The following is a 72,089-nucleotide window of genomic DNA, read 5'->3' on the forward strand; positions in this document are numbered from 1 at the left end:
TACTTAAGCCTAATCAAAACAGTAACACTAACTCTAACCCTAACCCAAAGCTAAACCTAACACTAACCCTAAATATATCCCTAATCTAACCCTAACCCTAACACTAACTTTATAACTAACATGAATCCTAATCCTAACCCTAAACCTAACATTAACCATAAACCTAACCCTAAGCCTAACACTGATCCTAAACCTAATCCTAACCCTAACAGTAAACCTAACCCTAACTTTAACATTAACACTCACCCTAACCCTAACCCTAACACTTTCACTAACCCTAAACCTACCTCTAACCCTAGCTGTAACACTAACCCTAACCATATCTCTACACCTAACCCTAACCCTAACCCTAAACATATCCCTAATATTAAGACTAATGCTAACCCTAATCCTAACCTTATCCCCAACAGTAAACCTAACACTAAATCTAACACTAACTCTAACCCTAATCTTAACCGTAATCCTAACTCTACTGCTAACCCTAACACAAAAATTATCTCTAACCCTAACACTAACCCTAATACTTTTAATAACCCTAAACGTAACCCTAATGCTAACACTAAACATAACCCTAACCTAAACCTAACCCTAACACAAACACTAACGCTAATGATAATTCTAACCCTAACCTAACCATAAACCTAACCCTAACCCTAAGCATTACCCTAACGCAAACTGTAACACTAACCCTAACACTAACCCTAAATTTAATCTTAACTCTAAACCTAACACTAACCCTAACCCTAACACTAACACTAACCCTATCTGTAACCCTAACCCTAACCCCAACCCTAAAGCTATCACTAACACTAAACCTAAACATAACCCTAAACAATTCACTAACCCTAACCCTAACCTGAACCCGAACACTAACACTAACCCTAAACCTAACCTTACCTAACAGCACCACTAACCCTAACAATAACCCTAACATTACCTACCCCTTCCCTAAATGTAATACTAACTCTAAATCTAAGCCTAAAACTAAATCTAAACTTATCTTTCACACTAACACTATCCAAAACCCCAACACTAACCCTATCGCAAACAATATAACTAACCCTAACCCTAACTCTAAACTTAACACTCACCCTAAATCTAACCTGAACATTAAACCTAACCTTAAACCTAAGCCTAACCCTAACCCTAAACCTTACGTTAACCCTAACACTCACCTGAGCACTTACCCAAACATTAACCTTTACCCTAATATTAACACTAAACCTAGAACTTACCCTAAATGTAACCCTAACACTAAATCTTATTCTAACCCTAAAACTAATTCTAAAACTAACCCTCACTCTAACTCTAACCCTACACCTATCAGTAATCCTAACCCTAACACTAACTGTAACACAACCCATAATTCATAGCATAACTCTAAACCTAACCCAACCCTAACTCTAACCCTTACCGAAACCTAACACTAACCTTAACACTAACCATAAAACTAAAGCTAAAACTAACCCTAATCCTAACTCTATCCAAAACCCTAACCCTAACCCTAATCCAAACACTAAAACTAACCCTAAACCTAAACCTAACCCTAACCCTAACAATCACCATAACCCTAACCCTAACACTCACCATAACCCTAACCCTAACATGACCCCTAACCATTAACCTAAAACTAACACTTACCCTATCCCTTACCCTAACACTAAACCTAAACCTAACCCTTTTCATAACTCTAACCCTACCATAACACTAACACTAATCCTAACCCTAACCCTAAACCTAACACTAATATTAAACCTAATCCTAACCCTAAACCTAATCCTAATTCTAACCCTAACCAAAATACTAAACCTAACCCTAACACAAACCTTAACAATAAGCCTAAAACTAACCCTATACTAACTCTAACTCTAAACCTAACCCTAACCAAACCCTAACACTAAACCTAACCTTAAACCTAAACCTAACGCTAACCCTAAACCTTACCCTAACACTAATCCTAACACTAACTCTAACCCTAATCTTAACTGTAACTCTAACTCTATTGCTAACCCGAACACAAACCTATCTCTAACCCTAACACTACCCCTAATACTTTTACTAACCATAAACATAACCCTAATGCTAACACTAACCCTAACCCTAACCCTAACCCTAACACAAACACTAATGCTAACAATAACCCTAACCCTAACCTAACAATAAATTTAACATAAAACTTACCCGAACCCTAATCCAAACACTAATCTAAAAACTAACCTTAACCTAAATTTAACGATAACCCTAAGAGTAAACGTTACCCTAAAACTAACTTTAAATCTAACCCTAACATGAACGTTAACCCTAAACCTAAATTAAAACAAACCGTAACCCTAAACCTAACACTATCCTGATTCTTAATCATAACCGTAACAACCCTAACCCTAAACTTAAACCTTACCCTAACACAAACCGTAACACTAACCCTAACACTAACCCAAATTTAACCTTAACCCTAAACCTAACACTAACCCAAACCCTAATCTAACACTAACTCTATTTGTAACCGTAAACCTAACCCTAAGTTACCCTAACCCTAACCTTAACCCTAAACCTAACACCAACCATAACCCTAACCCTAACATTAACCCTAACACTAACCTTAACCCTATCCCTAACACTGTCACTAACCCTAACACAAATCCTAACCCTAATCTGAACATGAACCCTAACCACAACACTAACCCTATCATTAACACTAAACCTAAATATCACCTTAAACTTTTCACTAACTCTAACCCTAACCCGAACCCGAACCCGAACACTAACACTAACCCTAACCTTATCCTTACCTAACAGTACCACTAAACCTAACCCTAACCCTAACCTACCCCTTCCCAAAATGTAATACTAACCCTAATCCTAAGCCTAACACTAACTCTCAAGCTATCTTTCACCCTAACACTATCCAAAACCCTAACACTAACCCTATCCCAAACACTATAACTAAACCTAACGCTAACTCTAAAACTAACACTCATCCTAAACCTACCCCTAACACTAAACCTAAACTTAAACCTAAGCCTATCCTTAACCCTAAACCTTATTCTAACCCTAACACTAACCTGAGCACTTACCAAACTTTAACCCTAACCCTAATATCAACCCTAAACCTAACACTAACCCTAGAACTTACCGTAACCATAACACTAATACTAACCCTAACACTAACCCTAAAACTTATTCTAAACCTAACCATAACTCTAACACTAACACTAACCCTAACTCTAACCCTAACCCTACACCTAATCGTAATCCTAACTCTAACCCAAACCATAACCCAAAGAATAAATCCTTACCTAATTCTAACACTAACCCTAACACTAACCATATAACTAAAGCTATAACTAACCCTAAGCCTAACTCTATCCATAACCCTAACACCCAAACCCAAACACTAAAACTAACCCTAACTCTAAACCTAAACCTAAACCTAACCCCTACACTCACATTAACCTTAACCCTAACATTAACCCTAACCCTAACACTAACACTAACACTTACCCTGTCCCTAACCCCAACAATAAACCTAAACCTAACCCTTTCCATAACTCTAACCCTACCCTAACACTAACACTAATTCTAACCCTAACCCTAAACCTAACACTAATATTAACCCTAATCCTAACCCTAAACTTAATCCAAACTCTAACTCTAACCATAATACTAACCCTAACCCTAACACAAACCTTAACAATAAGCCTAAAACTAACCCTATCCTAACCCTAACCCTAAACTTAACCATAACCAAACCCTAACACTAAACCTAACCTTAAACCTAAACATAATGCTAACCCTAAACCTTACCCTAACCCTCATCTTAACTCGAGCACTAACCCTAACCCTATCCCTCACACTAACCCTAACACTAAACCTAACACTAACCCTAACCCTAACTCTAACCCTAAAACTTACCCTAACCCTAACCTAAACCTAACACTAATGTTAACCCTAACAGTAATTCTAAACCTAATCATAATGCTAAACATAGCAATAAACCTCACCTTCACTTAACCGAAACCCTATCCCTAACCTTAACTCTAACACAAAGCATAACCAAAACCATACCATAAACCTAACAAAACCATAACCCTCACCCTTACCTAACTCTGACACTAATCTAAAATTAAAGCTAAAACTAACCCTAACCCTAACACTAACACTAACCCTAACTCTAACCCTAACCATAACACTAAATGTAACTCTAACCTTAACCCTAACACCAACCCTGAAACTGTCCCTAACCCTAACCCTAACCCTAACAGTAACCCTAACACTACAACTAAATTGAACAGTAAACCTAACTCTAACTCTAACCCTAATCTTAACCCTAACATGAACCCTAACCCTAAACCAAATACTAACCCTAAACCTAACCCTATTACTAACACTAACCCTAACCTAACCCTAATTCAAACCCTAACCCTAGCACTAACCTTAACTGTAACCCTAATATGAAACTTAAACTGAAACCTAACCCTAATCCTATCACTAACCTAACCCTAAACTAAACCTACACTAACCCTAACCCTAACCCTAACGCTAACCCTAAACCTAACAGTAAACCTAATACTAACCCTAAGCATAACACTAAACATAACCCTAAACCTAACCTTAACCCTAACACTAACCCTAACAAAGAACCCTAACCCAAACCACAACCCTAACCTTAAACTAACCCTAAACCTAACCGTTATATAGCCCTAAACCTAACACTAACTCTTATCCAAACCCTAACTCTATCACTAACCCTAAGCCTCACCCTAACCCTAACCCTAGAACTAACCCTAAACATAACTCTAACCCCAACCCTAAAATGAACCCTAACCCTAACCCTAACTGTAACACTAAACCTAACTCTAACCTTAGCCCTAACTCTAAACCTGTCCCTAACCCTAAAACTCTCCCTAACCCTAACACTAAAGCTAACCCTAAACCTAACCCTAACCCTAAATCTAACCCTGAAAGTAATCTTAAGCCTAACCCTAAACCTATCTGTAAACCTAACACTAACACTAACACTAACCCTAACCCTAATCCTAAATCTAACCCTAACCCCAACAGTAACCCTATCACTAAACCTAACCCTAAGCCTAACCCTAAACCTAAGAGTAACTCTACCCCTAACCCTTACGAACCCCTAACAGTAACACTAACTCTAACACCAATGCTAACACTATACCTAAACTACATATAACCCTAAAACTAACTGTAACCCTAACCCTACACCACGCTGTAACCATGTTTCTAATCATCACCAAACCCCTAATTTCAACTCTAATCTAACACAAAATCTACACCTAACACTTACCCTAACACAAACCATAATTCTTACCCGAAATCTAAGCTTAACACTAACCTTAACCAAAACCCTAACCCTAATTCTAAAACTAACCATAATCTTAACTCTAATTCTCACCCTAACCCTAACCCCATAACTAACCTTAATCATAAACATAACCCTAACTCTAACACTAAATCTAACCCTAAACCTAACACTAACTGTAACACTATCCCTAACCCTAATTCTAAATCTTAATCTAAAAGTAACCCTAAAACTGTCCCTAACCCTAACACTATTCCTAACCCTATCCCTAACACTAACACTAACTATGAACCTAACCCTAAACCTATCCTTACCCCTAACCCTCACCCTAAACTTTACCCTAACACAAACCCTGAACCTAAACCTAACTCTAACACTAATCCTAACCCTAACCCTAACACTAACCCTAACCTACAAGTAACTTTATAACTAACCCTAAACCTAATCCTAAGCCTCACTCAAACCCGAATCCTAACCATAACTCTAACTCTAACCCTATCCCTAATCCTATAACAAACCCTAAACCTAACCCTTACCCTAACACAAACCATATCCCTCACACGAACACTAATCCTAACACTAACACTGACCCTAACCCTAACCATAACACAAAAACTAACCATAACCCTAACTAAAACCTAAACTTAACCCTAACCCTAGAAGTAACCCTAAACATAACCCTAACCCTAAACCTAAAACGAACCATAAACTTAAGCCTAACCCTAACTGTAATAATAACCCTAACCCTAACCCTAGCCCTAAACCTAAACCTATCTTTAACCCTAACACTCTACCTAACCCAAACCCTAACACTAACACTAAAGTTAACCCTAAACCTAACCATAACCCTAACACTAACCCTAAACCTAACACTAACCCTAACCCTAACCCTAACACCAACAGTAACCCTATAACTAACCCTAACCCTAAACCTAACACTAACCCTATCCCTAAAACTTACTTTAACCCTAACACTAACACTAACACTAATTTTAACACTATACCTAAACTACACGTAATTATAAAACGAACCATAACACTAACCCTACAGCTCATTCTAACCCTCTTTCTAATAATAACCAAAAGACTTATTTTAACTCTAACCCTAAAACAAAACCTAAAGCTAACCCTTACCCTAACACAAACCATAATTCTTACCCTAACACTAACCTTAACACTAACCCTAACCCAAATCCTAACCCTAATTCTAAAACTAATCTTAACCCTAACCCAAACCCTAACTTAACCCTAACCCAAAAACTAACTTTAAAAAAACCCTAAATTTAACCCAACACGAAACCTAACCATAACCCTAACCCTAACAGTAACACTACCTCAAACCCTAAATCTAACTATAAACCTAACCCTAAACCTAACACTATCCCTAACCCTAACCCTAACCCTAACACTAATACTAACACTGAACCTAACCCTAAACCTAACCCTACCACTAACCCTCATCCTAACTCTTACCATAACACAAACCCTAAACCTAATACAAATCCTAACACTAACCCTAACACTAACCCTAACCTACAAGTAACCCTAATACTAAACCTAAACCTAATCTTCAGCCTCACTCTACTGCTAATCCTAACCCTAACCCTAACCCTATCCCTAACCCTAAAACAAACACTAACCCTAAACCTTACCCTAACACAAACCATATACTTCAGACAAACAAAATCCTAACACTAACCCTAACCCTAACTCAAACTATAAAACTAATCCAAACCCTAACCTGAACCCTAACACTAACCCTAACCATAAAACTAACCCTAAACCTAAACCTAAACCTAAGCCTAAAACGAACCCTAAAACTAACCCTAACCTTAACTGTAACACTAACACTAAACCTAACTGTAGCCCTAGCCCTAAACCTACCCCTAACCCTAACACTCTCCCTAACCCTAAACCTAACACTAACACTAAATCTAACCTGAAACCCAACACTAACCCTAACACTAACCATATCCCTAATACTAACATGAAACCTAAACCTTACCTTAACACTAAACCTAACCCTAACCCTTACACTAACCCTAAATCTAACCCTAACCCTAACCCTAAACCTAACCCTAAAACTTACCCTAACCATAACCCTAACCCTAAAACGAATACTAACCCTAACTCTAACCCAAGCCCTATCCCTAAAACTAAACATAAACCTATCTCTAACTCTAACACTATCCCTAACCTTAACACTAACACAAACCCTAACCCTTACAATAACACTAAACCTATCCCTACCCCTAACACTCTCACAAACCCTAATTCTAACACTAACACTAACACTAAACTTAAACCTCATCATAAACTTAACCCTAATCCAAACACTTAATCTAACCCTAATGCTAACACTAAGCCTCAATCTAAATCTAACACTAACCCAAACACTAATCCTAAACCTACACCTAATTCTAACTGTAACAGTAACCTTAATCCTAACCATAAACCTACAACTAACCCTAAAAATAACCCTCACTGTAACTCTAATATAAACCCTAAACCTAACACTAACCATAACCCTAACACTAACCCACATTCTAACCCTAACACAAACCCAAATCCTAATGCTAACCCTAACAAAAACCCTAAACAAACCCTAACCATAAACCTAACCTATCTTTAACCCTAACCCTAACTCTAAACCTAAACCTAACACCAACCCTAACACTAACCCTGAGCCTAACCCTAACACTTACCCTAACTCCAACCTTACGTATAACTAACCATAAACCTAACCATAACCCTAAGCCTAACAATAATCCTAACCCTAACTGTAAACCTTAACATAACCCTAAATCTAACTATAATCTTAACCCTAACCCTAATGATAAACTTTACCCTAACCCCATCACAAACACTAACCTAACCCTAACAGTGACCCTAACAGTAACCTTAAACCCAACCCTAACCCTACTTCTAAAACTAAACCTAACCCTAACCTGAACCCTAAACCTAAACCTAACCCTATCACAAACATTAACCCTAACCCTAACACTAACCTTAACCCTAACCCTAATACTAACCCTAACACTAACCCTAACCCTAATACTAACCCTAACCCTAACCATAACCCTAATCTTAACTGTAAACCTAACCCTAACCCAAACCCTAACCATAACACAAACCCTAACACTAAACCTAACACTAACCCTAAACTTAAACATAAACCTAACCCTAAAACAAAAAATAACCCTTTCCATAACAGTAACCCTAACTCTAAACCTAACCCTAACACTAACATTAATCCTAACCCTAACACAAACAATAACCCTAACCCTAATACTAACCATTACCCTAACCCTAAAGCTAACCCTAATCCTAACTGTAACCGTAACCCTAACACTAAACCTAACCCTAACACTAACTCTAACCTTAACCGTTACCCTAACCCTAACACTCACCTAATCCTAACCCTAAACCTAACACTAACCCTAAGCCTAAACCTACCACTAACCCTAAACCTAACACTAACCCTAACCCCAAAACTAACGCTAACCCTAAACTTATCCCTAACACTAACACTAACCAAAACCACAAACCTAACCCTAAACCTAATCCTAATAGTAAACCTAACCCTAACCCTAAGCTAACCCTAACACAAACCCTAACCCAAACACTAACCCAAACACTAACCCTAACCCTAACCTAACACTTACCCTAACACTAAACCTAACCCTAATCCTAACACTAACATTAAACCTCACCATAAACGTAACCCTAATCTTCACACTAAATCTAACCCTAACCCTAACACTAACCATAAACTTAACTGTAACCCTAACACAAACACTAATCCTAAGCAAAATACTCACCCTAACTGTAACCCTAACCCTAACCTTATCCGTGAACATACACCTTACCCTAACACTAACCCCAAACCTAACCTTTACACAAACCCTAACCCTAAACACAACCCTAACACTAACCTACATCCTAACAATAACCATAATACAAACCTTAACTTTAACACTAAACTTAACACAAACCCTAACCCTAACCCTAACTTAACCGAAATACCTTGCCTAACCCTAACCCTAAAACTAACCCTAACACTAAATTTAACCCTAAACCTAACATAAATCCTAACCCCAAACATAACTCTATAACTAACCCTAAACCTAACCCTATTTCTAACTGTAATACTAACATTACCCCTAACCATAACACTAACCCTAACCCTAATCCTAATGCTAAATCTAACCCTAACGCTCACCCGAACCCTAAACCTAACACAAATCCTAACCCTTAATCGAACACTAAACTGAACACTAACCCTAAACCTAACCATAAACCTAACTTTAAAACTAACCCTAACCCTAACCTGAATCCTAACCCTAACCCTAACCCTATCACAAACACTAACACTAAACCTAACACTAACCCCAACACTAAGCCTAACCCTAACCCTAAGCCTAACCCTAAATGTAACCCTAATCTTAACTGTAAAACTAATCCTAACTCAACCCATAACCCTAACACAAACCCAAACACTAACCCTAACACTAACAGTAAACCTAAACCTAACCTTAACCCTAACACTAATCCTAACACTAACCTTAACCCTAACAATTAACCTAACCCTAACCCTAACCCTAACACCAACCCTAACTCTAAACCTTACCCTAACCCTAACCCTAACCTGAACACTAACCCTAATTCTAAAACTAACCCTAACCCTAACCCTATCTTTAATCCTAAATATAACACTAAACCTAACCTTTACCCTAACACAAACCCTAATCTAACCCTAAACATAAACCTGTCCTAACCCTAACCCTAACACTAACACTTACCCTAACCCTGACCCTAACCCTAACCATAACACTCACCTAATTCTAACCCTAAACCTAACACTAACACTCTCCCTAATCCTAACACTAATCCTTAACCTAATTATAACCCAAACCCAAACACTAAAGCTAACCCTATCCCTAACTCTAACACTAATCTTAACTCTTACCCTAACCCTAACCCTATCCCTTGCCATAAGCCAAATTCTCATCCTAATGCTACCATAAACCCAACCAGAATTCTTAGCCTTCCCCCAACCCTAATTCTATTACTAGTCCTAAACCTAGCCCTCATTCTATCTCTAACCCTAACTTTAATCCTGACCTTTATTCTGACCCAAACAATAACCCTAGATCTAAACTTGAACCTTACCCTAAACCGAACCCTAACACTACCTCTATCGGTAAACCTATACTTAAACCTAACGTTAACACCAGCACTAGACCAATTCTAATCCTAAATAGAGTCATATATCTAGCCTTAGCCCAAAAAACAAAACAAAACAAAAAAACAGCACTAGCCCTAACAATAACCCTTAACCGAACATAAGGACTAAACCTCTCACTAGACCACATGCTAGTCCTAATTGTGGCTCTAAACCTTAAAACTAACTCTAACCCCACAATGACCCTTAATCTAATAGAAACCCTAGCTCTAAACCTTATCCTAAACCAAAACCTAACTCTAACACTAGACTAACCTTACCCTAAAACTAGCCATAACCATATCCCTCGCTCGTAAATTACCCAAGCCCTAACGTTAGCCCTAAACATCACACAAAACCTAGCCCTTATCCTAGCCCTAAACCTAGACCTAATCATAACCCTATCCATAACCTTAGCCCTAACCTTAATGCTAACCCTTGCCCTAGCCCTAAGCCTAGCTCAAATTCTAATCCTTGGCCTAAATATAACCCTAACCCTAAACCTAACACTAGCCTTGACTCAAAACCTAACCCTCGAACTAGCCCTATCCCTAACTCAAAAGCCTACACTTACCCTAACCCTAATCCTAACATTAACCCTAGGCCTAACCCTAATTCTAGCCTTAACCCTAGCCCTAACCTTAGCTCTAACCCTATCCATTACTGTAAAGAAATGCCTAATCCAAATGCTAACCCTAGGCCTAAAACTAACCCTATCGTTAACACTAACCCTATCCATTACTCTAACTCAAACCGGAAACATAAACCAAATTCTATCCATTACTCTAACCCGAACCCACTGCTAATTCAAGCATTAACCCTAAATCTTAACCTAAACCAAACCCTACCGTGACCCTGACTGTAATAATATACGTAGCTCTACACTTGACCCTTACCCTACACCTAAACCTAAACCTTACAATAGACACAGCCATAACCTAACACTAAATCTAATACTAACCATAAACCTAGACTTGACATTAGCCCTAGCCCTAATCCTAGTCGTAGCCCTAACACAAACCATCAGCCTAGCCCTAAATCTAGTCTTAATTCTAACCCAAACACTAACATTACTCCTAACCCTAATTCTAACCATTGCCCTAGCCCTAAAGCTAGCTATAACCCTATCCTTTCCCCTAAACCTAATACTAACCCTAACACTAACACTAACCCTAACCCTAGGCTTAACCCTAACACTAACTCTAGTGCTAATCCTAGCCCTAATTTAGCCCTAACACTAAATCTACCCATAACCTTAGCCCAAAGACTAACTCAAACTCTCAACCTAGCCCTATTTCTAGTTCTAACCCTATCTGTTACCATAACCCTAACACTAGCCCTAAACTTAGCCCTAACTCTAGTCATAGTCCTAAACCTAGATCTAACCATAAGTCTAAACCTAAACTTCATCCTACCATTAGCCCTAACACTATCACTAATCATAACATTAGGCCCAGTTCTAAAACAAAACTGAGCCATAGCCCTATCCCTAACCCTACCTAAATTTAACCCTAGACCTGACATTACCCCTATCTCTAGCCCTAATCCTAGGTCTAAGCCCAGCCTTAATCCTTACCATGATCTTAACCCCAGCCCTACCCCTATTTTTATCCCTTGTCCTAGCACTAAACTTAGCTGTAACATCATACCTTACCATAACACTAACGCTAACCATAACCCTAGCCCTAAACCTAGGCCAAAACCAAACACTAACCCTAGCACTAATTCTAGCCCTAATTTAGGCATAACACTAAACCTAACCCTATCCTTATCCCTGAGACTAACTCTAACTCCCGACCTAGCCCTAACCCTAGTTCTAAACCCATCCCTTACCATAACATAAAACCTAGCCCTATCACTAGCCCCAACCCTAGCCCTAACCTTTGCTGTACACCTAAAACTGGATCAAACCCTAACCTTAAGCCTAAATCTCACACTAAAACTAGCCCTAACAGCAATGCTAATTGGAAAACTAGCCCTAACCCTAACCTAGCCCTAAACCAAAACTGAGCCATAAACCTAACCCTAACCCTTAACCTAAACCAAACACTAACCCTAAACCTAGCCCTAAACCTTGCCATAATTTGAGTGCTTAATCTAACATTAGGAGTAACCCTGACCCTGACTCAGATCCTAAAAATTATCTTAGCTCTAAACATTGCCTTAATGCAAAACCAGGAAGTAGCCCTAATTACAAACCAAGTTCTTTCATTAGTCATAGTCCTAATGCTAAAATATATACTAGCAATAATCTGAGCCCTAACCCTAGGTTTAACTCTAAGGCTAACCCTAAGCCTAACCCTATCCCTAATCCTATCCCTAATCCTAACCCTACCTCTAATCCTATTCCTTACCCTAAACCAAACCCTAAACCTAATGCTACCCTAGTCCTAACACTAATCCTTAGACTATCCCAAACACTAAGTATTAATAGTCCTAACCCTAGGCCTCATTCTAGCTCTAGCCCTAACCCAAACCCTGACCCTTATTCTGACCCTAACACTAACCCTAGATCTAAACCTGACACTAACTCTAAACCGGACCCTAACTCTACCCCTACCAGTAAACCTATACTTAAACCTAACTGTAACACTAGCACTAGACCAAACCTAATCCTAAATAGAGTCATAAATCTAGGCCTAGCCCTAAACAAAAACCTTGAACTAGCCCTAACAATAGCCCTTAACCTAACACAAAGACTAACCATATCCCTAGACCCAAGTCTATTCCTAATTCTGGCCCTAACCCTAACCCAAACACTGATGCTTACACTAACACAAACCCTAGCTCTAAACCTTATCCTAACCCAAAGCCTAACCATAACACTAGACTTATTCATAACCCTAACCCTAAAACTAGACATAACCATAACCCAAGTTCTTACATTACTCATTGCCATAATGTTAGCCCTAAACATCACACAAAACCTAGCCCTTATCCTAGCCCTAAACCTAGCCCTAATCATAACCCTAAACATAACCTTAGACCTAACCCTAATGCTAATGCTTGCCATAGCCCTAAACCTAGCTCAAACTCTAATCCTTAGTCTAAACATAACCCTAACCCTCAACCTAACCTTAGCCCTGACTCAAACCCTAACACTCGCCCTAGGCCTAACCCTAGCTCAAATACCTACACTTACCCTAAACCTAAACATAACGTTAACCCTAGGCCTAACCTTAGCTCTAACCCTTTCCATTACCTTAAAGATAAGCCTAACCCAAATGCTATACCTAGGCCTAACGATAACCCTATCAATAACACTAACCCTATCCATTACTCTAAACCTAACCAGAACCATAAACGTAATTCTATCCATTACTCTAACCCTAACCCTAACCCACGGCTAATTCAAGCATTAAGCCTAAATCTTAACATAAACCAAACCCTACCCGGACCCTGACCCTAACAATACACCTAGCTCTAAACCTGACCCCTACCCTAAACCTATCCCTTATACTAGACATAGCCATAACCTAACTAAAACTAATACTAACCATGAACCTAGACCTAACATTAGCCCTTGCCCTAATCCTAGCCCTAGCCCTAACACAAACCCTCAGCTTAACCCCAAACCTAGAGTTAATCCTAACTCAAACCCTACCCTTAGTCCTAACCCTAATTATAACCCTTGCCCTAGCCCTGAAGCTAGCTGTAACCCTATCCCTTCCCCTAAACCTAATCCTAACCCTAACACGAACACTAACCCTAACCCTAGGCCTAACCCTAGCACTAACCCTAGCGCTAATCCTAACCCTAATTTAGCCCTAACCCTATATCTACCCCTAACCCTAGCCCAAAGTCTAACTCAAACTCTCGCCCTAGCCTTATTTCTAGTTCTAACCCTATCCGTTACCATAACCCTAACACCTAGCCCTAAACTTAGGTCTTAACCCTAGCCAGAGCCCTAAACCTAGATCTAACCATAACAATAAATCTAAGTCTAAACTTCACCCTACAACTTGCCCTAACACATCACTAATCATAAAACTAGCCCTAAACCTAGGCCTAGTTCTAAAAAAAACTGAGCCATAGCCCTATCCCTAACCCTAGCCTAACCTTAACCCTAGACCTGACATTAGCACAATCCCTAGACCTAATCCTAGTGCTAAGCCTAGCCTTAATCCTAACCCTAATTTTAACCCTAGACCTAACCCTAATTTTATCCCTTGTCCTAGCACTAAACATAGCTGTAACCTCATACCTTACCATAACCATAATGCTAACCCTAACCCTAGCCCTAAACATAGGCCTAAATCTCACACTAATCCTAGCACTTATCCTAGCCCTAAATTAGCACTAACAGTAAACCTAACCCTATCCCTATCCCTAAGACTAACAATAACTCTCGCCCTAGCCCTATCCGTAGTTCTAAACCTATCCCTTACCATAAACCAAAAGCTAGCCCTATCCCTATCCCCAAACTTAGCCCTAACCTTCGCCCAAGACTTAAACCTGGATCTAAAACTAAAATTAAGTATAAACTTCACCCTAACACTAGCCCTAACCCTAACCCTGAACCAAACCCTAACACTACAGCTAACCTAACCCTAACCCTAGTGCTAATTGGAAAACTAGCCCTAAATCTACCCTAATCCTAAAACAAAACAGAGCCATAACCCTAACCCTTAAAGTAAACCAAACCCCAAGGCTACACCTTGTCCTAAATCTAGCCCAAATTTGAGTCCTAACCCTAACCCTAGAAATAACCCTGACAGTAACTCAGCCCAGAACACTAACCCTAGCTCTAAAGATTGCCCTAACACTAACCTTAGAACTAACCCTAAACAGAAACCTAGTTCTTTCATTAGCCGTAGCCCTAATGATAACACAAATCTTAGCCCTAATTTGAGACTTAACTCTATTTTTTAACTCTAACCCTAACCCTAACCCTAGCCCTAAACCTAACCCTTACCCTAGAGGCCTAAACCTAGATCTTACCCTATCCCTTTCCCTAAGGCAAACCTTAACTGTAATGCTACCATAGTCCTAAAATTAAAACTTCACCTACCCCAAACCCTATCTCTTTTACTAGTCCTAGCCTAGCCCTCATTCTAGCTCTAAACCTAACCCTAACCATGACCCTTATTCTGACCCTAACACTAACCCTAAGTATAAACCTGACCCTAACACTAAACCGAAACCTAACACTTTCCATACCGGTAAACCTATACTTAAACCTAACAGTAACACTAGCAATAGACAAAATCTAATCCTAAATATAGTCATAAATCTAGTCCTATCCCTAAACAAAAACCTACAACTAGCCCTAAAAATAACCGTTAACCTAACTTGAAGACTAACCCTATCCCTAGACCCAATGCTAGGGATTGGGTGGAACTCACCCTAAACCTAACCCTATCCTGAACAATGACCCTTAACCCTAAACAAACTCTAGCTCTAAACTTTATCCAAACCCCAAATCTAACCCTAACACAAGACATATCCATAACCCTGAGCCTAAAACTAGCCATAAACATATTCATATCTGTTATATTTGCCATACCCCTAATATTAGCCCTAAACCTCACACAAAACCTAGCCCTTATCCCAGCCCTAAACCTAGCCCTAATCGTAACCATAACCATAATCCTAGACCTAAGCAGAATCCTACACTTGCCCTAGCCCTAAACCTAGCTCAAACTCTATCCCTTACCCTAAATATAAACCTAACCCTAACCCTAGGCCTGACTCTAACCCTAACCCTCGCCCAAGACCTAACCCTAGCTCAAATGCTAATACTTAGCCTAAAACTATTCCTAACACTAACTCTAGGCCCAACCCTAAACCTAGCCCTAATTGTAACCTTATCCCTAGCCTAACCTTAGCTCTAACACTATCCATTACCATAAAGATGAGCCTAACTCATATGTTAACCCTAGGTGTAACGATAACCTATCTCTAACACTAACCCTATCCATTACTCTAAATCTAACTTGAACCTATCCTATCCATTACCCTAAACCTAAAGCTAATTAAATCTTAACCCTAAAACTTAACCTAAACCAAACCCTACCCAGACCCTGACCCTAATAATACACCTAGCTTTAAACCTGACGCTTATCTAAACCTAACCCTTACACTAGACGTATTCATAACCTAATCCTAAAACTAACACAAACCATAAATCTATACCTGACATTAGCCCTATCCCTAATCCTAGCCCTAGCCCTAACACAAGCCCTCATCCTATCACTAAACATAGTTTTATCCTAACCCTAGCTCTAACCCTAATTCTAACCCTCGTCCTAGCCCTAAACCTTGCTCTGATCCCTTCCCCTAAGCCTAATCCTAACCCTAGGCCTAACCCTAACACTAACCCTAGACATATCCTAGCCCTAATTTAGCCCTAACCTTAAATCCATCCCAAACCCTAGCCCTAAGACTAACTCTAACTCTGGCCCTAGCCCTATTTCTAGTTCTAACTCTATCCGTTAATAATTCTAACACTAGTCCTAACCTTAGTCCTATACATTGACATAGCCTAAAACGTAGATCTAACCATAACAATAAATCTAAGCCTAAACCTCACCATACCACTAGTGCTAACACTATTGCTAATCCTAAAAGTAGCCCTAGCTCTAAAAAAGAACTGTGACAAAGCCATAATGATAACTTTAACCAAACCATAATCCTAGACTTGACATTAGACCTATCCCTAATTCTTATCCTAACCCTTACACAAACCCTAACCCTACACCTAACCTTAAACCTAGACCTAATTTGAGTCTATCTCTAACTCTGATCAGTAACACTGATCTTGACTCTTACAGTAACACTAACCAAATCTCTAATAATCACCCTAAACCTAAACCTAATCTACACACTAGTTTACACATAATGCTAAACTTAATATTAGCCCTAATCGAACCCTAGTTCTAACATTAGCCCTAGTCCTAAATAGCCGTAACCTAACTCAAAACCTACACCTAATCAGAGTCCTAACCCTATCTTTAACACTAGCAGTAACCCTAACCTTAGCCCTAATAGTTAACCTAAACCTAACCATAAACCTAAACCTTGTCCTAACCCAAAATCTAACCCAAACCATAGCCCTAATCCTAACCATAATCCTAGTCCTATCCCTAGCTGTAATCTTATCCATTACCCTAACCATAACCCTAACCAAATTCTAACCCTACAACTAACCCTAACCATAGCTCTAACCTAACCATAAACCTAGTCCTAATTGTAGCTCTAATCCAATCTATTACCCAAACCATAACCCTAACTGAATTCTATCCCTAGGCCTAAACCTAACCCTATCCCTAACCCTTAACCTGTCCATTACTCTAAATCTAACTTTAACCCTAAATTTAACCTTATCCATTACCCTAACCCTAACACTAACCTTAATGCTATTTTGAGCCCTAAGCCTAATCCTTAACCTAACACATACCCTAACTCTGACTCTGACCTTAATAATACCCCTAGCTGTAAACCTGACCCTAACTTTCAACCTAACACTGACAATAGACCTGGCCATAATCCTTAGCCTAAAACTATCCCTAACCATAACCCTAGAACTGACATTAGCCCTATCCCTAATCCTAGCCCTAACCATAACACAAATCCTAGCCCTAAGCCTAGACTTAATCCTAACCCTAACATTAATCCTAGCCCTAATCCTAATTTTATGCTTTGCCCTAGCCCTAAATGTAGCTGTAGCATCATACCTTACCCTAACCCTAATGCTAACCGTAACCATAGCCCTAAACCTAGGCCTAAACCTACAACTACTCATAGTTCTAATCTAGCCCTAATTTAGCCCTAAACGTAAACCTAACACTATCTCTAGCTCTAAAACTAACTCTATCTCTCGCCTTAGCCCTATACCTAGTTCTAAACCTATCTGTTACAATAACACAAAACCTATCCCTATCCCTAGCCCCAACCCTAGCCCTAACCGCTATCCTAGCCCTAAACCTGGATCTAACCCTAACCTTAAGCCTAAAGCCAACTCTAACACTAGCCCTAACCCTAATGCAATTTGGAAAACTAGCCCTAACTGTACCCTAGCCCTAAAACTAAATCCATAACCCTAACCCTAACCCTTAACCTAAACCAAACCCTAACCCTACACCTAGCCCTAAACGAAGCCCTAATTTGAGTCCTAACCCTAACCCTAGAAGTAACCCTGACCCTTAATCGGACACCAACCGTTACCCTAGCTCTAAACATTGCCCTAATACTAACCCTAGAACTAGCCTTAATCGGAATCCTAGTTCTTTCATTACCTGTAGCCCTAAAGCTAACACAAATCCTTGCCCTATTCTGAGGCCTAAACCTAGGTATAATCCTACCCCTAAGCCTAACCTTAACCCAACCCTAACTCTACCTCTAACCCTATCCCTTGCTCTAAGCCAAACCCTCACCCTAATGCTACCCTAGTCCTAAACATAATCCTTAGCCTACCTCAAACCCTATCTCTATTACTAGTCATAACCCTAGCTCTCAATCTAGCTCTAACCCTGACACTTATTCTGACCCTAACACAAACCCTAGGTCTAAACCTGACACTAACCCTAAAGCAAACCCTAATCCTACCCCTACTGGTAAGCCTACACATAAACCTAACAGTAACACTAGCACTAGACCAAACCTAATCCTAAATAGAGCCATAAATTGAGCTTTAGCAGTAAGCATAAACCCAGCAATAACCCTAACAATAAACGTTAACCTAACTTAAAGACTATATCCCTAGATCCAACTCTAGTCCTAAATCCGGCCCTCACCCTAAACCTAATCCTAACCCAAACAATGACCGTTTTCCTAAAACAAACCCTAGCTCTAAATCTTATCCTAACCCCAAACCTAACTGGAACACTAGACTTATCCATAATGCTAACCCTAAAACTAGCCATAATCATATTCCCATAGTCCTAATGCTAGCCATAAACCTAACACAAACGTAGCCCTTATCTTAGCCCTAAACTTAGCCCTTATTGTAACACTAACAAGAATCCTAGACCTAACCCTAACCCTCGCCCTAACCCTAATTCTAACTCAAACTCTAATCTTAATCTAAACATAACCCTAACAATAGCCCTGACTCTAAACCTAACCCTCATGCTAGACCTAATCCAAGCTCAAACACTAACACTTACCCCAAACCTAACCCTGACACAACCTTAGGCCTAACCCTAACCCTAGTCCTAATTCTAACCTTAACCCTAGCCCTATCCTTAGCTCTTACCCTATCCATTACCCTAAAGATAAGCCTAACACAAATGCTAACCCTAAGCCAAATGCTAACACTACTGCTAACACTAACCTTATTCATTACTGTAAACCTAACCTGAACCCTGAACCTAACCCTATAAATTACCCTAACCCGAACCCTAACCCTATCCCTAATGCTAATTCAAGCCTTAACCCTAAATCTTAAACTAAACCAAACCCTACTTGAACGCTGACCCTAATAATACACCTAGCTTTAAACTTCACCCTTAACCTAAACCTAACCCTTACACTAGACCTAGCCATAACCTATCCCGAAAACAATCCATAACCATAAACCCATACCTGACATTAGCCCCAGTTCTAATCCTACCCCTAACCATAACACAAACACTAGTCCTCATCTTAGGCCTATACCTAGCCTTAATCCTAACCCAAACACTAACTCTAGACCTACTTCTTAATCCTAACCCAAACCCTTGACCTAGACCTGAACTTAGTTATAACCCCATCCTTTCCCCTAATCCTATCACTAACCCTAACCCTAACACTAACCTTATCTCTAGTCCTAACCATAGGCCTAACCCTACACTAACCCTAGCAATAATCCTAGCCCTAATTTAGCCCTAACCCTAAATCTACCCCTAACCTTGGCCTAAGACTAACTACAACTCTCCCCCTAGCCCTATTTCTAGTTCTAACCCTATCCATTACAATAAACCTAACACAAGACCTAACCTTAGCCCTAACTCTAGCCCTTGACCCTACCCTAGATCTAACCATAACTCTACATTTGACCATAACTCTAAGCCTAATCATCAACCTACCACTAGACTCAACACTATCGCTAATCCTAAAACTAGCCGTAACCCTAGCCTTATCCTTTAAACACAACCAAGCCATTGTCCTAACCCTAAATGTTAACCTAAAGCCAAACCTAACCCAAATCCTAGCCATAACCTTCTAGCTCTAATTCATGTCCTAGTCCTAATCATAACCCTAACTCTAACCCTAACCTTAACATTAAACCTAGCCCTAATCCTAGTTCTAATATAGCCCTATTCCTAACCCTAACCCAAACCCTAGAATTAAGACTAACTATAATTCTCACACAAGATCTATCCCTACTTCTAACACTATCCCTTACCGTAACCCTAACCCAAGCCCTAACCCTAGTCAAAACACTTGCACTATCCTTAGCCCTAGCACTAACTCTAGATCAAAACTTATCTCTAAAACTAACCCTAACCTGATGTCTCAGCCTAACCCTGAAACTAGCTCTAACCCTAATGCTAATCCTAAAATTAGCCCTAACCTTAGCCATAGCCCTAAACAAAACTGAGCCATACCCCTAACACTAACCCTTACCCTAGACCAAACCCTTACCCTAGACCATCCCTAACCCTAGCCCTAATTTGAAACCTAATCCTAACCCTAAATATAACAATGATCCTGACTCATATCCAAACACTAAACCTAGCTCTAAACATCACACTAGCCTTAAACCTATCCCTAACACTAGACCTAGCCCTAAACTTAACCTTAAAACTAACCATAACCATAACCCTATTTCTTACAATAGCCATAACCATAACACTAGCCCTAACCTTAATACAAAACTAGTCCAAATCCAAGTCCTAAGACGAGCTTTAACCCTAAAATTAGCAATAACCCTAGTCCTAACCCTAGCTCTTACACTGTCCCTTACCTTAAGCCAACCCCTCACCCTAATGCTAAACGTATTCTTAGCACTAATCCTTAGCCTAACCAAAACCGAACTCTATAACTAGTCCTAACCCTAGTCTTTATTCTAGATCTAACCATAAACCAAACCCTAACCCTATCCCTGATCCTTATTCTGACCCTAACACTAATCTCAGGACTAAATCTAAACCTAACCTTAAACCAAAACCTAACACTAGCCCAACTGGTAACCTTATATATAAACCTAACCCTAACACTAGCCCAAGACCTAAACCTAATCTTAAATCTAGCCATAAATATAGCTCTAGACCTAGAGACAAACTAGTCCTAGCCTTAACGATAACCCTTAACCTAACCCAAGTTCTAACCCTACCTCTAGACCTAAACCTAGTCCTTATTGTGGCTTTAACCTTAACCATTACCGTACCCAAACATTGTCACTGACACTAACACTAACCCCAGCTATAAACTTCACCATAACTCTAAAACTAACCCTAAAACAACACCTAGCCCTAACATTAACTACATTATTAGTCTTAAGCATTACACTAGTTCTTACATTAGCCATAGCCCTAACCTATCGAAAAACCTAGCCCTAATCCAAGCCCTACCTTAGCTTTTAGCCTAAAGCTAACCCTAACAATAACCTAGCCCTATCTATAACCCTAAGCTTAACCCTAGACCTAATCTTAACCATAACCCTATCCCTAACCCAAGCTCTAACCCTATTCATTATTCTAAGATAACTTTAATCCTTATGCTAAACCTAGGTGGCACCCTAATCATAGCACTAGCCTTATGTCCTATCCATTAATCTACCCCTAACCTGAACCCTAAACCTAACTGTGTCATTACCTGATCCCTAAACATAAGACTAATTTGAGCCCTAAACCCAAACCTTAACCTAACACTAACCCTAACCATGACCCTGACTCTAATAATACCCATAGCTCTAAACCTGACCCTAGCAAGAAACCTAATCTTTACAAAGACCTAGCCATCAACCTATCTATCCCTAACCCTACCCTAGAACTGACATTAGCCCTAGATCTAATCCTAGCCCTAACCCTAATACAAAACTTAGTCAACATCCTAGCCGTGATCCTCGCCTTAATCATAACCCTAACTCTAACATTAACCCTAACCTTAACACTAAATCTCACCCTAGTCCTAAAACTAGCTATATTCCTATCCCTTACCCTAAACTTAACCCTAGGCCTAAACCCAAAACTAACCCTAGCCCTAACCCTAGGCCTAAAATTAACACTAACCTTAGCCCTAATCCAAGCATAATTTAGCCCTATTCCTAACTCTAACCCTACCCTAAGACTAACTCTAACTCTCACACTAGCTCTATACCTAGTTTTAACCCTATCCCTTACCATCACCATATACCTAGCCCTAAATGTAGCCCTACCATAGTCCTATAATAAGCCCTATCTCAAAACCTAGATCTCAACCTAACTCTAAATTTAACACTAACCCTAAGACTAAATCTAGCCATACTCTACTCTTATCCTAACCCTTAACCTAAGCCTAAATCTCACACTTACACTAGACCTAACCCTAAGATTAATTTTAAAACTAGCCCTAACCCTACCCCTAGCCCTAAAATCAAAAGGAGTCATAGCCCTAACCTTAACCCTTAACCTAATCCAAACCCTAAACCTAAACCTAACCCTAATCCTATCCCTAATTATAGTATAACTGTAACCCGAAAACTAACCCACACCCTGACTCTGACTCTAACACTAACCTTGGCTCTAAACATCATTATCACCATAAACCTAACCTTAACACTAGACCTAGACATAACTCTAACCCTATAACTAGCTGTAATCATAAACCTACTTCATACATTAGTGGTAGCCTTAACCCTAGCCCTAACGTAACCCAAAACCTAGCTTTAATCCGAGTCCTAAACCTAGCTTTAACCCTAAACGTCAACCTAATCCTAACCCAAACACTAGCCCTAATCCTATACATAACCCTAGCCCTAACCTTAGGGCTAACCCTATCCATTACCCTAACAATAACCCTAACCCTTCTGATAACCCTAGGCCTAACACTAACCCTATAAATTACACTAAACCAAACATAAACCCTAAATCTAACCCTGTCATTACCCTAACCCTAAATCTAACACTAATTTGAGCCCTGCACCTAAACACTAACTTAACCCAAACCCTAATCCTGACCCTGATTCCACCCTAGATCTAAAAATAACTAAAACTAACTCTAAAGTTAGTTTTAGTTAGGTTTAGATATACGGTGGAAAAACCTATCCATTACATTGGACCAACCTAACCATTACACTGGACCAAGCCATTAACCTAACACTAAATCTATCCCTAACTGTAACCCTAGACCTGACATTAGCCATAGCCCTAATACTATCCCTAACCTTAAAACAAATCCTAGTCCTCATAGTAGCCCTAAACATAGCCTTAATCATAACCCTAATCCTAACCCTAGTTCTAATCCTAATACTAACCCTCGCCCTTGCCTTAAACCTAGCTATAACCACATCCCTTACACTAAAATAAACCCTAACTCTATCCCTAACCCTAGTGATAACTCTTGTCATATCCTTAGTCCTAGCACTAATCGTAGATCAAAATCTAATTCTAAATCTAACCCTAACTCGATGCCTAAGCCTAATCCTAAAACTAGCCCTATCCCTAGCCCTAACATAACCCTGGCCGTAATTTAGCCCTATCCCTAAACCTAAACCTAACCCTAGCCCTAAGACTAACTCTAACTCTCACACTAGCCCTATCACTCGTTCTAACCCGATTCCTTACCGTAACCCTAACTCTAGACCTAACCCTAATGCTAACCCTTTCCCTATGCTTATCCCTAGCACTAACCTTAGACAAAGCGTAACTCTAAATCTAGCCCTTACCCGAAGCCTAAGCCTAACGCTAACACTAGCCCAAACCATAACCATAATCCTAAAAGGAGACCTAACGCTAGCTCTATCCCAAAAAAAAAAAAAAAAAAAAAAAAAAAAGCCATAGCTCTAACCCTACCATTAACCTAAATCCAACCTTAGCCTTACACTTAGACCTAACCATGGCCCTAATTCGAATTGGAAGCTGAAGCCTAAAACTAACCCTGACCCTGACACTAACTCTAAACGTCACCCTAACAGTAAACCTAACCCTAACACTAAACCTAGCACTAAAACCCTAAAAACTAGCCCTAAGTGTAAACCTAGTACTGGCATTACATGTAACCCTAACCCTAGCCCTTACATTACCCAAAACCTAGCCCTAATCAGAGCCCTAACCCTAGCTTTAAACCTATCTTAACCCTAACACTAGCCCTAATTGTAACCGTAACTCTAGCCTTAAACTGATCTCTAACTCTATCCATTACCATAACCATAACCATAACCAGAATGATAACCCTAGGCATAAACCTAACCTTATCCTGAATCCTAACCCTTCCTTTACCCTAAAACTAACCTGAATCCTAAACCTAACCCTGTCATTACCCTAACCCTAATTCTAAAACCAATTCAAACCAAAACTTGAAACCTTAACCTACCCCAAGCCCTATCCCAGACCTTGACACTAATAATGCCCCTAGCTCTAAGCTTGACCATAACCCAACACCTAACCCTTAGCCCAGATGTAGCCATAAACCTAACTCTAAAACTATATTTAACCTGGACCTGAAATTTGGCCTAGTTCAAATCTTAGTCCTAACACTAAAAACACACCTAGCCCTCATCCTATCCCTAAACCTAGGCTTAATCATAACCCTAAATCTAGCCCTACACCTAACCCAAATTCTAACCCTCACCCTACCTCTAAACCTAGCTATAATGTCTTCCCTTACCCTAAATTTAAACCTAAACCTAACCTTAACCCTAGGCTTAAGCTAAACATAAAACCTAGCCCTAATCCTATCCCTAATTTAGCTCTGTCTCTAACTATTCTAACCCTATCCCTAAGACTAACTTTAACTCTTGCCCTAGCCCTAGCCCTAGCCCTAGTTCTATCCCTATCCACTACAGTAAACCTAACACTAGCCCTAACACTTGCCTCAAAGTTAGTCCCAGCCATACTCCTAACTCTAAATCTAACCTTAAACCTAAGCCTAAGCCTAACACTAACACTAGCCCTAACCCTAATGTTAATCATAAAACTAGCCCTAACCCTAATCCTAGTGGTAAGCCAAAACCAAGCAATAGCCCTAACCCTAAACCCTAACTTAAACCAAACACTAACCCTACACCTAGACCTTAACCTAGCCCTAATTCCAGTTCTAAGCCTCACCTTAAAACTAATCCTGACCCTTACTCATTTCTTAACACTCACCCTAGTTCTAAACACAGTCCTAAACTCAACCCAAACACTAATATTAACAATAGCCCTAATTCGAGTCTTAATGCTACCCCTAAAATTGACTCTGACCCTGACTCCTATCCTAACAAGAACCATAGCTATAAATATCACCCTAACATTAAACCTAATCCTAGCACTCAAACTACCCCTAACCCTAATTCTAAAACTAACCTTAATGGTAATCCTAGTTCTTAAATTAGCCATTACCCTAATCCTAGCCCTAAACCTAACACAAAAACTAGCCCTAAACCAAGGTCTAAACCTAGTTTTAACTCTAATTCTAACCCTAATCATAGCCCTAAACCTAGATCTAAACCAACCCTATACCCTAAGCAAAACCCTAAACCTAAGAGTAAAGCTAGACCTATCCCTAGCCCTTAGACAAACTAAAACCTTGCATTAGATGTAACACTAACACTAGTCCCAATATAACCCAAAACCTAGCCCTAATCTGAGCCCTAAACATAGCTTTAAACCTATCTTAACCATAACACTAACATTAATCCTAATTGTAACCATAACTCTAGCCTTAAACTGATCTCTAATTCTATCCATTACTATAACCATAACAATAATAGTTCTAACCCTAGCCTTTATTTTAGCTGTAACACTATCCCAAACCCTTACCCTAAACCTGATCTTTATTCTGACCCTAACACTAAACCTAGGTCTAACCCTAACCCCAAACCTAACCCAAAATTAAGCATAATCTTATCGCTAGACCTAACTCTGAACCTAACTCTCAGCCTAGCACTAGCCATAGCTCAGAACCTAAACCTTACACTAAACATAACCCTAACCTAATCCTAGTTCAAACCCTCACCTTAACCCTAACACAAGACCTAATCCTAACCATAACCCTAACCCTAACCTTAACTCTAACTGTATCCATTACCCTAAACATAACCCTTGTCATAATGCTAACCTGAGGTTTAACCCTAACCCTATTGCTTCCCCCAAACTTATCAATTACCTTAAACCTAACCCTATCATTATGGTAACCCTAACCCTAATGTTAATTTGAGCCCTAAACCTAACCTCAAACCTAAACCAAACCCTAACACTTACCATGACCCTAATAATTCCCCTAGCTGTAAACTTGACTCATACCCTTCCTCACCCTTACACTAGACCTAGCCATAAACCTAACCCTAAAACTGTTCCGAATCTTAACCCTAGATCTGATATTAACCCTAGATCTGATATTAACCCTAGCCATAAACCTAGACCTAACCTTAACACAAACCCTAGTCCTTACCCTAGCCCTAAACATAGCCTTAATTTTATCCCTAACCCAAACCCTAGGCCTGACCCTAACACTAATCCAAGCCCTAATCTTAACCCTAATTTAGCCCTATCCCAAACCCTAAACCTAACCCTAGCCCAAAGACTAACTCTAACTCTCACCGTAACCCTAACTCTAGTTCTAACCCTATCCCTTACTAGAACCCTAATCCTAGCCCTAACACTTGGTTTAACCCTAGCCCTATACATAGCCCTGGAAATAACCCTAGATCTAACCCTAACTCTAAATCTAACCTTAAACCTAAGCCTAAACCTAAACCTAACACTATCCCTAAAGCTAACACTAATCCTAAATCTAGCCCTAGCACTAGCCCTAGCCCTAAAACAAAACTGAGCCATAGCCGTAACCCTAACCCTTAACCTAAACCAAGCCCTAACCCTACACCTAGCCCTAACCCCAGCCCTAATTCGAGTTTTAAGCCAAACCCTAAAACTAATGCTGACCCTTACTCTGACCATAACACTAACCCGAGGTCTAAATATCACCCTAACCCTAAACCTAAACCTAACACTAAACCTAGCCCTAAAACACTAAAATTTGCTGTAGTCATAACCCAAGTACTTACATTAGCCATAACCCTAACCCTAGCACTAACTTAACCCCAAACCTAGTCCTAAACATAACCATAACCCTACACTAAACTGATTTCTAACTCTATCCATTACAATAACCATAACCCTAACCTAATGCTAATTCGAGCGCTAACTTTAAACCTTAACTTATCCCAAACCCTACCCCAGAACTTGACCCTAATAATACCCCTACCTCTAAACTTGACGCTAACTTTAAACCTAACCCTTACACTAGAAGTACCCATAATCCTAATCCTAAAACTATCTTTAACCATAATTCTGGACCTGAAATTAGGGCTAGCACTAATCCTAGTGCTAACCCTAAAAAAAAATAAACCTAGCCCTCATCCTAGCCTTAAACCTAGCCTTAATCATAACCCTAACCATAACCACAGCCCTAACCCTAATTATTACCATCACCCTAAATATAAATAGCTATAAAGCCATCCCTTACCAAAACTTTGCCATAACTCTAAACCTAAACTCTAAACTCTAATGCTAACACCTAACACTTAACCCTAACCCTAACCCTAATCCAAAACCTAACCCTAGGCTTAAACTAAACACTAATCCTAGGACTAATTCTAGCCCTAATTTAGGCCTATATATAACCCTAACCCTAACCCTAGCCCTAAGACTAACTCTCTCCCTAGCCCTACCCCTAGTTCTAACCCTATCCCTTACCATAAACCTAAACCTAGCCATAACCCTTGCCCTATCTTTAGTTCTAGCCCTAACCCTAGATCTAACCCTAATTCCAAATTTTACCCTAACACTAATTCTAAGCCTAATACTAACACTAGCCCTAATCCTAACCCTAGAACTAAAAGAAAACCGAGCATAAGCCCTAATCCTAAACCTTACCTTAAACCAAAGCCTACCACTACAAAGAGACCTAACCCCAGGCCTAGTTCGAGTCCTAACCCTAAACTTAAAATCAACCCTGACCCTGACTCATATCCTAACACTCACCCTAGCTCTAAACACTGCCCTCAACTTAAACTGAACCTAACAGTAACCCTAGCCCTAATTGAGGTTCTAAGTCTAACCCTAAAACTAAGCCTGACCCTGATTCCTATCATAACACGAACCCTAGCTATAAATATCACCCTAACCTTAAACCTAACACTAACTCTAAATCTAACCCATACCCTAACACTAAAACTAACCCTAATGGTAACCCTAGTTCTTACATTAGTCATTGCCCTAACCCTAGCCCTAAACCTAACACAAAACCTAGGCTTAATTCAAGCCCTAAACCTAGCTTTAACCCTAACTCTAACCATAACCATAGCCAAAACCCTAGCTCTAAACCAATCCCTTAACCTAAGCAAAACCCTAAACCTAAGGGTAACCCTAAACCTATTACTAATCCTTAAGCTAACCAAAACACTAACCCTATTAATAGCCCTTACCCTTGTCCTCATTCTAGATCTAAACCTATCCAAAACCCTAACACTAACCCTGACCCTTGTACTGACCCTACCAATAAACCTACATCTAATCCTAACCCTAATCCAAAATCTACCCTAATCCTATCTCTAGACCTAATCCTGAACCTAACTCTCAGCCTAGACTTAACCATATCTCAGAACCTATCCCTAACAGTAAATATAACCTTAACCAAACCCTAAATCTAACTCTCACCTTAACCCTAAATCAAGACATAATCCTAACCATAACCCTAGCCCTAACCTTAAGTCTAACTTTATCATTACCCTAAACATAAACCTTACCCTAATGCTAACCCTAGGCCTAACCCTAAACATATCACTATCCCCAAAATTATCAATTACCCTAAAACTACCCTGAACCCTAGACCTAATCCAAACATTACCCTAACACTAACCCTAATACTACTTTGAGCCCTAACCCTAAACTCAAATATCAACCAAACCCTAACACTGACTCTGACCCTAATAATTCCCCTAGCTCTAAACCTCACTCTTACACTATACTTAACCCTTACACTAGACCTAGCCATAAAACTAACCCTAAAACTATCCCTAAGTATAACCCTTGACCTGATATTAGCCCTAGCCATGATACTTGCCCTAACCCTAACACAAACCCTAGCCCTTATCCTAGCCCTAAACATCACCTTAATTATAACCCTAACCATAACCATAGGCCTAACTCTAACACTATCCCTAGCCCTGATTTAGCCCTATCTCTAACCTTAACCCTAATCCTAGCTCAATGACTAACTCTAACTCTCACCTTAGTCCTAAACCTAGTTATAACCCTACACTTTACTGGAACCCTAATCCTAGCCCAAACTATAGGTCTAACACTAGCACTATTCATATCCCTAGCAGTAATTGTAGATCTTACCCTAACACTAATTCCAACCCAAACTCTTAGCCTAAAGCTAAACCTAACCCTAGCCCTAACCCTAAGGCTAATAATAAAAGTAGCATTAACCCTAGCCCTAAAACAAAACCAAGCCATAGACCTAACCCTAATCCTTAATATAAACTAAGCCCTAACCCTACACTTAGCCATAACTCTAGCCCTAATTCGAGTTTTAAGCCAACCCCTAAAACTAACTGTGACCCTGACTCTGACCTTAGCAACTAATCCTAGCTCTAAACATCACCTTAACCTTATAGCTAAACCTAACAATAGACCTAGCCCTAAACCTAACCCTAAAATTAGCCCTAATTTCAACCCTGGCACTTACATTAGTCGTTACCCTAAACCTAGCCTGAACTTAACCCAAAACCTAGCCTTATTCCAAGCACTATCCCTAGATTTACCTCTAACCCTAACCCTATCACTAATCTAAACTATAATCCTAGCCGTAACCCTAGCCTAACCCTATCAATAATCGTAACAATAATCCTAGCCGTACCCCTATCTCTAACCCTATCCATTACCCTAACCATGACCCTAATCCTAATGCTAAACCTGGGCCTAAACCTAATCGTATTCCTAATCCTAACCCTATACATTACACTAAACCTAACCTGGAATCTAAACCTATCTTTACCCTAATCCTAACTCTAATGCTAATTCGAGTCCTAAAATTAAACTTTAACTTGTCCAAAACACTAATTGTGACCCTGACCCTAATAGTACCCTTAGGTCTAAATCTGACCCTAACCTTAAACCTAAACCTTACACTAGACCTAGTCATAAACCTAACCCTAAAACTATTTTTAACCATAACACTGGACCTGAAATTAGCCCTAGCCATAATCCTAGCCTTAAACCTAGGCTTAATCTTAACCTGAACCATAACCCAAGCTCTAAACCTAATTTTATTCCTCACCCTAGGTGTAAACCTACCTATAACCTCATCCTGTACCCCAAAACTAACCATAACCCTAACCATAACCCTAACTCTTGCCCTAAACCTAGGCCTAACACAAAGCCTAGTGCTACTCCTAGCCTTTATTTAATCCTATCCTAATCCTAAATCTAGCCATAAGTCTAACTCTAACATTTGCCCTAGTCCTAGCACTAGTTCTATCCTTAGCCTTAATCCTAATCCTAGATCTAAGCCTAAGTCTAAATTTAAACCTAATTCTAAATTTAACTGAAACAATAAGCCTAAACAAAATCCTAACACTATCATTAATCATAACGCTAATCCTAAAATGTGCCCTATCCCTATCCCTAGCCATAAACCAAAACAAAGCCATAGCCCTAATCCTAACCCTTAACCTAAATAAAACCCTAATCCTACAACTAACCCTAAAACTAACTCTAAAACTAGCCCTGATCCTGACACTCACCCTAACACTAATCCTAGCTCTAAACCTCACCCTAACCTTAAATTAACTTAAATTAACACTATATCGAGCCTTAACCTAACCCTAAATCTAGTCTTAATCAAAACCCTAGTTCATACATTAGTCATTATTTTAAAAGTAGCCCTAACCCTAACCCAAATTCAATCCCTAATCCAAGCCCTAACTCTAGCTTTAACCCTAATACCTGGCCTAACCCTAACCCTAACACTAGCCCTAACCCCAACTCTAACTCTATTCCTTACATTAAGCCAAACCCTGACCAAATGCTAATCCTAGTCCTAATCCTAATCCTTAGCCTAATTTAAACTCTAACCATAGTACTAGTCTTAATCCTAGCCCTCATTCTACCTCTAAACCTAACCCTGACCTTCATCTGACCCTAACAGTAACCGTGGTCTAGCTTTAAACCTGAAACTAACACAAACCTAGACCTAACACTAGACCTAGCCATAACCCTAACCCTAAAACTAGCCCTAAACATAACCCTAGCTCTTACATTACCCATAGTCCTAACCCTAGCCCTAAACGTAACACAAAACCTAGGCCTAATCCTAGGCCTAAACTTAGCTCTAAGCATAACATTCAGCCTAACCCTAGCCCTAAACCTAGCCCTAACCTAAGCCTCGCCTTAGACCTAACCCTAGCTCAAAGCCTAACCTTTACACTAAACATAACCCTAGCTCTATCCTAAATTCTAACCCTAACCCTAGCCCTAATCCTAACATTAAACCTTGCTCTAACCATATTCATTACCCTAACCCTAACCTTAACCCTAATTAAAACCCTATCCCTAACACTAAACCTAACTCTAACCATAAATGTAAACCTAGACCTAAACCTAAACCTAACCCTTACCCTAGCCCTAACCCTGGCTCAAACACTAAACCTTACCCTAACCTAGCCATAACCCTAGCCCTAAACCTAAAACTTACCCTAACCCTAAAAATTACACCAAATCACACCCTAGCCCTATCCCTAAATCTAGCCCTAATCCTAAACTTAATCCAAATTATAACCTAGCCCTAACCCTAGCTCTAAACCAAACCATTTCACTAAACATAAACCTAACCCTAATGCTAAAACTAACCCAATTGCTAAACCTAACTCATCCCTTACCCTAAACCTTAACTGAAACCTAAACTAAACCCTATTCATTATGCTACCCATAAACCTAACCCTAATGCTAATTTGAGCCCTAATCTTAAACCTTTAGCTAAACCAAATGCTAACCCTGACCCTGACGCTGACCCTAATAATAACCCTAGCCCTAAAGCGGACCTTTAATCTAAACTTATCTTACACTAGACCTAGACATAACCAAACCCTAAAACTATTCTTAACATTAACCCTAGACCTGATATTAGTCCTAGACCTGGTCCTAGCCATAATTCTAACAGAAACCCTAGCCCTTAACCTAGCCCTAAACCGAACCTTAATCCTAAACTGAACCATAACCCTAGGCCTAAACTGAATTTTAAACCTCACCCTAGACCTAAAGCTAGCTATAACCCCACTCATTTCCGTAAAGTTAACCTTAACACCAATGTTAACCCTAACTCTAGCCCAACCCCTTGGTCTAACCCTAACACTAACCCTAGCTTTAATACTAGCCCTAATTTAGCCTAACCCTAACACTAACCCTAGCCCTAATTCTAGCTCTAATTTAGCTCTAACCTTAACCCTAACTCTAGCCCTAATCCTAGCCCTAATAGAACCCTAAACCTAACACTAACCCTAGCCCTAACCCTAGCCCTAATTTAGCCCTAACACTAGCCCTAATCCTAACTCTAATTTAGCCCTAACACTAACCCTAACCCTAAGAGTACTACTATGACTAACTCTAATTCTCGCACTAGCCATATCTCTAGTTCTAATCATGTACGTTACCATAATCCTAACCCTTACCCTAACGCTAACCCTAGCCCTAGCCCCAACCCTAGATCTAACCCTAACTCTAAATCTAACCGTAACCCTAAGCCTATACCTCATCCTAACACTAGCCCTAACCCTGATGCTAATCAATAAACTAGCCGTAACAATAGCCCTAGCCCCCAAAACAAAACCAACCTATATCCCTGTTCCTTAACCTAAACCAAACCTTAACCGTACACCTAGCACTAATTTTAGACCTAATTCGAGTTCTAACCCTAACCCTAAAACTATCCCTGACTCTGAACTGACCCTAACAATAACCCTTGTTCTAAACATGACCCTAACCCTAAACCTAACCATAACATTAGACCTAGCCCTAACCCTAACCCTGAAACTAGCACTAATTGCAACACTAGTTTATATATTAGCCATAGCCCTAACCCCAGCATTAACCAAACCCCAAACCAAGCCCTAATCTGAGCCTTAACCCTAACTTTATCCCTAACCCTAAACCTAACCCTGACCCAGAACCTAGCCCTAAACCTTACCATAACACTAGCCAGAATTCTAACCATAACCCTAGCCGTATCACTAGCTCTAACCCTATCCATTACCCTAAACATAACCATAACTCTAATGGTAACAATAGGCCTAACCCTAAACTTATTGCTAACCCTAACCTATTTCATTAACCTAAACCTAACCTGAACCCTAAACCTAACCCTATCATTACTCTAACCCTAACCATAATGCTAATTCAAGCCCTAAACCTAAATATTAACCTAACCCAAACCCTAACTCTGACCCTTCCTGTGATAATATACCTAGCTCTAACATTGACCCTACCCCTAAACCTAACCCTTATACTAGACCAATCCATAAACCTAACCTTAAAATGGTCCATAACCATAACCCTAGACCTGACATTTCCCTAGCTGTAATTCTAGCCCTAACTTTAACACAAAAAAACCCATAACCCTAAACATAACCCTAGACCTAACCCTCTCTATAACCTAGCCCTAAATTTAGCTCTAACCCTATCAATTACCCTAAGAATAACCATTCTTATAATGTTAAACCTAGGCCTAAATCTAACCCTATCCCAAACTGTAACCCTAGCCATAAACTTAACCCTAAAACTGTCCCTACTGTAACCCTGGATCTGACATTCACCCTAACACTAATCCTAGCTCTAACCCTAACACAAACCCTAGCCTTCATCCTAGCCCTAAACCTAGCCTTAATCATAACTCTAATGAAACCCTAGCCCTAACCCTAATTCTAACTTTCACCCTAGCCCTAGCCCTATCTCTAACCCCATCGCTTACACTAAAACTAACCCTAAGCCTAAAACTAACCCTAGACCTAAACATAACTATAAACCTAGCCCTAATAAATAATAATAAATAATAGCCCTAATAAAGCCCTATACCTAAGCAAACACTAAGCTTAGCCATAAGACTAACTCTCATTCTCACCCTATCCCTATTCCTAGTTCTAACCCTATCCCTTACCATAACCCTAATCCTAGTCATAAACCAAGACTTAACAGTAGCCCTATCCTTAGCTCTAGACCTAAACCTAGATTTAATACTAAATTTAAATCTAACTTTAATCCTAAGCCTAAACCTAAACCTAACACTAGCCTTAAACCTAATGCTAAGCCTAAAACTTGCACTAACCATAGCCCTATCCCTAAAACAAAAGCGAGCCATAGCCCTAACTTTAAAACTTAACCTAAACCAAAACCAAACCCTACACCTAGCCCTAACCCTAGCCTTAATTTGAGTCCAAACCATAACCCTAAAACTACTCTCACCTTGAATTTGACCCTAACACTAACCCTACCTATAAACGTTATACCTAACCCTACCACTAGATCTAGTCCTAACCCTAATCCTATAAATAGCCCAAATTGTAACCCTAGTCCGTACATTGGCCATAACTCTAGAAGTAGACCTAATTCTAACCAAAACCAAGCCTTAATGCAAGACCTAATAGAAGCTTTAACCCTAAACCTAAAACTAACACTTGCCCTAACCCTAACCATAAACATAGTCCTAATCCTAGCTCTAATCCTATCCCTTACCCTAAGATAACCCTAATCCTCATGCTAACCCTAGGCCTAACCCTAATCCATTGCATAACCCAAACCCTCACACTATTACTATTCCTAACCCTAGCCCTCATTCTAGCTCTAACCATAACCCAAACCCCAACCCTAACCTGAAACTTATTCTGAACCTAATGGTAATCGTATGTCTAAACCTGACCCTAACCATAAACCAAACCCTAAAATTAGCACTAGCAATAAACCTTTACCTAAACCTAACCCTAAAACTAGCCCTAGACCTAACCTAATCCTAAATCTAGCCATATCTCTAGCCTAGACCTGAAAAACAACCTATCCCTAGCCCTAACAATAACACTTAACCCAACCAAAACTCTAACCCTACTCATAGACCTAAACCTAGTCCTAATTCTGGCACTAACCCCAACAGTAACTCTAACCTGAACACTGGCCCTGACCCTAACATAATCCTAGCTCCAAAGCTCACCCTAAACCAAAACCTAATCCTAACACTAGACCTAGCCATAACCCTAACCCTAAAACTAGCCCTAATCATAACCCTAGCTCTTACAATACCCATGGCCTAACTCTAGGCCTAAACTAACACAAAACCTAGCCTATCCTAGGCCTGAACATAGCCCTAATTGTAACACTAAACCTAACCCTAGCCCTAACCCTAACCCTAAGACTCCCTTTAGAACTAACCCTAGCTCAAAGCCTAATCTTTACCCTTAACATAACCCTAGCCCTATCCCAAACCCTAACCTAACACTATCCCTAATTCTAACCTTAACCATAGCCCTAACCATAGCTTTAATTATATCCACCACCCTAACCCTAGCCCTAATCCTAACCATAACCCTAGCCCTAACCCTAGCTCTAATTGCATCCATTACCCTAAACATAATCCTAAACCTAATGCTAACCCTAGGCTTATCCCTAACCCTATCACAATCCCTAAACCTATACATTGCCCTAAAACTAACAGGAACCTTAATGCTAAGCCTATTCATTACCCTAACACTAACTCTAACCCTAATGCTAATTCGAGCCCTAAACCTAAACCTTAACCTAAACCAAACCTTAAGCCAAACACTCACGCTAATAATACACATAGCTGTAAACTTGACCCTTACCCTAAATGTAACCCTTACACTAGACCTTACCATAAACATAACCTGAAACCTATCCCTAACTATAACCCTAGACCTGACATAGGCCCTAGCCCTAATCCTAGCCCTAACCCTAACACGAACACTAGCTCTCATCCTAGCCCAAAACCTAGCCTTAATCATAACCCTAACCCTAATTCTAACACTTTCCCTAGCCCTAAACCTAGTTATAACCCCATTGCTTATACTAAACCTAACCCAAACCCTAACCCTAACACTAACCTTAGCCCTAAAATTAACCCTAGGACTAACCCTAGCCCTCATCCTAAACCTAAACCTAACACTAGTTTTAAGACTAAGTATAACTCTTGCCCTAGCCCTAGCCCTAATTCTAACTCCATCACTTACCGTAAACTCATTCCTAGCCAGATCCTAGAATAACCCTAGCCCAAACCTTACACCTTGCCCTAACCCTAGATATAAACCTAATTCTAAATCTAACCCTAATTCTACACCTAAACCTAACCCTAACACTAGACATAACCTTAATGTTAATCCTAAAACTAGCCCTAACCATAGGCTTAGCCCTAAAACAAAACTGAGCCATAACACTAAACCTAAACTTTTACCTAAACGAAACCCTAACCTTACATCTAGCCCTAAGCCTAGCCTTAATTTGAGTCCTAATCTTAACACTAAAACAACCCCTGAACCTGTCTCTGACATTAACACTAACCCTACCTCTAAACACCACCCTAAACCTAAACCTTACCCTAACACTAGACCTAGTCCTAACCCTAATTCTAAAACTACTTCTAATCATAATCCTAGATCATACATTAGCCATAATCTTAAGCCTAATTCTAACCAAAACCTAGTCCAAATCTGAGACTTAACCCTAGCATTCACCCTAACCCTAACCCTAACACTAGTCCTAACCCTAACCCGAATCCTATCTCTAACCCTAGCTCTAACCTTATCTTTTACCCTAGCAAAAACCCAACCCTAATGATAACCTTAGTCCCAAAACTAATCAGTAGTTTAACCCAAACCCTAACCCCATTACTAGTCCTAACCCTAGCCCTCATTCTTGTTTTAACCGTAACCCACATCCTAACCCTAACCCTGACCCTTATTCTGACCCTGTACCTAAATCAAACCCTAACACTAGCCCCACCCATAACCCTATATCTAAACCTAACCCTAACACTAGCCCTAAATTAAACCTATTCCTAAATCTAGCCATATCTTTAAACAAGACCTAAACAAAAAACTAGCCCTAGCTCTAAAGATAACTCTTAACCTAAGCCAAACACTAACCTCATCTCTGGACCTAACCAATCCTAATTCTGGCTCTCGCCCTAACCCTCACCATAATCCATACACAGACCCTGACACTAACACTAACACGAGCTATAAAACTGACCCTAACCGAAACCTAAACCTAACACTAGACCTAGCCATAATTGTAAACATAACCCTTACATTTCCATAGCACTAAAACTAGCTCTAAAGCTAAAACAAATCCTAGCCCTAATCTTAGGCCTAAATCTAGCCCAAAGCATAATCCTAACCCTAACCTAAATTTATCCCTTACCCTAAGTCTAACCCTCATGATAACCCTAACCTTCGCATTAGACCTAACCCTAAATAAAACCCCAAACCGAACCCGAATATAACCCTAGCCCTATCCCTAAACCTAATCCGAATACTAGCCCTAATCATAATATTAACACTAGCCCTAATACTATCTCTAAAATTATCCATTACTCTAAACTGAACCTTAACCCTAATGATAGCCCCAGCTCTAATCCTAATTGTAAACATAATCCTAGACCTAACCCTAAACCTAACACACATTGTACCCTTAACCCTAGATAAAAATCTAATCCTTACTCTAACACTAACCTTAGCCCAAACCCGAACACTAACCCTAAACCTAAAAATACCCCTAAACCTAACCTGACATCTAATTCTTTCTATTACCCTAAATCTAATCATAATTTTACCCATAACCCTAAAGCTAAAACCACCCCTAACCTTAACCGTATCCATTAACCTAACTCTCAAGATAACCTTAGCCCTAAACCTAACACTAACCCTAACCTTAACCATAAATCTAACCCTAGACATAATCCTAAACCTAACCTGCACCCTAGCACTAACCCTAGCTCAAAACCTACAGTCTACCCTAAACCTAACCAAAACCCTAACCCTAGCCCTATCCTAACCCTAACCCTAACTCTAGCCCTAATCCTATCCAAAACCCTAGCCCACACCCTAGCTCTAATGCTATTCATTACCTTAACAATAACCCTAAACCAAATAGTAATCCTAGGCCTAACCCTAACCCTATCACTAACACTAACCCTACCAATTATCCTAATCTTAACCTTAATCCTAAGCCTAAACCTATCCATAAACCTAACCCTAATTCTAACCCTAAAACTAATTTGAGCCTTAACCCTAATAATTAACCTAACACAGACCTGAAACCTGACCCTGAACCTAAAAATACACCTTACTATTAACCTGGGCCTTACCCTAAACCTAATATTAGACCTAGCCATGAACCTAACCATATAACTATCCCTAGCTGTAACCCTAAACCTGACATTATCCCTATCCGTAAAACTTGCCCTAACCCTAACACAAACCCTAGCCCTCATCCTAACCCCAAATCTAGCCTTAATTTAACACAAATCTAACCATAGACCTAAACTTAATTCTAATCATTTCCCTACCCCTAAACCTAGCTATAACCCCACCCCTTCCCCTAAACTTAACCCTAAACCTAATCCTAAACATAGCCCTAACCCTAGGCCTAACCCTAACACCAATCCTAGACATATCCCTAGCCCTAATTCAGCACTAAACTTAACCTAACCCTAGCCTTAAGACTAACTCTAACTATCGCCCTAGCTCTCTTCCTAGTTCTAACCCTATTTCTTACAGAAACCCTAATACTGGACCTAACCTTAGCCCTAACCCTAGCCATAGCCCTAACCCTAGAATTAACCATAACTCTAAATGTACCCCTAAGTCTAAACACACCGTATCACTAGCAATAACACTAACATTAATCATAAAACTACCCTTAACATTATCCTTAGACTAAAACATAATGAGCCATAGCACTAACCCTAATCCTTAACCTAAATCAAATCCTAACCCTACATCAAGCCCTAAGCCTACCTCGAATTCGAGTCTTACCTCCAACCCTAAAACTAAACCTGACCCTAACTCTGAACCTAACACTAACCCTAGCTCAAAACATCCCCCTGAAGTTACACCTAATCATAAACCTAGACTTAGCCCTAACTGTAACTCTAAAATTAGCCCTAATCGGGCTGGGGATGTGGCTCAAGTGGTAGCGTGCTCGCCTGGCATGCGTGCGGCCCGGGTTCAATTCTCAGCACCACATACAAACAAAGATTTTGTGTCCTCCAAAAACTAAAAAATAAATATTAAAAAAAATTAGCCCTAATCATAACCCTAGTTCTTACATTATATGTACCCCTAAAACTAGCCCTAATGTAACCCAAAATCTAGCTCTAATACAAGCCCCAACCCTAGCTTTAACCCTAACACTAAACCTAACCCAGGTCCTAATCCTTACCCTAAACGTAAACCTAACTTAAATCCTTGCACTATCCCTAAACCTAACACTAACCCTAACACTAACACTAACCATAACACTAGCCCTAACTCTAGCTCTAACCCTATCCATTACCCTAACCCTAACCCTAATGCTAACATTTGGCCTAACCCTAACACATTCGCTAACCCTAACCTATCCATTACCCTAAACATAATACTAACCCTAAACCTAACCAAACACTAAAACTAGACGTAACACTAACCCTAAAACTACCCCTAATTGTAATCCTAGTTCTTACATTAGCCGTAGCCCTAAAGCTAACACAAATCCTATCCTAGCCCTAATCCAAGCTCTAACCCTAGCTTTAACCCTAACCCTAAACCTAACCCTAGCCCTAACCCTAACCCTAACCCTAGCCCTAACAATAGTGCTAACACTATCCCTTGCCCTAAGACAAACTCTAACCCTAAACCTACCCTTGTCCTAAACCATAATTTTAGCCTAACCCAAAACCTAACTCTATTACTAGTCCTAACCCTAATCCTCAATCTAGCTCTATCACTATCCCAAACACTAAACCTAACCCTGACACTATTTCTGACCCTAAGACTAACCATAGGTCTAAACCTGACCCATAGCCTAAACTGACCCCTAACATTGGCACTACCTGTAATCCTATAACTAAACCTTACCCCAACACTAGACCTAGACCTACAATTAATCCTTCATCTATTGATAACTCTAGGTCTAGCCCTAAATAAAAACTTAGGCCTAGCCCTAATAATATCCCTTAACCTAACCCCAACACTAACCCTTCCCCTAGAAGAAACCCTAGTCCTAACGCTGGCCCTAACAATAAACCTAACCCTAAACTGAACACTGACCCTTACCCTAACACAAACCCTAGCTCTAAACCTTATCCGAACAAAAAACATAACCCTAAATCTAGACCTAGCCATATCACTAACCCTGAAACTAGCCATCACCATAGGCCAAAACTTACCTCTCACTCTATCCATTACCCTAACCCTAACCCTAAACCTAAACCTAATGCTAATCCTAGCCCTAACCCTCACACTGACTCTAACCCTAATCCTCGTCCTAGTCCAGACACTATCTCAATCCCTAACCCTTAAACTTAACCTAACCCTAACACTAACCCATGGTCTAAACTTAAACCTAACCTCAACCCTAGCCCTAATTCGAACCTTAACCCTATCCCTAACCCTAGCTCTAAGCCTACATATTTCCCTAACTCTAAAAATAAGCTTAATGATAACCCTAGCCCTAACCCTAGCTCTAACTCTACCCATTACCCTAACCCTAAACATAACCCTGATGATAACCCTACCCTTACGCTAAATCTACCCTAACCCTAACCCTAACCCTAGACATAACCATAAACCTAATCCTTGCCATAGAGCTAACCCTTGCTCAAACCCTAACCATTACCCTAAACCTAACCCTAAGGCTATCCCTAATCCTAACCTTAAGCCAAAACCTAACACTAACCCTAACCCTATCACAACATCAAACCCTATCCAATACCCTAAACCTAATAATAACACTAGCCCTAACCTTAACAGTAACCTTGACGCTAACTATAACTATAACCTAGACCTAACCCTAAAAAATATCCCTTGCCCTTTTGCTTACCCAAGCTCAAACTCTAGACCATATCCTAAACCTGAACCTAACCCTAACCCTAGGCCTAACCCTAACCCTAACTCTAATACAAAACATAACCCTAGCCCTAACCGTATCCATCATCCTAAGCACAACCATAACCCTAAGGCTAACTCTAGGCCTAACCCCAACCCTTTTGCTAACTCTAACCCTATCAATTAGCCTACACCTAACATGAACCCCAAACCTAAACCTATCATTACCCTCACCAAACCCTAATGCTAATTCAAGCTCTAAACCTAAACCCTGACTAAACCAAACCCGAAACCTAATTCTAGCCCTTATAATACCCCTAGCTTTAAACCTGACCCTTACCTTAAACCAAACCCTTAAACTAGACCTAGCCATAAAACTAATCCTCAATCTATCCCTAACATAAGTCTAGACCTGACACCAGCCCTAGCCCTAATTCTTGCCATAATCCAAAAACAAACCCTAGCCCTCATCCTAGCCCTAATCCTAGCCTTATTACTAAACCAAACAATAACCCTAGCCCTAACCGAATTCTAACCTTCAACCTAGCCCTAAAACTAGCTCTAACTCATCCCTTCCCCTAAATCTAACCCTATCCCTAAATCTAAACCTAAGCCTAAAACTAGGCCTAACCCTAATACAAATGCTAGACCTAATCCTAGCCCTAATTTAGCCCAAAACCTATCTTAATCCTAGCCCTAAAACTAACTCTAACTCTAACCTTAGTCCTATTTCTAGTTCTAACTGTATCCCCTACCATAATCCTATCACTTACCTTTACATTAGCCCTAACCCTAGCTCTAGCCCTAATCCTATTTCTAACCCTAACTCTAAATCTAACCCAAACGCTAAGCTAAACCTCTAACTAACACAAGCCATAACAATAATGGTAATCCTAAAACTAGTCCTAACCTAGCCCTAGCCCTAGAAAACAACCGAGCCATAGCCCTAACCCTAACTTTAACATAAAAACAAACATTAAGCCTACACCTAGCACTAAACCTAGCTCTAATTCGAGTCCTATCCCTAACCATAAAACAAACCCTGACAATGACTCTGACCCTAACACTAAACCTAGCTCTAAACATCACTCAAAACCTAAAACTAAACCCAACCCTAGACCTACCCCTAACCCTAATTCTAAAATTATTTCTAATCATAATCCTAGTTCTTACATTGGTTGTAGCCCTAAACCTAGCCCTAACCTAACCCAAAACTTATCCCTAATTGGAGCCCTGACATTACCTTTAACCCTAACCATAACCCTATTTCTAGCCCTAATCCTTACCCTAAACCTAACCCTAACCCTAACCCTTGACATAACCCAAAACCTAACCCTAACCGTAGCAATTATACTAACCATAAACCTAGCCCTAACACCAGCTGTAACCCTATCCATTACCCTATTCATAATCCTAACCCTAATGCTAATCCTAGGATAATGCAAAATTTATTCCTGGCCCTAAACATATACATTACCATAAACCGAATCTGAACCCTAAACCTAACCATATCCGTAAACATTATCCTAACCCTAATAGTCTTAACCCTAAAACTATCTCTAACCATAACCCTAGACCTGACATTAGCCCTAGCCCTAATGAAGTGCTAACCCTAAAATAAATTCTAGCCCTAATCCTACCCCTAATTTTAGCCTTAATCCTAAACCTAACCCTAACCATAGACCAAACCCTAATCTTAACCCTGGTCCAAGTTCTAAAGCTACCTATAACATCATATCTAACCATAACCATAACCATAACCCTAGCAATAAACCTAGGCTCAGCCTTAATACTACCCCTAGCTCTAATCATAGCCCTAATTAAGCCCTAATTTTAACCCTAAATCTAATCCTAACATTAACTCTAACTCTCGCCCTAGACCTATCCCTAGTTCTAACCCTATCCCTTATGAAAACTCAAACCCTAGCCCTAACCCTATTCCTAACCTTTGTTGTAGCCCTAAACCTAGATCCAACCCTAACTCTAAATCTAACCCTAACTCTAAGCCTAAACCACCCCCTAACACTAGCTCAAACACTAATGCTAATTTGAAAATTAGCCCTAATCTTAGCCCTAGCCCTCAAGCAAAACTGAGCCATAGCACTGACCCTAAACCCTAACTTGAACCAAACCCTAACCCTACAACTAGCTCTGACCTTAGCCGTAATTCAAGTCCTAACTCAAACCCTAGAACTAATATTATCCCTGACTCTGACCTTAAAACTAACCCTAGCTCTACACATCACACTATCCCTAAACCTAATCCTAACACTAGAACTCAACCTAAATCTAACCCTAAAACTAGCCCTAATCATAATGCCAGTTCTTAAATTAGTTATAGCCCTAATCCTAACAAAAAAACCTAGCCCTAATCCAAGGCCTAACCCTAGCTTTAACCCTAACTCTAACCCCGACCCTAACCTTAATCCTAGCTCTAACCCTATTTCTTACCCTTAGTTAAACCCTCATCCTATTGCTATCCTAGCAATAACCCTAATTTTATGTCTACTCCAAACTCTAACTCTATTACTAGTCTTAAACCTAGACCTCATTCTGGCTCTAAACTAAACCCAAACCCTAAACCTAATTCTGATCCTTATTCTGACCCTAACACTAAACTTAGGTTTAAACCTGAACCAAACCCTTATCCAAAACCTAACACTAGCCCTACCGGTAACCCTAACCCTAAACCTAACACTAACACTAGCCATAGACCTAAATCTAATTCTAAATATAACCATAACCCTAGCCTTAGCCCTAAAAATAACCTTAAACCAAACACTAACTCTACCACTAGACCTAACCCTAGTCCTCATTTTGGACCTAACCCTAAACGTAATCCTATCCTGATCCCTGAAACTTACCCTAACAAAAACCCTAACTCTAAAACTTATCCTAACCCAAAAATACACCCTAACACTAGATGAACTCTAAAACTAGCCATAACCATAACTAGCTCTTACATTACCCATATTCCTAACACTAGCCCTAATCCTCACAAAAATATAACCCTAATTACAGCCCTAAACCAAACCTTAAGCATAACCCTAACACTAAACCTAGTCCTAACCCTAACCCTCACCCTTGTTCTAGCCCTAATCGTAGCTCAAACCCTAAACCTTACCATAAACATTACCCTAGCACAAATCCTAAACATCACCCTATATCTAGCTCTAATCCTAACTGTAAAGATAGCCCAAACCCTAGCTCTAAATCTATCCATTACACTAACCATAATCCTAAAACTATTGCTAACCCTACCCCTAAACCTAACCCTATCCCTACCCTAGCCTATACTGTAAACCTAACCCTCGCCTTAGCCCTAAACCTAGCTCAATCCCTAACCATTACACTTAACCTAAACCTAACACTAACCCAAGGCCTAACCCTAACCATAACCCCAACCCTAATACTAACCTTAACCCTAGCTCTAACCCTAGTTTGAACCCTACACAATAACCTAAACCTAAACTTAACACTAATGATAACACTAGACCAAAAGCTAAACCTACCCTAACCCTAAACATAAACCTAACCCTAGAACTAACAGTCAACCTAACCCTAACCCTAATCTAAGCTATCTCAAACCCTAACCCTAATCCTAAACCTAAACCTAACGCTAACCTAAACCTAACTCTATCTTTAATCTGACATCTAAAACTATTACCTTAACCCTAGTGATAATCCTAGCCCTAACCGTAATACAAACCATGACCAAAACTCTGGACGAAACCCTAAATTAACCTTAGCCATGGCAAAAATTTTAGCTTAAACCCTAAATTGTGCCCTAAACCTAATCCTTATTGTAACTCTCGCCCTAACCCTGACCCTAACACTAACTCTAACCCTAATCATAACCATTATCCTAGCCCTAACCCTAGGTCTAACCCTATAAATTACCCTAAAAATAACCATAAACCTAATGCTAACCCTAGGCCTAACCCTAAACCTATCACAAACCCTAACCATATCCATTACCTTAAACATAACCTGAACCTTAAACCTAACACTATCCATTACCCTAACCCTAATTCTAACCTTAATGTTTATTTGAGCCTTAACTCTAAACCTTAACCTGACCCAAACCCGAAGCCTGACCCAGATTCTAAAAATACCCCAGCTCTTAATCTGACCCTTTCCCTAAATCTTACACTTAAATTTGGCCTAGCCATAAACCTAACCCTAAAAATATCACTAAGTATAAACCTAAATCTGACATTAGTCCTATCCCTAATTCTTGCCCTACACCTAACATGAAACCTAGCCCTAATCCTAGCCTTAAATCTAGCCTTAATTCTAAACCTAACCATAACCGTAGCCCTAACCCTAAAGCTAATCATAAAAATAGCCCTAACCCTAACCATAGCACTAAAACAAAACCGAGCAACAGGCCTAGCACAAACCTTCACTTAAACCAAGCCCTAGCACTACACCTAGTTCTAACCCTAGCCCTAATTCGAGTCCTAATCATAACCTTAAAAATAACCCTGCAACTGACTTATATCCTAACACTCATCCTAGCTCTAAACACAACCCTAAACTTAAACTGAACCCTAATCATAAACCTAGCCCTAAATAGAGTTCTAACCCTAACCCGAAAAATAACGCTGACCTAACTGATATCCTAACACTAACCCTAGGTATAAATATCACGCTAAACTTAAACCTAACCCTAACAATTGACCTACCCCTTACCCTAATTGTAATCCTAGTTCTTATATTAGCCATTGCCCAAACCCTAGCCTTAAACCTCACACAACAACTAGCCCTAATCTGAGCCCTAAACCTAGCTTTAACCTTAACCAGAAACCTAACCCTAGCCCTAACCCTATGCCTTACCCTGAGCAAAACTGTAACCCTAATAGTAGCGCTAGACTTATCTCTAATCCTTAGGCTAACCAAATCCTAACCCTATTAATAGTTCTAACACTAGATCTCATTCTAGCTCTATCACTATCCCAAACCCTAACCCTAACTCTGACCCTTATTCTGACCATAACATAAACCCTAGGTCTAAACCTGACCCTAACCCTAACCAAACCCTAACACTAGCCCTACTTGTAATCTTATACCTAAACCTAACCCAACACTAGATCTAGATCTAAACCTAATCCTAAATCTAGCCTGAACTCTAGCTCTAGACCTAAAAAATCCTAGACCTAGCCCTAAAGAAACCTTTACCTAACACAAACACTAACTCTACCCCTAGACCTAAACCTAGTCCTAATTCTGGCTTTAACCCTAATGTTAACTCTAACCCCAACACTGATCCTGGCTTTAACACTAAACCTACCTCTAAACCTTAAACTAACCAAAACCTAAACCTAATTCTAGACCCAGCCATAAACCTAACCCTAAAAATAGCCCTATCCATAACCCTAGATCTTACATTGCCAATCACCCTAACCCTAGGCCTAAACCTAACTCTAAACATAGAGCTAATTTTAGACTTAAACCTAGCCCTAAGCATAACCTTAACCCCAACACTAGCCCTATACTTAACCCTAGCCCTCAACTTAGTCCTACGATAGCTCAAAGCCTAACCTTTACCCTAAATATAAGCCTAGACCTTTCCCTAACTCTCACCCTAACCCTAGCCCAAATCCTAAACTTAACCTAGCCCTAAACCTAGCTCCAAACATACCCATTACCTTAACCCTAAATATAACTTATTGATAATCCTAGCACAAACCCTAATGTGAACCCTAACCCTAACTGGAAAATTAACCATAGACATAACCCTATAATTCAACTCAGCATAGCCCTAAGTCTAGATCAAACCACAAACCTAACCATAAACCTAAACATAACCATAGTTCTAATTCTAACCCTATCATTAATTCTAACTCTAAACCAAATCTAAACCTAACATAAACCTATCTGTTACTTTAACCCTAACCCTAATGAAATGATAACCCTAGTCCTAACTCTAACTCTAACCCTAAACCTACTGTAATCCTATCCCTAGACCTAACCCTAAACCTAGCCCTAACCCTAGCTAAAAACCCAACCTTTATGCTAAACATAACTCTAAACCTAACCCTAACTCTAGTTATAACACTAACTCTAACCCTAACTCAAGGCATATTCCTAACCATAACTCTAGTTCTAACCCTATCAATTACCCTAACCATAACCCTTACCCTAATGCTAACCCTAAGCCTAACCCTATCCCTATCACTAATGCTAACCATATCAATTACCCTAAACCAAATCTGAACCTTAAAAAAAAATCCTAAATATACCCTAATCCTAAACCTAATGCTAATTTGAGCCATAAACCTAAATACTTACCTAAGCCAAATACTAATCCTAATAATTCAATGAGCTCTAAACCTGACCCTTACCCTAAACCTAACCCTTATACTAAACATAGCCATAAGACTAACCCTAAAACTATCTTTAACCAGTATTAGCTTTAATACTAACCCTAACCCTAACTCGGGCCTTAACACTTAACCTAAACCTTACCCTAGAACTAACCCTAGCTCAAAACCTTACCTTTACCCTCAATCTAATTATAACCCTACTCAAGCTAGGGTTACTAGCCCTAATACAATGTCTAACCTTAACTCTAGCCCTAATCCTAACCATAACCCTAGCTCTAACCCTATACATTACCCCTATGATAACCCTATTACTAATACTAAACCTGGGCCTAACCCTAACCCTATTGCAAACCCTAACTCTCACCATTACCCTAAACCTACATTGAACCATAAGACAAACCCTATCCATTACCCCAAACCTAACTTTCACCCTAGATCTAGAACCCTTACTTCAAATCTTAACCTAAGCCTACGCCTCAGCCTAACACTAACACTATACCTAACCCTAATACTAATCTTATATCTATCCCTAACCCTAAGCCTAAGACTAAAACAAAATTGAACAATAGCCCTATCTTTAATCCTTAACTTAATCAAAACCCTAACACACAATAAGACATTACCCTAGCCCTAATTGGAGTCATAACGTTAACCTTAAACTAACCCTTACCCTGACTCATATCCTAACACTCACCCTAGCTCTAAACGCCACCCTAAACTTAAATAGAAACCTAACAGTGACCCTAGCCTTAGTTCAAGTCCTAACCCTAACCTTAAAACTAACCTTGACCCAACCCATATCCTAACAGTCACCCTAGCTCTAAACACTGCCCTCAACTTAAACCAAACCCTAATAGTAATCCTAGGCCTTATTTGAGTCCTAACCCTAACACTAAAACTAACACTGTCCCTGACTCATATCCTAAATCTATCCCTAGCTATAAATATCACCTTAACTTTAAACCTAACCATAACACTAGACCTACCCCTAACCCTAACTCTAATTTTAACCCTAGTTCTTACATTAGCCATTGCCCTAACCCTAGTCCTAACCCTAGCACAAAAACTAGCCCTAATCTGTGACCTAAACCTAGATTTAACCCTAACCTTAATCCAAACACTAGCCCTAAACCTAGCTCTAAGCCTATCCCTTATTGTAAGTGAAACCCTAACCCTAATGGTTACCCTAGACCTATCCCTAATCCTTAGGCTAACCAAAATCCTAATCCCATTAATAGTCCTGACCCTATCCCTCATTCTAGTTTTAATCCTATCCCAAACCCTAACTCTAAACCTGACCCTTATTCTGACCCTAACACTAACCCTTAGGTCTAAAACAACCCCTCACCCTAAACCAAATCCTAACACTGGCCCTACTGGTAACCTTATACCCAAACTTAACCCTAAAATTTGTTCTAGACCTAAACCTCATCCTAAATCTAGCTTTAACTCTACCCCTAGAGCTAAACAAAAACCTAGTCCTAGCCCTAACAGTAATCCTTACTCTAAACCAAACACTAACCCTACATAAGAACCTAATCCTAGTTCTAATTATGGTTGTAACCCTAACTCTAACTCTAATATGAACACTGACCCTGCCTTTAAGTTTAAACCCACCTCTAAACCTGACCCTAACCAAAAATCTAAATCTAACAATTGACCTAGCCATAACCCTAACACTAAAACTAGCCCTTACATTACTAACAGCCCTAACCCTAGGCCTAAATTTAACAAAAAACCTAGAGCTAATCCTAATCCTTAACCTATTCCTAAGTGTAACCCTATTCCTAACCCTAGCCCTAACCCAATTTAACCCTCACCTTAGTCTTAACCGTAGCTCAAAGCCTAACCCTTACCATAAACATAAACCTGGAACTTTTCCTAACTCTAACCCAAACCCTAGCCCTAACTCTAAACTTAATCCTAGCCCTAACCCTAGCTCTAAACATACCCATTACCCTAACCCTAAACCTAAACCTAATGGTAACCCTAGCATTAACCTTAACCATAATCCTTAACCTAAACAGAAAAATATCTCTAGAACTAACCCTAAACCTAACACTCACTATAATCTAACCATAGCTCAAACCCTAACCCTTACCATAAACCTAAACATAACCATAGCCCTAACCCTAACCCTAAACTTAAATATAATCCTATCCCTAACCCTAAACCTATATCTAACTGTATTTATTACCCTAACCCTAATGCTAACCAAAACAATAACCCTAGCCCTAACTCTAACCCTAACTCTAAACCTACTGTAATCCTATCCCTGGACCTAAGCCTGAACCTAACACTTGCTCTAGCCCTAAACACAACTCATAACCTAAACCATATGCTAAACATAATCCAAACCATAATCCTAGTCCTAATCCTCACCTTAACCCTAACTCAAGACCTAATCCTAACCATAACACTACCCCTAAAATTAAATCTAATTGTATCCATTACTCTAAACTTAAACCTTACCCTAATGCTTATCCTAGGCCTAACACTAACCCTATCACTAACCCAAACCCTATCAATTACCCTAAACCTAACCTGAACCTTAAATCTAACCGTATCATTACTGTAACGTTAACCCTTATTCTAATTCAAGCTCTAACCCTAAACTCAAACCTAAACCAAACCCTAAACTTGACCCTGACCTTAATAACTCCCCTAGCTCTAAACCTGACCCTACACTAAACTTCACTCTTACACTAGACCTAGCCAATAACCTAACCCTAAAGCTATCCCTAAAAATAACCCTAGACCTGAAATTAACCCTAGACAAAATCCTAGCCATAACTCTAACAAAAACCCTAGGCCTAAACATACCCTTAGTCATAACCCTAACCCTAGCCCTAACCTTAGACCTAACTTAGCCCTATTCCTAACCCTAACCCTAACTGTAGCTCTAAGACTAAGTCCAACTCTCACCCTAGCCATAAAACTAGTTCTAACCCTATCTCTTACAGGAACTCTAAACCTAGGCCTAACCCTAGCCCTTTCCTTAGCCCTAGCCCTAACGCTAGATCTAACCCTAACTCTAAATCTAACCCTAATGCTAATCCTAAACCTAAATCTTACACTAGACCTTAATCTAAAACTAATGCTACCCCTAAAACTAGCCCTAACTCTAGCCCTAGATGTAATACAAAACAGAGCCATAGCCCCAACCCTAAACCTTAACCTAAACCAAACCCTAAGCCTAGCCCTACTTTGAGTTTTCAGAAGATCCCTAAAGCTTACCCTAACTTTGATTCTGGCATTAAAAATAACCCTAGCTTTAAACATCACCCTAAACATAATACTAAACATAACACTAGACCTAGTCATAACCATAACCCTAACCCTAAAAATAGCCCTAATTTTAACCCTAGTACTTACATTAGCAGGAACCCTAACCCTAGCCCTAACTTAACCCAAAACCTAGCCCTAAACTGAGCCCTAACCCGAGCTTTAACCCTAATTCTAACTTTAACCCTAAACTTAGCACTAATAATAACCATAACCTTAGCTCTAACCATAGATCTAACCATATCCATTACCCTAACCATAATCCTAACCCTAATGCTAACCCTAGGCCTAAACTTAAACTTTTCCCTAATCCTAACCCTATCCATTATCCTAAATATAACCTGAAACCTAAACATAACTGTATCAATATCCTAATTCAAAACTTATGCTAATTCAAGCCCTCAATTTAAAACTTAACCTATCCCAAACACTAATCGCAACCCTGACACTAATAATACCCTTAGCTCTAAACCTGAACCTAACCCTAAACCTAATCCTTACACTAGACATAGCCATAAACCTAACCCATAACTATTTTAACTGTAATATTGAACTTGAAATTAGCCCTAGACCTAATCCTAGCCCTAAACCTAGCCTTATTCCTAACCCAAACCATAGCCTGACCTTTTATTGTAATGCTAATCCTCGCCCTACACCTAAACCTAGCTAAAACCCATCCCTTACCTTAAACCTAACAATAACCCTAAACCTAACTATAACCCTAAACCTAAGCCTAACCCTAAACCTAAACCTAACCCTAGCCCTAACACTAGGCCTAACACTAACACTAAGCCTAGCACTAATCCTAGACCTAATTTAGTCCTATACTAATTCTAACCCTAGCCCTAAGACTAAATCTAACTCTTTTCCTAGCCCTATCCCTAGTTCTATCCTTAGCCCTAGCCCTAACCCTAGATCTAAACCTAACTCTAAGTCTAAACCTAACTCTAAATTTAACCATAACCCTAACATTAATGCTAATCCTAAAACTTGCCCTAACCCTAGCCCTAGCCATAAAAGAAAACCAAGCCATATCCCTGAAACTAACCCATAACCTAAACCAAACCTTAAACATACACATAGCCCTAATACATACTCTAATACTAACCCTGACCCTGACACTGACCCTAACATTAATCCTAGCTGTAAACATCACCCTAACCTTAAAATAACCCTAACTAGAGACCTAACCTTAACCCTAACCCTAAAACTAGCCCTAATCATAACTCTAGTTCATACATTAGTCATTTTCATATCACTAGCCCTAACCCTAACACAAATCCTACCTAAATCTGAGCCCTAACCCTAGCTTTAACCCTAGTCTTAACCCTAACAATAGCCCTAACCCTAACCCTAACCCTAGCCCTACCCTAGCTCTAACCCTTTCCCTTACCCTAAGCGAAACCCTAACCCAAATGCTAACACTAGTCCTAACCCTAATCCTTAGCCTAACTTAAACTCTAACCGTTTTAGTAGTCCTAACCCTACCACTCACTCTAGCTCTAACTCTAACCCTGACTTTTATTCTGATCCTCACAATAACCCTAGGTCGAAGCCTGAACATAACCCTAAACCAAACCCTAACACTAGTCCTACTGGTAACCCTATACCTATACCTATCCCTAACACTAGACCTAGACAAAAAGCTAATCCTAAATATAGATATAAGTCTATCCCTAGATTTAAAAAAAAACTAGCTCTAGCCCTAACAATAACCCCTAACATAAAACAAAAACTGATCTTACAACTAGACCTTACACTACTTCTAATTCTGGCTCTAATTCTAACCCTAACCCAATCCTGAACACTGACCCTGACCCTAACACTAAACCTAGCTCTAAACCTGACCCTAACCTAAAACCTAGTCCTAACACTAGACCTAGCCATAACCATAACCCTAATACTAGCCCTAAGTATAACCCTAGCTCTTACATTACCCATAGTCCTAACACTAGCACTCAACCTAACACAAACTTAGCCCTAATCCTAGGCCTAAACTTAGCCTTAAGCATAATCCTAACACTAACCCTTGTCCTAACACTAACCCTAGCCTTAGACCTAACACTAGCTCAAAGCCAAACTCTTACACTTAACATAAACCTAGCCCTAACCTAAACCATAATCCTAACCCTAGCTCTAATTCTAACCTTAATCCTAGACTGAAATTTATCTCTAACCCTATCAATTACCCTAACCCTAAGCCTAGCCCTAATTATAACCCTAGCCCTAACACTAAACCTAACCCTAAACATAAATGTAAACCTAGACCTAACCCTACACCTAACTATCACCATAGCCTTAACTCTAGCTGAAACATTAAGCCTTACACTAAACCTAATAGAACACTAGCCCTAACCCATGCCCTAACCCTTACACTAACCCTAAATCTAACATTATCCATTACCCTAAACCTAATGAAAATTCTAGACATAACCCTAACTCTAAACCAAACCCTAACAATAAACATAACCCTAGACCTAATCTTAAACCTAACTCTCTAGACCTAACCCTAGCTCAAACACTAACCCTTACCCTAACTTAACCATAACCCTAGGCATAAACCAAACACTTACTCTAAACCAAACCCTAGCCCTATCCATAAACCTAACCCTAATCCTAGACTTAATCCAAACCATTACCTAGCCCTAACTTGAGCTCTATACATTCCACTAAACCTAATGCTAAACCTAATGCTAACCCTAACACTATCACTACATCTAAACCATCCATTACCCTAAAACTTAACTGAAACCTAAAATTAACCCTATCCATTACCCTAACCCTAAGCCTAACCCTAACACTAATTCAAGCCCTAACCTGAAACTTTAACCTACACCAAATGCTAACCCTGATCCTAACCCTCATAATACCCCCAGCTCTAAACCTGACCCTTACTATAAACATAACCCTTACACTAGACCTACCATAACCTAACGCTAAAACTTTCCCTAACCATAAACCTAGACCTGACATTAGCCCTAGCCCTAGCCCTAGACCTAACACTTACAGAAATCCTAGCCCTAAACCTAGCCTTAATCCTAACCCAAACACTAACCCTAGCCCTAACTTTAATTCTAACCATCACCCTAGCCCTAAAGCTAGCTATATGCCACCCATTCCCCTAAAATTAACTCTAACCCCAATGCTAAACCGAACCCTAGCCCTACCCCTAGGCCTAAACCTAACACTAACCCTAGCCCTAATCCTAGCCCTAATTTAGCTGTAACCCTAACCCTAACACTAAGCCTAGTCCTAAGTCTAAGTCTTGTTCTAGGTGTATTCCTAGTTCTAACCCTATCCTTTATCATAAACCTAGCCCTAGCCCTAGATCTAACCCTAACTCTAAATCTAACCCTAAACCTAAACCTCACCCTAACACTAGCCCTAAATATTAAACTAATCCAAAAATCCATTCCTAACACTAGCCCTAGCCATAAAAAAACGAGTCGTAGCCCTCACTGTAACCCTTAGCTTAAACCAAACCCTAACCCTAACCTAGCTCTAACTTAAGCCCTAATTCAAGTCCTAACCCTAACCCTAAAACTAACCCTGACCCTGACTCTGACCCTAACACTAAACCTAGCTCTAAATATCACCCTAACCTTAAACTTATGCTTTGCATGCTTCAGTGTAGGGCTACATTCACAAGGAACAAATCAGAGAGTGCCCACAGAGAACAGATTGAAACTAATACCAACACTGTTTGTTATCCAGTTCCATTTCCAATTACACATATAAGTCAAGATAAAGTGAAACCTTAAAGCACAAACTGTTTCTGACAGCAAACCTTGAACCGAGAGGGCCCACACCTGGGGAACATAGTAAAGCTAGGTAAAAGATGAATCCTGCCAGGTATCAAAGAAATTTGAACAAAACTAACTCTAACCCTAAAACTATTTCTAACCCTAGACCTAGCCCTAAGCTGTTTAGAGAACCTTTGATCATAGAAGTCCCAAACGTGGGGTGCCTAGTAGGGCAAGGTAACAGATGAATCCTGCCCAGTAAAAAAAAAAAATCTGACAGAATAATTGGGGGGATGTGTTTCAGTACATGCCTATTTCCCCTGTTTTTTCCTAAAGTTCTCTTGGATAATGTTCTTTTGCATCCCATAGCTTTGGAAAACTTTAAAGGAAGAAACCAGAGAGTGCCCACAGAAAACTGATTGAGTGTGTGAAATTTCAAGCAGCTAGCACCAACCCTATTTGATTTCCAGCTCCATTTCTATTTACCCGTATAGGTTCAAAGGAAGTGAAACCTTAAAACCAAACTGTTCCTGACAGTGAACATGAAACAAGAAGGCCTAAAACTGGTAAACATTTTAAGGCTAGGTAAAAGATGAATCCTGCTCAGTATCAATGAAATTTGACCAAAACTAATTCTATCCCTAACATTCACTCTAATACTTGACCAAACCCTAACCCTAATACTAACCATAAACTATTCAGATAACCTCTCACTATAGAAGTCCCAAACTTGTGGAGACAAGTGGGGAAAGCTAACAGATAATTCCTGTGCAGTATCGAAGAAATCTGACCAAACGATTGGGGGAGGTAGTTCAGTACATGCATATTTTCCTGTTGTCTCCTAAAGTGCTCTTGGATAAAGTTGTTTTTGTATGCTTCAGCTTTGGGATAATTTCACAAGGAAGAACTCAGAGAGTACCGAAAGAGAATTGATTGAGTATGTGAAGTTTCAAACACCTAGCACAAACACTGTTGGATTTCGAACTCCATTTCCATTTACCATAGAGGTCAAAATGAAGTGAACCCTTAAAATATACACTGATACTGACATTGAGCAATTGAAATGAGAAAGTCCAAACCTGGCGTACATAAGAAGGGTAAGGAAAAGATGAATACTTCCCAGTATCAAATAAATTTGAAAAAAATCAAATGGTATTTCTAATGCTAGATCTGACTCTATCCCTAACTCTAACCCTAAGCTGTTTTGAGAACCTATGATCATAGAGGTCCAAATTTGGGGATCCTAGTGGGAAAGCTGGCAGATGAATCCTTCAGAGTATCAAAGAAATATGAACAAATAATTGGGGGAGGTATTTCAGTATATTCATATTTCCCTCTTTTCTCCCAAACTACTCTCAGATAAAATTGCTTTGCAAGCTTCAGCTTAGGGCTACATTCACAAGGAACAAACCAGAGAGTGCCCACAGAGAACTGATTGAGTGTGTGAAGTTTGAAGCATCTAGCACCAGCCCTGTTTGATTTCTAGCTCAAATTCCATTTATTCATATAGATCAAAATGAAGTGAAACCTTAAAATAAAAACTGTTCCTGACAGCGAACCATTGAACTGAACATAGTAAGGCTAGTTAAAAATGAATCCTGCCAAGTATGAAAGAAATTTGAACAAAACCAAATCTAATCCTAACACTAGCTCTAACCATAGCCCTAACCCTAACCCTAACCCTAACCTGTATAGAAAACATTTGATCTTAGAAATCCCAAACTTGGGGGAGTCTAGTAGGGCAAGCTAACAGGTAAATCTTTCCCAGTATAAAAAAATCTTACCAAATAAGTGGGGGTGGTAGTTCAGTACATGCATATTTCCCTGAGTTTCCTAAAGTGCTCTTGGATAATGTCTTTTACATGGCTCAGCTTTGGAAAACTTTCACTAGGAAGAAACCAGAGAGTGCCCACAGAGAACAGATTGTGTGAAATTTCAAGCAGCTAGCACTAACCCTGTTTGATTCCCAGCTCTATTTCCATTCACATCTATAGGCCATTATGAAGTGAAACCTAAAAATTCCAATTGTTCCTGAAAGTGAACCACTGAACCTTGAAGACCCAAACTTTGGGAGCTTACTAAGGTTAGATCAAGGATGAATCCTGTACAGTATCAAAGTAATCCGACCAAAAAAATTCAAAACTCTTTCAGTACACAGGAATTCTGCTTGCTCCTACAGTGCTCAAAGAAAAATCTGTTTCTTTCTACTTCAGCTGAGGGCTACTTCTACAGGAAACAAACCTGAGAATGCTCACTGAGAACTGATTGAGTGTGTAAAGTTTCAAGCAGCTAGCGCAAACCCTGTTTGATTTCCAGCTCCATTTCTATTTACTCATATAGGTCAAATTGAAATAAACAAAACCCTTAAAATACAAACTTTTTTTTTTTTTTTTTTTTTTTTTTTTTTACAGTGAACTATTGAATCAAGGGCAAAATCTGTGGAAAATACTAAGGTTACATAAATGATTAAAATTGCCCAGTATCAAGGAAATTTGAACAAAATTAACTCTTACTCTAAGACTAGCTCTAAACCTAGCTCTAACCCTAACCCTAAATCTAAACTAACCTCTTTAGACAACCTTTGTCCTAAAAGTCCCAAATGTGGGGCTTCTAGTATGGCAAGCTAACAGATGAATCCTGCCCAGTATCCAAAATATTTGACTAAGTAATTGGGGGAGGTATTTCCATACAATTATATTGCCCTGTTTCCTCCTAAAGTGCAGTCTGATAAAGTTTCTTTGCATGTTTCAGCTTGGCGAAACTATCACAAGGAAGAAACCAGAGAGTTCCCACAGATTACTGATTGAGATTGTGAAGTTTCAAGCCCCTAGCCTAACCCTGTTTGATTTCTAGCTCCATTTCTATTTACCCACATAGGTCAACATGGAGTGAAACCTTAAAATACAAACTGTTCCTTACAGTGATCTGCTGAACCAAGAAGGCCCAAACATGGGTAACAAAGTAAGGCTAGGTCACAGATAAATCCTGGCCAGTATCAAAGATATTTGAACAAAAGTAACTCTAATCCTAACATTTTATCTAACCATAGTCCTAACACTAACCCTATCCTCTTTAGAGTGCCTTTGGTCATATACAGCCCAAACTTGGGGAGCATAGGTGTGCAAAGTAACAGATGATTACAGTGCAGGATCAAAAAAGTTTGATAAAATAATTGGTTGAGTTAGTTCAGTACATGCATATTTCCCTGTTTTATTCTAAAGTGCTTTTTAGATAAAGTTGTTTTTGTATGCCTCAGCTTAGGCTACTTTCACAAGGAAGAAATCAGAGAGAGCACAGAGAGACCTGATTGAGTGTGTAAAGTTTGAGGCAGGTAGCACCAACCCTATTTGAATTTTGAGCTCCATTTCCATTTACCATATAGGTCAAAATGAAGTAAAACCTCAAAATACAAACTATTACTGTCAGAGAACTATTGAAATGAGAAAACCCAAACCTAGTGAAAATAGTAAGGCTAGGTAAAAGATGAATCCTGCCCAGTATCAAAGAAATTTGAACAAAACTAACTCTAAATCTAACACTAGGTCTAAACCTAGCCCTAACCCTAACTGTAACCTTAACCGTAACCAGTGTAAATAACTTTTGATCATAGAAGTCCCAAATTCGTGAAGCCTATTGAGGCAAGCTAAGAGATGAATTATGAAAAATTTCAAGAAATATGAACAAATAATTGTGGGAGGTAATTCATTACCTGTTGTCCCCTGAAGTGCTCTTCGATAAAGTGGTCTTTGCATGCTTCTTCTTTGGCTTATGTTCAATAGAAAGAAAGCAGAGAGTGCCCACAGAGAACCAATTGAGTGTGTGATGTACCAAGCAGATAGTACCAACCCTTTTTGATTTCCAGCTTCATTGTCATTCACATCTATAGGCCATAATGAAATGACACCTAAAAATTCAGACTGTTCCTGACAGTGCACCATTGAAATTAAAGCCCCAAAATGGGAATCATACTAAGGCTAGGTAAAGGATGAATCCTGTACTGTATCAAAGTAATTTGACCAAAAATATTGAAGCTTGCTGCTAAAGCACTCACAGGTGAAGCTATTACTTTCTATTTCAGCTTAGGGCTACTTCCTCAAGAAACAAACCAGAGAATGCACACTGAGAACTCATTGAGTGTGTGAAGTTTCAAGCAAACTTTCAAAAAAACACTGTTTGATTTCAAGCTCTATTTCTATTTACCCATATAGGTCAAAATGAAGTGAAACTTTAAAATACCAACTGTTCCTGACAGTGAACCACTGAATCCAGAAGGCCAAAATCTGGTGAGCATAATAAGGCTAAAGAAAATATGAATCCAGCCCAGTATCAAAGAAATTTGAACAAAAATAACTCTAACTCTAACACTAGCTCTAAACCTAACCCTAACCTTAATCATAACCCTAACTCTTACCTGTATAGAGAAGCAATGATCCTAGAAGTCTCAAACTGGGGAGTCTAGTGGGGAAAGCTAAAAGATGAATAGTGTGCAGGATGAAAGAAATCTGATCAAATCATTGGGAGACTTATTTTAGTATATACATGTTTCTCTGTTTTCTCCTTAAGGGCTCTCAGATACAGTTGCTTTTGCATGCTTCATCTTTGGCCTACCTTCAAAAGAAAGAAACCAGAGTGTACCCACTGAGAACTGATTGTTTGAAGTTTCAAGCACCTCCTACCAACACTGTTGATATCCAGCTTAATTTTCATTTACATCAATAAGCCATAATGAAGGGAAACCTTAAAATACAAACTGTTCCTGACAGCGAACCATTGAACCGACAAGGCCCAAACCGGTGGAGCATAGCAAAGCTAAGGAAAAGATGAATCCTGCCCAGTATCATAAAAATTTGAAGAAAACTAGGGCAACATGGGTGCTCTCAGCACAGACAGAAGGCTCCACCACTTGGTTGCTCTCAGTGCAGACAGAAGTCTCCACTGTGCATTCGCTCAAGGCTCAGATGGAATTCTTGGCCTCCTGTGGGCTCTGGGCTCAGAGGGAATTCTCAGCTTGGCGGGCGCTCTTGGTGCAGAGGGTAGGCAGCACAGAACACAGAGGCTTTGCTTGGGGGTCACCAGACCAAGCTCTGGACTTGGCACAAGGTCACCCCAGAACCAAACAATTCACCAAACACCCTACACAGGTAACAGATGGAATCCATCTTTCAAAACCTAACTCAACATCTATCAGTGGGCATGGCTACCAGCTCAGTTCTGTGGCTGCTCAGGTACCTGGTTTCCAACTCCCCTACCTCCAGCTATGAAAACTCAATATTTTTCTCACAAGCTTTTTGTGGGGCATAGGTATCAATGTGGAACAGCAAATGTACAGGCACCTGGTTTTCAACTCAGAGCCTAAGAATAGGGAGGCTACCAGTAGAAGCTCAAACCCTCTCACACTGTCTACCTCCATCACCTGGAGCACAGAAACTCTAGCTAGGAATAGACAACTACAACTACTGCAAGAAAAGAAAACAGTTCTGAGATACTTTTTTTTCTTTCTTACTTTTCTTTTCTCACCCATCTCATCCATTCTCCTCTACCCTTCTTGCTCTTGTCCTCACAACCTCAAAATATGTGAAACCAAGAACTTTGCATGAAATTGAAATTAGAACTGAATCTGGTGCTGGTTTCAATCCTCAGCACCATATACAAATAAAGATATTGTGTCCTCCGAAAAGTAAAAAAAAATAAATATTAAAAAAATTCTCTCACTCTCTCAAAATAAAGAACTGAATTATCAGAATAGTAATGTATAGAGGAATTGCATTGCATAGGCCCCACCACACCTCCGTTTATTTTCTCTTATATTCTTTCTCTCTCTCTTTTTTCTTTCCTTGTTATTTTCTTCTTTTATTCTTCCTCCCTCTATCCCACTTTCAACCTCCTAACTTTTATTATTTATACATAGGGTAATTTTATGAATACATATAAGGAATTTGAATTTATACATTCTTCCATAAATTACCCCTGTCTATTCATTACAGTTTTCTTCCAATTTGCTAAGATCGATTAATCTCATAACCTCACTCCTTTTCCCCTTAACATAGTATCCAATAACATAGTATCCAGTAACCTTTGACTATCTGTTCTCTGTATACCACCAGAAATGGTATGCTTTTTATGAAACTAATGACTATATTCTAAATAATAATTGAAGCCAACATCTATAGACATAGAGTGTAAGTATAAATGTATTTATAATGATTAGGCTTAGGCTTTGGGTTAGGTTTAGATTTAGAGTTAGGTTTTGATCTATGCTTAGGGCTAGGTCTAAGGAGAGGGCAAGGGTTAGGACTAGGGTTAGGGCTAGGTTTGTAGTTATGGTAAGGGATAGGGTTAGAACTAGTGATAGGGCTAGTGTGAGAGTTACAGTTAGTCTTAGGGCTAGGGTTAGTGTTATGGTTAGGGATAGGGCTAAATTAGGGCTAGGTTTAGTGTTAGGTTTAGGCTCGGGTTAGGGATAGAGTTAGGGTTACATGTAGGGTAAGGGAATGGGTTATAGCTATGTTGAGGGCTAGGGTGAGGGTTAGTCTTAAGGTTAGGAAAGTTAGGGTTAGGTTTATAATTAAGGCTAAGTTTAGGGCTAGTATTTGTGTTAGGGTTAGGGTTAGTATTAGGGGTAGGGCTAATGTAAGGTCAAGGGTTACAGTTAGGGATAGATTTAGTGTTAGTTTTATGGCTTGTTCCTGTATAAGGTTTAGGTTTACGGTAAGGGTCAGGTTTAGAGCTAGGGTTATTATTAGGGTTAGGTTCAAGGTTAGGGTTTGGGTTAGGTTTGGGTTTAGGTTTAGGGCTCGAATTAGCATTGAGTTTAGGGTTAGGGTAATGACAGGGTTAGGTTTAGTGTTTACATGTGGTTTAGTGAATTGGATAGTCTTAGAGTTATCATTAGGATAATGGATATGGTTAGGCCTAAGATTAGGGCTAGGGTTATGTATAGGATTAGGGCTTTTGTTTGGGTTAGGGTTACATTTAAGTTTAGGGTTAAAGCTAGGTTTAGGACTCGGATTAAGGCTAGGTTTCGGGTTAGGGTACGGCTGGGGTTAAGGACATAGATAATGTATGAAGTACGGTTATGATTAGAGCTAGTCATAGGGTTAGGTTAAGGGCTAGGTCTAGTGTTAGGGTTAGGACTATGTTTACGATGATGTTTAGAGCTAGGTTTAATGTTAGGGTCAGAGTCAGGGTCCGGAGTAGTTTCAGGGTTAGTATTAGGGATTGGTTTAGGGTTAGGTTTCCTGTTAGTGTTAGGGTTAGTGTCAGAGTTACGGTCAGGGTTAGGTTTAAGGATAGTGTTAGGGTTAGTGTTACGGTTAGGGTAATGGTTTCTGTTAGGTTTAGGATTAGGGTTAGGATTTGTGTCAGAGTTAGGTTGAGGGGTACAGTTGGATTATGGTTAGAGTTAGGGTTAGGGTTAGGTTGAGTGTTAGAATTAAAGGTATGGTTAGGGTTAGTGTTAGTGTTAAAGTTAGGGTTCATGTTACAGTTAGATTTAGGATAAGTGTTTGGGTTATGGTTAGTGTTAGTGTTAGGTTTAGGATTAGGTATAGGTTTGGGGTTAGTGTTAGTGTTAGGGTTAGAATTAGTGTTACAGTTAGGGATAGGGTTAGAATTAAGGTTCGCATTAGGTTTATGGTTAGGGTTAGGTTTAGGGTTAGTATTAGGGTTTGGGTTAGGGTTAAGTTTCCAGTTAGTGTTAGGGTTAGGGTCAGAATTACGGTCAGGGTTACGTTTAGGGATAGTGTTAGGGTTAGTGTTAGGGTTAGGGTAATGGTTTCTGTTAGGTTTAGGATTAGGGTTAGGATTTGTGTCAGGGTTAGGTTGAGGGGTACAGTTGGATTATGGTTAGAGTTAGAGTTAGGGTTAGATTGAGTGTTAGAATTAAGGGTATGGTTAGGGTTAGTGTTAGTGTTAGGGTTAGGGTTAGGATTAGGGTTAGTGTTGGGTTTAGGGTTAGGATTAGTATTAGGTTTAGGATTATGGTTATGCTTACCCTAGGGGTTTGGGTTAGGTTTAGTGTTTGGGTTAGTGTTAAAGTTACGGTTAGGGTTAGGTAAGGGTTAGGGATACGGTTAGGTTAGGATTAGGATTATGGTTTGGGATAGGGTTTGTGTTAGGATTATGGTCAGGATTAGGGATCGGGTTAAGTTTAGGGTTAGTATTATGGATTGGGTTAGGGTTAGGGTTCGTGTTAGGTTTAGGGTTAGTGTTAGTGTAAGGGATAGGGTTAGGGTTAGTGTTAAGGTTAAGGTTAGGGTTCAGGTTAGGATTACTGTTTGGTTTATGGTTAGATTTAGGATTAGTGTTTGTGTTATGGTTAGGGTTAGTTTTATGGTTAGTGATAGGTTTAGGTTAGGGATAGGGTACAATTAGGTTAAGGTTAAAGTTAGGGTTAAGGTTAGGTTTAAGTTTTGTGTTAGGGTTAGGTTTAGGGTTAGGTTAGGGTTAGTGTTAGGTTTAGGTTCATATTAGGGTAGGGTTAGGGTTAGTGTTAGGTTTAGGTTTAGGGTTACTTTTAGTATTAAGGTTAGGGTTACAGTTAGGGTTAGAGTTAGTGATAGGGTTAGGTTTAGGGTTAGTGTTAGTGTTAGGGTTAGGCTTTGGTTTAGGGTTAGATATATATGTGTTTAAGTTTTGGGTTAGGTTTCGGTTTAGGATTAGGATAAGGGATACATTTAGGGTTAGTTTTAGGGTTTGGTTAGAGTTCATGTTAGTGTTTGTGTTAGGGTTAATGTTGGGGTTAGATTTAGCCTTTGGGTTAGTATAAGGTTTAGTGTTAGTGTTTGAGTTAAGTTTAGTATTAGGTTTAATGTTCGGGTTAAGGTTAGTGTAAATTTAAGGTTAGGATTAGGGTTAGGTTAGGGTTAGGGTTATGGTTAAGTTTAGGGTTTATGTTATGGTTAGTGTTAGAATTAGGATTAGGGTTAGGGACTCGGTTAGGATTATCGTTAGTGTTAGTGATAGTGATAGTGTTAGGGTTAGGGTTAGGGTTAGTGATAGGGTTAGGTTCAGTGTTAGGATAAGTTTTAGATTTAAGTTTAGTGTTATAATTAGAATTAGTGTTAGGGTTAGGGTAAGTGTTAGGGTTAGAGTTAGGGTTAGTGTTAGTATTAGGGTTAAGTTAGGGTTAGGGTTAGGGTTAGGATTTGGTTTATTATCAGCATTGGGGTTAGGATTGGGTTTAAGTTTCGTGTTAAGTATAGGGTTATTTTACAATTAGGTTTAGGTATAGGGTTAGGGTTATTGTTAGATTTAGTGTTAGGGTTAGATTTAGGTTAGGGTTAGGGTTTGGCTTAGGGTTTGCGTTTGTTTTAGGGTTAGGGTTAGGGTTAGGATTAAGTTTAGCATTAGTGTTAGGGTTAGTGTTAGGGTTACAGTTAGGGTTAGTGTTAGTGTTTGGGTTATCATTATAATTAGATTTAGGGTTAGAGTTGGGGTTAGGATTACAGTTAACGTCATGTTTAGAATTAGGTTTAGTTTTAATGTAAGGTTTAAGTTTAGGCATAGTGTTAGGGTTTGGGTTAGTGTTAGGGTTAGGTTTAGGGTTCGGATTAGGTTTAAGGTTAGGGTTAGGGTCGAGGTTATTGTTAGGTTGAGGGTTACTGTTGAGGTTAGATAAGGGTTGGGGTTAGTGTTAGGGTTAGTGTTATGGTTAGGATTAGGGTTATGTTTATGGTTAGTATTATGGTTAGCATTAGGTTTCAGGTTAGGGTTAGGTTTAGGGTTAGTGTTAGGTTTAGGTTTAGAGCTGGGTTTAGGTTTAGGGTTAGGGTTAAGGTTATGATAAGGGTTAGGGTTACTATGTTAGGGTTAGGGTTAGAGTTTGTGTTAGAGTTAGGGATAGGGTTAGTGTAAGTTTTAGGGTTAGATTTACTGTTTAGTTTAGATTTAGGGTTAGGGTTAGGGTTATAATTAACGTTATGGTTAAGATTAGGATTAGTGTTAGGTTAGTGTTAGTGTTAGGGTTAGTTTAGAGTTAGAGTTAGGGTTAGGGTTAGGGATTGTGTTAGTTTTAGGGTTAGTGTTATGGTTATGATTAGGATTAAGATTAAAGTTAGGATTAGTGTTAGGGTTAGAGTTAGGGTTAGGATTAGGGTTTGTGTTATTGCTAGGGTTCGGGTTAGGTTTAAGTTTACAGTTAGAATTAGGATTAGAGTTAGGTTAGGTTTAGGGTTAGTGTTCGGATTAAGGTTAGGGATAGTGTTAGTGTTAGGGAAAGGGTGAGTGCTAAGCTTAAGTTTAGGGTTAGGGTTAAGGTTAGTGTTAGGTTTAAGGTTTAATGTTATGGTTAGGGTGAGTATTATGATTAAGATTAGCAATTGGTTTAGGATTTTGATTAAGTTAGTGTGAGGGTTAGTGTTAGGGTTAGGGTTATGATTGGGGTTAAGTTTCGTGTTAGGGTTAGGGTTAGGGTTAGATTTACTTAGGGTTATCGTTAGGTTTATGGTTAGTGTTAACATTTTGGTTATGTTCAGGGTTATTGTTATGGTTTGCTTGAGGATTAGATTTAGGGTTAATGTTGGTGTTAGTTTTAGGTTTAGGTTTAGGGTTAGGGTTAGTATTAGTGTTTGGGTTAGGGTTAGCTTTAGGGTTGAATTAGGTTTGTGGTTAGTGTTAGCATTAGGGTTAGGGTTATTGTTAGATTTAGCATTAGGATTTGGCTTCATGTTAGGATTAAGGTTAGGGTTATTGTTAGGTTTAGCTTTAGCTTTAGGGTTAGGCTTACTTTTAGGGTATTGTTAGGGTTAGGTTTAGGAATAGTGTTAGTCTTAGGGATAGGTTATGAGTTAATGTTAGGGTTAGGGTTAAAGTTAGGGTTAGTGTTACATTTAGGGTTAAGTTTAGGGTTAGTGTTATAGTTAGGTTTAGGGTTAGGTTTAGTTTAAATGTAAGGGTTAAGGTTAGTGTTAGGGTTAGGGTTACGGTTTTGGTTAGTGTTAGGGTTACTGTTTTGGTTCAGGTTAGGGTTAGGATTAGTTTTAGGGTTAGGTTTAGGTTTTGGGTTAGTGTTACAGTTAGTATTAGGGTAAGAGTTAGTGTTAGATTTAGGGTTATTTTTAGGCTTAAGGTTAGGGTTGAGTTTAGTGTTAGCGTTAGGGATAGGGTTAGGGTTACTCTTAGTGTTAGGTTTAGTGTTAGAGTTTGGTTTGCGGTTAGGATTAAGCTTAGGGTTAGAAATAGAGTTAGAGTTAGTATTAGGGATAGGGTATGATTTTGGATTAGCTTTAGTGTGAGTGTTAGGTTTAGTATTAGGGATAGTGTTAGGGTTAGGGATATGTTTAGTGTTAGGGCTACGGTTAGGGTTAGGGTTAGTGTTATGGTTAGGGTTAGGGTTAGTGTTAGGGTTAGTTTTAGATTTAGAATTAGGGTTATGTTTAGGGTTAGTTTTAAGGTTATGTTATGGGTTAGATTTAGGGTTAGTATTAGAGTTAGGTTTAGGTTTGAGGTTAGTGTTAATGTTAGAATTAAGTTCAGGGATATGTTTTGTGTTAGGGTAAGGGTTAGGTTTAGAGTTTCTGTTAGGGTTACTGATAATGTTAGGGTTAGGGTTATGGTTAGAATTAGAGTTAGATTGAGGCATAGGATTAGGTTTAGGGTGAGTTTTAGGGTTATGGTTAGAATAGGGTTAGTGTTAGTGTTACAGTTATTGTTAGGGTTAGGGTTAAGGATTTTTCTTAGGGTTAGGGTTAGTGTGAGGCTTAAGGTTAGAGTTAGGTTTAGTGTATGTGTTAGTGTTAGTGTAAGGGTTAAATTTATGGATAGTTTTGGGGTTAGGGATATGTTTAGGGGTACTTTTACATTTAGGGTTAGGGATAGAATTAGTGTTACAGTAGGGTTAGCGTTTTGTTAATATTAGGGTTAAGGTTAGGGTTAGGGTTAAGGTTAGTTTTTGGGTTAGGGTTAGGTTTAGTGTTAGGGTTAGGGTTAGTTTTAGCATTAGCGATAGGGTTAGGGTTATGTTTAGTGTTGGTTAGAGTTAGGGTAAGATTTATGGTCTGTGTTAGAGTAAGTTTTAGGTTTCGGTTTTCTGTAAGGGTTAGGGTTAAAAGATAGGTTTAGTGTTAGGTTAAGAGTTAGGGTTAGTGTTACATTTAGGGTTATGGTTAGGTTTAGGATTAGTGTTTGTATTAGTGTTTAGGGTTAGTTTTAGTGTTAGAGTTAGGGTTAGTGTTACAGTTAAGGTTATGTTTAGGAAGAGGGTTAAAGTGAGGCATAGGGATAGGGTTTAGGTTATTTTTATGGTTACATTTAGGAGAGGTATAGTGGTAGGTTTAGGGATAGTGTTAATGTTATTGTTGGGGTTAGGGTTAGTGTTAGTATAGTATTAGGGTTAGTGTTAGGGTTAGTGTTTGTGTTAGGTTTAGGGTTACAGATAGGTAAGGGTTAGGGTTAATATTAGGTTATGGTTAGAGTAATGTTTTTCTATATGGTTTTTGTTAGGTTTACTGTTAGTGTTAGGGTTAGAGTAACATGTTCATGGTTAGTGTTAGGGTTATGGTTAGTTTTAGGGTTAATGTTAGAGTTATGGTTAGTGTTAGTGTTAGGTATAGGGTTAGGGTTAGTTTTAGGTTTACGGTTTTGGTTAGGATTCGTGTTAAGGTTAGGGTTAGGGTTAGTGTTAGGGTTAGGTTTAGGGTTAGGGTTAGGGTTAGGAATAGGGTTAGTGTTACATTTAGGGTTATGGTTAGGTTTAGGATTAGTTTTTGATTATTGTTAGACTTAGATTTAGGGTTAGAGTAGGGTTAGAGTTAGGGTTAGTGTTATGGTTAGGGTTAGGGTTACGGAGAGGCTTAGGGTTAGTGTTAGGTAAAAGTTAGGTTTAGGGTTAGAGTAAGTGTTAGGATTAGGTTTACAGTTAGGTTTAGGGTTAGAGTAAGTGTTAGGATTAGGTTAACAGTTAGGTTTAGGGTTATTGTTAGGATTAGGTTTAGGTTTAGGATTAGTGTTAGTGTTTGACTTCAATTAAAAGTTAAGATTAGGGTGTGTTAGAGTTATTTTTAGGGATTGTTTTAGGGTTATGTTTACGGTTAGTATTAGGGTTAGGGCTAAGATTCGTTTTAGGGTTAGGTTTGGGGTTAGGGTTAGGTTAAGATTAGTGTTAATGTTAGGGTTAGGTCAGGGTTGGGTTTAGGTTTAGTTATAGAGTTAGGGTTAGTGTTAATGATAAGTTAGAGATAGGGTTAGAGTTAGGGTTAGGAATAGGGTTAGGATTAGGATTAGGGTTAGGTTTAGGGTTAGAGTTAGTGTTATGGTTAGGATTAGGTTTAGGGTTAGTGTTAGGGTTCGTGTTTTGGTTAGGTTAGGGTAAGGGTTAAGTTAAGGTTTAGGTTTATTGTTACGGTTAAAATTAGTGTTAGAATAGGGTTAGGATTAGGGTTAGGGTTAGGGTTAGTGTTAGGGTTAGTTTTAGGGTTACTGTTAGGGTTATGGTTAGGATTATGTTTAAGGTTCCAGTTATGGTTAGGATTAGAGTTAAGGTTAGGTTAGTGTTAGGTTTAGGGTTAGGGTTATATTTAGTGTTAGTGTTAGGGTTGGGGTTAGTGCTAGGATTAGGGTTAGGATTAGTGTTATGGTTAGGATTAGGGTTAGGGTTAAGTTTAGTGTTTGGGTTAGGGTTACTGTTAGGTTTAAAATTAGGGTTAGGGTGAGGCCTAGGGTTAGTGTCAGGGTGACGGTTAGCTTTAGGGTTAGGATTAGGGTTTTGGTTAGTCTTAGGTTTAGGGTTAGTATGTGGTTAGTGTTTAGTTTAGGGTTAGTGTCAGGGTTATGGTTATGGTTAGTGTTATGGAGAGGGTTAGTGTTACGGTTCAGTTTGGGTAAGGATTAGGGTTAGGATTTGTGTTAGGGATAGGGTTAGAGTTAGTGTTAGGTTTTGGTTTAGGGTGAGGTTTAGAGTTAGGTTTAGGGTTAGGGTTAATGTTATTGGTAGGTTAGTGTTAGTGTTAGTGTTAAGGTTAGGGTTAGGTTTAGGGTAAGGATTAGATTTAGGATTATGTTAACTGTTAGTGTTAGGGTTATGAGAGGGTTAAATTAGGTTTAGGTCCTGTGTTAATTTTAGGATTAGGGATAGCTTTATGGTTAATATTATGTTAGAGTGGGCTTAGATTTAGTTTTAGGGTTACGATAGGGTTAGGGATAGTGTTTCGGTAAGGGTTAGTGTTCAGTTAAGAGTATAGTTAGGATTAAGGTTAGTGTTAAGTTTAGGGTTAAGATTCGGGTTAGGGTTAGTACAGGGTTAGGGTTGGAGTAAGGGTTAGTGTTAAGATTTGGGTTTGAATTAGTTTTACGGTTAGGGTTAGAGTTAAGTTTAGGGTTAGAATTAGGGTTATGTAAGGTTTAGGGTTAGGGTTAGGTTAGTATTAGGGTTATGGTTTCGGTTAGAGTTTTTGTTACTGTTAGTGTTAGTGTTAGGATTCGGGTTACATTAGGGTTGAAGTTAGGCTTAGGGTTAGGGTTAGGGTTAGTGATAGGGTTAGAGTTAGGGTTAGGTTTATGTTTTATGTTAGGTTATGGTTAGATTTACTTTTAGGGTTATGGTTAGGGTAAGTGTTCGTTTAAGGGTTAGGGCTAAGTTTGGGGTTAGTGTTAGGCATAGGGTTAGGGTTAGGGTTAGGGTTAGGCTTCGAGTTAAGGATAGGTTAGGGTTATTTTTGGGTTAGAATTAGGGTTAGTGTCATGCTTAGGGTTAGGTTTCAGGTTAGGGTTAATTTTAGGATTACATTTAGGCTTATGGTTAGGGTTAGATTCTGGGTTAGAATAAGAGTTAGAGTTAGGGTTCAGGTTATGTTTCGGTTCAGTTTTAGAGTGAGGGTTAGGATTAAGGTTAGGGTTAGTGTTAGGGTTAGTATTAGGGTTAGAGTTATGATTTGTGTTAGGGTAAGTGTTATGGTTAGGGATTGTGTTAGGGTTAAATTATATTTAGGTTTTGGGTTATGGTTAGTAAGAGGGTTAAAGTGAGCCATAGGTTTAGGGTTAGGGTTAGTTGTAGGGTCACGGGTAGCTTAAGGTTAGTTTTAGGGTTAGATTTAGGGATAGGGTTAGTGTTATGGTTAGGGTTAGATCTAGGGTTAGCGTTAATGATAGGGATAGGGTGGGGGTTAGGGTTACTGATAGCATTAGGTTTAATTTTAGTGTTAGGTTTAGTGTTAGGGTTAGGGTTAAAGTTAGAAAATGGTTAGAGTTAGTGTTATGTTAGGGTTATGGTTATGTTTTGGGTTAGGTTTTGTGTTAGAGTTTGTGTTAGAGTTAAGGTTAGTGTTAGGGTTAGGGTTACAATTAAGGATAGGTTTGGTGTTAGGTTTATGGTTAGTTCTAGGGTTAGTGTTAGGGTTAGGGTTAGGTTAAGGGTTAGTGTTAGAGTTAAGTTTAGTGTTAGGTTTAGTGTTTGGGTTAGGGTTTGTGTTATGGTTAGGGTTAGGATTAGTGTTAGGTTTAAGGTTAGGTTTATGGTTAGAGTTAGTGTTATGTTTAGTATTATGGTTGAGGTTAGGATGAGTGTTTGGGTTAGTGTTAGAGTTAGGTTTAGGGATAGTGTTAGATTTAGGGTTAGGTTTGGTGTTAGGGTTTGGGTTAGGTAAGGTGAGGCTTAGGGTTAGTGTTAGGGTAGGGTTAGAGTTAGTGTTAGGGTTAGGTTAGCTTTATGGTTTGTGTTTAAGTTAGATTTAGGTTTAGGTTTAGGGTTATTGCTAGTGTTTGGTTAAGTTTAGGGTTAGGTTTAGTGTTAGGTTTACAGAGAGTTTTAAGGTTATTATTATCATTAGGTTAAGGGTTAAGCTATTTCTTACCGTTAGGGTTCGGGTTAGGGTATGGTTAATGTTAGGTATAGGTTTAGGGTTAGGGTTATTGTTAGTGATAGGGTAAGGGTTTGTGTTAGTGTTAGGTTTTGGTTATGGTTGGGGTTAGGGTTAGGGTTAGTGTTTGTGTTACATTTAGATTTAGGTTTAGGGTTGGGGTTAGAATTTCGGGTAGAGTTAGTTTTAGAATTAGGGTAAGGTATAATGATAAGGTTAAAGTAAGAATTAGGGTTAGTGTAAGATTTTGAATTAGGGTTAGGTATAAGGTTACAATTAGTGTTAAATTTAGTGTAAGGTTCAGGGTTAGTGTTAGGGTTAGTGTTAGGGTTAAGGTTAATTTTTGGATTAGTGTTTGTGTTAGGGTTAGTGTTAGGGTTAAATTAGGGATAGGGTTAGATTAGAGTTAAGGTTCGTGTTAGGGTTAACAATAGTTTTAGGTTTAGGGTTAAGGTTAGGGTTAAAGTTAGGGTTACTGTTAGGGTTAGCATTAGTGTTTGGGTTAGGGTTATAGTTAGGTTTAGGGTTACTGTTAGTCTTAGGGTTAGCGTTAGTTACAGGTTTAGGATTAGGTTTAGGGTGAGGCTTAGGGTTAGGGTTAGGGTTACAGATAGGATTAGGTATAGGGTTTGGATTAAAGATAGGGTAAGCATTAGGGTTAATAGTGTTAGACTTAGGGTTACGGTTAGGATTATTGTTACAATTAGTGTTAGTGTAGGTTTAGGGTTAGGGTTTGTGTTTGTGTTAGGTTTAGTGTTAAAGTTAGGGTTAGAATAAGTGTTAGGGTTAGGGTTAGGGTTAAGTTTAAAGTTCAGGTAAGGGTTAAGGATAATGATAGGGTTAGGGTTAGGGTTAGAATTAGGGTTAGGGTTCGTGTTACGTTAGGTTTAGGGTTAGTGTTAGGTACAGTTTTAGGGTTAGGGTGAGGTTTAGGGTTAGGGGTGGGGTTAGGGTTAGGGTTATGGTGAAGTTTAGTGTTAGAATTAGGTTCAGGTTAGGGTTAGGGTTTGGATTTGTGTTAGGGTTAGGATTAGGGTTAGTGTTAGGTTTAGGTTTAGGGTGAGGTTTAGATTAGAGTTAAGATTATTGTTAGTGTTAGGTTAGTTTTATGGTTATGGTTTGGGTTAGTGTTAAGGTTAGAATTAGATTTAGTGTTAAGGTTACAGTTAGGGTTAGGTTTAGATTAGGGTTAGGTAAAGTTT

The sequence above is a fragment of the Marmota flaviventris genome, chromosome 7 (genome assembly GCF_047511675.1).
Source record: "Marmota flaviventris isolate mMarFla1 chromosome 7, mMarFla1.hap1, whole genome shotgun sequence".
Lineage (NCBI taxonomy): Eukaryota > Metazoa > Chordata > Mammalia > Rodentia > Sciuridae > Marmota > Marmota flaviventris.